A 69,552-nucleotide genomic window follows, 5' to 3' on the forward strand; every position below is an offset into this window, starting at 1 on the left:
ATTCATCCAAAGGCAGGATCCCACAAAAACAAAAAAAAATTTTTTTGGCTGTACTTTTGTGAAGATTTTATTTAAATTCCTTATTGATCAGTGCTTATAAGGTGATTTGGAATAACCATGTAAAAACAATATACAACGAAAGTAAGCTAAAAATCTATATACAATTCCTAGAAAGGAAAAGGCAAATATAAAGAGTGGCGGAAGTTCCCAACATTTCTAGTGTTTTCCTTTTGAGGCAGAGAGGGGATTGGCATTAGGCTATTGGAGGATTTTGAAAGGATGCTATTATCCTTCTGTGGACAAAAACAACAACATATTAACAGTTAAACATGGAGAAATTTCAGGGAGATCTTTCAGAAGATGCATTTCTAATTTTGGGGGGAAGTCAGCTCTTCACCGGAGACCCGAATACAGCAAATCAACTCGCCTGCCCTGGCAACATTCAAAAGACTGGAGTGGGAATCAGAGCTTCACGGGTTAAAAAGCCGATGTCACATCAGCCGTTCGAAACTCCTCCTCTCGCAGTGAGGTGAAGACATTTGAAAATCACCCCACTGCAAACTCCTCCCCCTGCTAGAAACCTCAGGTTGAAATGCTCTAAATGACGTGGGCCCCCGCGTGCAATCGCGGGAAGCCAGAGTTTCCAGCGAGGACACAGCGGGTCCTGATCCGGGTCGGGACACTTTCTGGCAGAGGCTGCGAGAATGGGGCCCTGGGGCTGGAAACTGCGCTGGACCGTCGCCTTCCTCCTCGCCGCGGCGGAGGCTGCAGGTAAGGCTTGCTCCAGGCGCCCGCGTAGGGCGAGAGGGAACCCCCGGGGGACCCCTTGGGAATTTATTTTTTTTGGGTAAAAATAATCACTCCATCCCTGGAAGACTTGTAGGGTAATGGCACGGGGTCCTTCCCAAACGGCTGGAGGGGGCGCTGAGTACAGCGCGAAGGTCGGGAGGTGTCTGAGGGATTTAAGGGAAAGGGGGCACGGCTCTCCCCCAAGTCTCCACCAGGTAAGGGACACCTTCCTCTTCTTTATTTTTGAGACGGAGTCTAGCTCTATCGCCCAGGATGGAGTGCAGTGGCACGATCACTGCTCTCTGCAACCTCCACCTCCCGGGTTTAAGCAATTCTCCTGTCTCAGCCTCCCGAGTAGCTGGGATTACAGGCGCCCAACCACCATGCCCGGCTAATTTTTGTACTTTTAGTAGAGACGCGGTTTAACCAGTTTGGCCAGGCTGGTCTCGAACTCCTGACCTGAGGTGATCTGCCCGCCTCGGCCTCCCAAAGTGTTGGGATTACAGGCGTCAGCCACCGCGCCCGGCCGGGATCTCCTCTTCTAACTCAGAGCGGGGTGTGGGGACCTCCAGTTCTAAAAGAAGGGACCACTTCCCCCCTTCTCCCCGCTTAAGTCCTTCTGGGGGCGAGAGTCGCGCGACTGGAGACTAGATGTCCAGCCTGGAGGTCCTCGCGGGCGAGGACCGCTTTGCGCGACCCCAGGGCGCCACTGCCACCCTAGGTTGGGTGCAGTTCCCGGATTCCGCCGCGTGCTCCGGACCGGGGGCCACCCCCTCCCGCCTCTGTCCCCGCCCCTTTGACCCACCTCCCGAATTCCATTGGGCACAGTCCGAACAGGCGACCCTCGAGCCACTCCCCTCATCCAATGGGAGGCGGAGGCGGGCGTCTGGGGGGCGGGGATTGTGTACTAGCTGGGCGGGGCTGGCGCGGAAGTCGCAGCCGCACCTTGTCCGGGGCGAGGCGGCAGCCTGGGAGGCCTTACGTTCCTCCGTGGTTCCTGTCACAAAGGCGGCGACAAGTCCCGGGTTCCCGGAGCCGCCTCCGCGACATACACGAGTCGCCCTCCGTTCGCCCGGGCCCTCCCGGCGAAGGCCCCGGTTTCTGCTGTGCTCTGTGGCGAGACCTCCATCCCCACCTTGTCCTGGGGGCCGCCCTCGCCCCGCCAGCCCCGGTCAAGTTCACATAGGGGCCCCCGACCACCCTCAAGGCCTCGGTTCCTTCCAAGGCTGAAACGTTGCCTCAGAATCTACCTCCTTGGTCTGAAGCCGAGATCTTCCGACCCCTTGGGGTGGCCTCGCTTTTTCAGAGGTTGTGAATGGCTTCGGTTCACCTGTCCAAGTGGCGATTTTTCCTCTGGGTGAAATGAATTAGATTTTAGATTTCCACAAGAGGCTGGTTGGTGCATGATCCTGAGTTAGAGCTTTTTCGGTGGCTTTAAATTAGTTGCAGAGAGAGAGTCTCGCCCTAGACAATAGCTACATGGCCCTTTCCCTCCTGAGAACCAGCCCAACCTAGAAAAGGATTGGGATTGCCTGATGAACACAAGGATTGCAGGAAACTTTTTTTTAATTGACAAGGGGGTTGGCTTTGACTGGAGGGGAGAGCTTTGAACTGCCTTGAAATTCATGCTGTAACTAACACACCGGTTTCCTCTGGGAGGCCAGAGAGGGAGGGAGGGAGGGTGCAGTGATATACGGATGATTGTTTTTTTATTTTTATTTTTATTTTTTTTTTAACTTTTTGTAGAGATGAGGTCTCGCTTTGTTGCTCAGGCTGGTCTTGAACTCCTGGCCTCAAGCGATCCTCCTATCTCAGCCTCCCAAAGTGTAGGGGTTACAGGAGTGAACCACCGCGCCCCACCAGGGATGACGATTATTGCAAACATTCTGCCACCCAGTTTTACAAAAGAAAGAGAGGCACTGGATTAACGTGTATTTCACTCACCAATCAACCTCTTCCTTAAGAGAAAATGTTAAGGGAGTCTTAAGCCAGACCTTGTTCATTCATCACTTTAGTTGTCTCTCTCACGGGGTGGCTGAGAATGTGATGTTTTTTCTGTTGTCAAGGAGACCACACCCCTGAGGTTTTCCTCCAGACTTCTGAGAGCTTGGTGATGTGTGTTTCTAGCACTCCTAGCTGCGCCACCTCACGCTCCAGCTGGCTTCAAGGCATATCCAGGGGGAGTTTCTTGTCATTTCCTTTACGAAGGGAAGTTGTTGGAATCTGAACACTTAGATCAAAATTAGGCAACAGTGGTGAGCTAGATCAAAATTAGGCAACAGTGGTGAGCGCAGCTCCAAACATGTCAATGGCTCACCCAAACTTGAGTAAGGGAGTTGTTTGCTTTAGCGAGCCCCAGGGTGATTCCCTTGTCATTTCCGGACATACCTATCTTCCAGGGAACACTGGGAAAAAACAGTGTTTGTTGAGACTGAAAACCTGTAGGGAATTCTCTTCCTCATTCCTGCTCTTATCTGTAGACTTCCTCCCTGATAAGATCCAGTTCTAGATGGGTCTGTTGTTGCTTGCTTTGATGGGTGCTTTGATGGACTTTTTTTTTTTTTTTTTTTGATGGGCTTTTTGATGTCCTTTTTGCTTTCCACACTCTGTCCCAAATGTCAAGCAAATAGCCTTTTGTTGCTAAGAGGCTGCAGATGTAACTGACCAGCAGCAAACAGTGACAGGCTCTCTCTCCCGGAAACAAAATCAATCACTGAGATCACTCTGCGGAAAATACCCACCTCGTTTGGAAAGAAGCGCTGATCAATTGATTTCTTTTCTTTTCTTTTCTTTTCTTTTCTTTTCTTTTTTTTTTTGAGTCAGAGTCTCACTCTGTCACCCAGGCTGGAGTGCATGGCGCAATCTTGGCTCACTGCCAACCCCGCCTCCTGGGTTCAAGCAATTCTCCTGCCTCAGCCTCCGAACTAGCTGGGATTATAGGTGCCTGCCACCATGCCCAGCTAACTTTTGTATTTGTAGTAGAGATGAGGTTTCACCATGTTGGCCAGGCTGGTCTCGAACTCCTGACCTCGTGATCCACCCACCTCGGCCTCCCAAAGTGCTGGGATTACAGGTGTGACCCACCCACCGTGCCAGCTGATCAACTGATTTCTCATTCATTTTCAGCTAGCTCTGTTCCCTCCAGCCAGGGGATTTTTGTTTGTTTGTCTCCCCTTCAAGGAAATTATTCTAGCTGCAATTGTGGATTTCCTCGTACAACTGTTTTCAGTAGCACGAGGAAAGAAAACATCGAAAGCATTCACCACCTCATTTGTGTGCTGGGGTAAAAAGCAGAAATGTGTATTCTTTCTGTTTCGATAACTGTTCCTGACTTGTCACTCGTGACTTGAGAGATCGGGGGGCTAGAGGACTAGAATTTATAGAGGTTTTTTTTTTGTTTTTTTTTGTTTGTTTGTTTGTTTTGAGACGGAGTCTTGCTCTGTCACCCAGGCTGAAATGCAGTGGCGCAATCTCGGCTCACTGCAACCTTTGCCACCCAGGTTCAAGTGATTCTTCTGCCTCAGCCTCCCGAGTAGCTGGGACTACAGGTGCGCGCCACCACACCTGGCTAATTTTTGTATTTTTAGTAGAGACGGGGTTTTACCATATTGGCCAGGCTGGCCTCGAACTCCTGACCTCATGATCCGCCCGCCTCGGCCTCCCAGGGTGCTGGGATTACAGGCATGAGCCACCACACTCGGCCTTTTTGTGTTTTTGTTTTTGGTTTTTTGAGAGGAGCTCAGTGCTTTTTAGGCATCCTTAGCATGAGAAAAATCTGGGGATCCATGCTCTAGTTTGCTTCCTTTTTTTTTTTTTTTTTGAAATAGAGTCTCGCTCGGTCACCCAGGCAATCTCAGCTATTGCAACTTCCGCCTCTGGGTTCAAGCGATTCTCATGTCTCAGCCTCCTGGGTAGCTGGGATACAGGCACCCGCCACCATACCTGGCTAATTTTGTACTTTTAGTAGAGACAGGGTTTTGCCATGTTGGCCAGACTGGTCTCGAACTCCTGACCTCGGGTGAGCTGCCCACCTTGGCCTCCCAAAGTGCTGAGATTATAGGCGTGAGCCACCACACCTGGCCTAATTCGCTTTTCCTGAAATTCAAATGGTCTAATAAGAAAAATGCCAACCTTGCTTGAAAGAATAAGAAAGAGGTGCGGTTTCATTGGGCTGGTCATGTTTGGAACAGGACTGGCTTTGTCCCCTTGCTTGGGAAGGGCAGCAACTGTGAGGACACCTCCCTGATGTGCTCTCACTCAGTACTATTCTGTTGCTGAGCCATGTCCCCACTAGCTAGGCCAAGGGAGCTCATTTTGCAGGCAACTGCTGTCTAGCTGCGCCTGTTGCAGTAAAATCCCCCTTTATTTTTCGAAGGAAGGGTCTTGCCCTGTCACCCAGGCTGAAGTGTGCAGTCATAGCTCACTGCAGCCTCCAGCTTCTGCACTCAACTGATCCTCCTCTCTCATCCTCCTGAGTAGCTAGGACTACAGGCATGTGTCACCACTCCCAGCTAAGTTTGTTTATTTATTTGTTTATTTATTTATTCATTTATTGAGAAAGAGTTTTGTTCTTGTTGCCCAGGCTGGAGTGCAATGATGCGATCTCGGCTCACCGCAACCTCTGCCTCCCGGTTCAAGCAATTCTCCTGCCTCAGCCACCGGAGTAGCTGGGATTACAGGCACGCACCACCACGCCCAGCTAATTTTGTATTTTTAGTAGAGATGGGGTTTCTCCATGTTGGTTCAGGCTGTTCTAGAACTCCAGCCTCAGGTGATCCACCCACCTCGGCCTCCCAAAGTGCTGGGATTATAGGCATGAGCCACCACACCAGGCCACTGCCAGCTAAGTTTAAATTATTTTTGTTTGTTTGTTTGTTTTTATTTTTTGACACAGGGTCTCCTGCCCAGGCTGGAGTGCAGGTCACTGCAGCCTCGACCTCCCAAGCTTAAGCCATCCTCCCCACTCAGCCTCCCAAGTAGCTGGGATTACAGGTGTGTGCCACCATGCCTGGCTAAGTTTTGTATTTTTTTTTTTTTTTTTTTTTTTTTTTTTGAGACGGAGTCTCGTTCTGTCGCCCAGGCTGGAGTGCAGTGGCCGGATCTCAGCTCACTGCAAGCTCCGCCTCCTGGGTTCACGCCATTCTCCTGCCTCAGCCTCCCGAGTAGCTGGGACTACAGGCGCCCGCCAGGTCGCCCGGCTAGCTTTTTGTATTTTTAGTAGAGACGGGGTTTCACCATGTTAGCCAGGATGGTCTTGATCTCCTGACCTCGTGATCCGCCCGTCTCGGCCTCCCAAAGTGCTGGGATTACAGGCTTGAGCCACCGCGCCCGGCCAAGTTTTGTATTTTTTGTAGAGATGAGGGTCTCACTACGTTGCCCAGACTGGTCTCAAACTCCTGGGCTCAAGCAATCCTCCCTCCTCCGTCTCCCTAAGTGCTGGGGAAATCCACTTTTGAAACACTGTCTGGAGAGGTGCCCAGGTGTTAGATCACAGAAATAGGTCATTGTGAGGTCCTCTCATGGGTGCAGTCTTGAGCCACCTGTGGCCAGCAAATATTTGGAGAATAATAGTCAGGGGAGAGCTTGAGGTTCAGGAAAAGATTTTGTTTTTCCTCAGGGAAAGTTTTTTATTGCTCTTTATCCCTCCTTAAAGGACCTTCAGGTGTTACTGACATTCCCAGTCTACCCAGTGGCACATTTAGTTTGTAAGCTGGGCCCTTATACAGAGGGAAGGAGGTGAGAGCATTGGATTAGTGGTCACCAAAGCTGCCGTCACCTAGTGGGGTGATCAGAGACTCCTCCCCTAAGATCTTTATCACCAACGCCTCTGGCGCAACTTTCCTTTTTATTTATTGCAAACCTCCTGGAATCTCAAACCTCCTGGAATCTCAAACCTCCTGGATCTCAATTGCTTTTTGCCCACCCGGTGTGTCAGCACAAGAAATGAGTCATTTCCTCCTTTAAGCACAATCGAAATTGAGCTGTGACTCAGTGGGGTGTGCACAGTATTGTCAAAGCACCTCCAATGAGACATCCCACACAGATCTGTAGTTGGGCAAGAGAATTATCAGTTTGTGACCACAACAGATTCCAAAGCTCAACTCATTTTCTTCTCTCTTCCTTCCCTTTTTTCTTTTTCTTTCTTTTTTTTTTTTTTTTTTTTTTTTTTTTTTTTGACAGAGTCTCGCTCTGTTGCCCAGGCTGGAGTGCAGTGGCACAATCTGGGCTCACTGCAGCCTCTGCCTCCTGGGTTCAAATGATTCTCGTGTTTCAGCCTTCCGAGTAGCTGGGATTACAGGCATTCGGGTTCAAGTGATTCTCCTGCCTCAGCCACCTGAACAGCTGGGATTACAGGCAGGTGCCACCACGCCCGGCTAATTTTTGTATTTTTAGTGAAGACGGGGTTTCACCATGTTGGTCAGGCTGGTCTCGAACTCCTGAACTCAGGTGATCTGCCCACTTCGGCCTCCCAAAATGCTGAGATTACAAACGTGTCACCGTGCCCAGCCTGTTCCGTTCTTTAATTCTCTTTTTCTTTTTTTTTTTGAGATGGAGTCTCACTCTGTCGCCCAGGCTGGAGTGCAGTGGCCGGATCTCAGCTCACTGCAAGCTCCGCCTGCCGGGTTTACGCCATTCTCCTGCCTCAGCCTCCCGAGTAGCTGGGACTACAGGCGCCCACCACGTTGCCCGGCTAGTTTTTTGTATTTTTTTAGTAGAGACAGGGTTTCACTGTGTTAGCCAGGATGGTCTCGATCTCCTGACCTCGTGATCTGCCCGTCTTGGCCTCCCAAAGTGCTGGGATTACAGGCTTGAGCCACCGCGCCCGGCCCTGTTCTTTAATTCTCAAAACACCCTCTAGGAAGTAGAGATTGCCATTCTCCCCCATTTTACAGATCAGGAAACTGAGTCCTAGAAGGATTAAGTCAGTTACTCAAGTTGTTCTAGTTAAATGACCTGGAAAGCCACTGAAGCCCAGGAGTGTCTATCTAACCTTCCCTTACTACTCTGACTTTCAGGGGATCTACATGAATGTGCTGGGTCAACTATCAAAGTGGAAATGGCTAAAGGGGGCTGGATGCAGTGGCTCATGCCTGTAATCCTAGCACTTTGGGAGGCCGAAATGGGTGGGTGGGTCGCTTGAGCCCAGGAGTTTGAGACCAGCCTGGGCAACATAGTGAGACCCCTGTCTCTGCAAAAAATAAAAACAAAAAGTTAGCTGAGTGTGATGGTGTACCTGTCTAGTCACAGCTGCTCAGTTAGGCTGAGGCAGGAGGATCGTGCAAACCTGGGAGGTCGAGGCTGCCGCGAGCCTCAGTCATGCCACTGCACTCCAACCTGGGCGACAGACTGAGACCCTGTGTCCAAAAGAGAAAGAAAAAAAGACATAGATACCCCTTTAAAGTTAGGTTGTATATGAATTACCTACAGCTCAGTTTCAACTGTGCTTAAAGGAGGAAATGACTCATTTCTGGCTACACCTCAAATTAGCCCAAAACATAGTGGCTTAAAACAACACTTTCATGATTTCTCAGTTTTTGTGTGCCAGGAATTTGGAAGCAGCACAGTTAGATGGTTCCAGCTCAGGGTCTCTCATGAAGTTGCAATCAAAATATTGGCAGAAGAGGAAAACATATTTTCAGAAGCCGCAGGCATAGGAAGGCTTGGCTGGGGTTGAAGGATCCACTTCCATGACGGGGCACTCAGTGGCTCTTGGCTGGAGGCCTCAGTTCCCTGTTCCATGGAGCTCTCCCTCCAGATGCTTGAGTGGACTCATGACATGCAGCTGGCCTCCCCTGGAGTAAGTCGATCCAACAATGAGCATGGCCATGAACTAGGCTCAGAAGCCACTCGCCGTCACCTCTACATTTTCCTATCAGAAGTCCAGTGCTACTCCAGGGGACAGGAATTAGGCTCTGCCTGCTGAAAGGATTATCATAGAAGATGCAATCATATATTCTTTTTTTTTTGAGACAGAGTCTCGCTGAGTCGCCCAGGCTGGAGTGCAATGGCACGATCTCAGCTCACTGCAAGCTCTGCCTCCCGGGTTCACGCCATTCTCCCGTCTCAGCCTCCCGATTAGCTGGGACTACAGGTGCCCGCCACCTCGCCCAGCTAATTTCTAGTATCTTTAGTAGAGACGGGGTTTCACCGTGGTCTCCATCTCCTGACCTCGTGATCCGCCCGCCTCAGCCTCCCAAAGTGCTGGGATTACAGGCGTGAGCCACCGTGCCCGGCCTATTTTTTTTTTTAATTATTCTTTTTTTTATTTTGTAGAGATGGGGTCTTGGTATGTTGCCCAGGCCAGTCTAGAACTCCTGGGCTCAAACAATCCTGTTTCTGCCTCCCAAAATGTTGGGATTACAGGCGTGAGCTACTGCACCTGGCAATGTGGTCATAGTTTCTTTTCTTTTTTCTTTTTTTTTTTTTTTGAGGCAGAATCTCGCTCTGTTGCCAGCCTGGAGTGCAGTGGTGTAATCTTGGCTCTGCAACCTCCACCTCCTTCATTCAAGCAATTCTGCTGCCTCAGCTTCCCGAGTCTCGATCTCCTGACCTGGTGATCCACCCACCTCGGCCTCCCAAAGATTCAACCATCGGTCAGAAGTTATCGATGTACATATGTGGCTAGGCACAGTGGCGGGCGCCTGTAGTCCCAGCTACTTGGAAGGGTTAAGGCAGGAGAGTCGCTTGAACCCGGGAGGCGGAGGTTACAGTGAGTCAAGATCACACCACTGCACTCTAGTCTGGGCAACAGAACAAGACTCTGTCTCAAAAACAAAAAACAAAAAAACAAAAAAAAACCCTTGTATGTGATTTTCCTGGAGAGCATCTGTTACATCTTCACAAAGATAAAAGGCACACTTGGCCGGCTGTGGTGGCTCATACCCATAATCCCAGCACTGAGAGACTGAGACAGGTGGATCACTTGAGGTCAGGAATTCGAGACCAGCCTGGGCAACATGGTGAACCCCGTCTCTACAAAAAATACAAAAATTAGCTGGGTGTGGTGGCACGCGCCTGTATTCCCAGCCACTTGGGAAGCTAAGGCAGGAGAATCACTTGAACCCAGAGGCAGAGGTTTGCAGTGAGCTGAGATCACACCATTGCACTCGACAGAGTAAGACTCTGTGTCAAAAAGAAAATAAAATTTTAAAAAAAGGCAGATTTTTTTTTCTTCTTGGTCTTATTACCTTATTATAGTAATAATAAATGCATAGTGCATGCTGAGATAAGCAATCATAATTTGTTATTGCAGCCGGGCACGGTGGCTCCCATCTAGAATCCCAGCACTTTGGTCAGGAGTTCAAGGCCAGCCTGGCCAATATAGTGAAACTCCATCTCTACTAAAATACAAGAAATTACCCAGGCATGGTGGCAGTTGCCAGTGAGCCCCAGCTACTCGGGAGGCTGAGGCAGGAGAATCGCTTGAATCTGGGAGGCAGAGGTTGTGGTGAGCCGAGATTGCACCACTGCACTCCAGCCTGGGTGACAGAGTGAGACTCTGTCTCAAAAAAACAACAACAATAATAATAATAGTTTGTTATTGCCTTTATTGTTTTAGTTTACATAGGGAATCAAAGTTTCTACTTTGATTTATAAAAGTTGCTTTGATTCTAGTTCACAGAACTAGAATCTTTCATAGAAAGGTATTAGAGGGTCCAGTGTAGTGGCTCGTGCCTGTAATCCCAGCATATTGGGAGGCTGAGGAGGGAGGATCACTTTAGGAGTTTGAGACCAGCCTGGGCAACATAGTGAGACCACATCTCTACAAAAAATTCTAACATTAGCTGGGGCATGGTGGCATGAGCCTGTAGTCCCATTTATTTAGGAGGCTGAGGCAAGAGGATCACTTGAGCCCACGAGGTTCAATCCAGGCTGCAGTAAGCCATGACCCTGCCACTGCACTCCAGTTTGGGTGACAGAGTGAAGCTATGTCTCAAAAAAAGAAAAAAAAAAGTATATTCTAAATCCAAATTTAATATATAAAACTAAATACAGGCCGAGCGTGGTGGCTTATACCCATAATCATAACACTTTGGGAGGCTGAGGTGGGAGGATTGCTTGAGCCCAAGAGTTCAAAACTAGCCTAGGTAACATAGTAAGACCCCATCTCTACAAAAAGTAAAAAAATTAGCTGGGCATGGTGGTGAGCGCTTTTAGTCCCAACTACTTAGGGGGCTGAGATGGGAAGACTGCCTGAGCCTCAGAGTTTGAGGCTGCATGGGCCATGATCGCTCCACTGATCACTCTAGAGTGAGACCCTGTCTCAAAGAAAAGAAGATAGAAGAAAACTAAATACATTCAATAAGATTTTGATCTCTTTTCCAAGGTGTAAGTGTGTTTTGGGAAATTTTCCAAACAATTATTTTGTTCTCATTTTCATGTAATAATCCAAGTCTTGGTTTTCTTTTTTTTTTTTTTTTTTTTTTTTTGAGGTGGAGTCTAGCTCTGCCGCCCAGGCTGGAGTGCAGTGGCCGGATCTCAGCTCACTGTAAGCTCCGCCTCCCGGGTTCACGCCGTTCTCCTGCCTCAGCCTCCCGAGTAGCTGGGACTACAGGCGCCCGCCACGTCGCCCGGCTAGTTTTTTGTATTTTTAGTGGAGACGGGGTTTCACCATGTTAGCCAGGATGGTCTCGATCTCCTGACCTCGTGATCCGCCCGTCTCGGCCTCCCAAAGTGCTGGGATTACAGGCTTGAGCCACTGCGCCCGGCCCAAGTCTTGGTTTTCTAAGGAAAAGTTTTCTCTTATTGTATCTTTTGTTAATGTTTCTCTCCCCTTTCTTTTGATCTGATCTTCAGATACATGATTATCTTCACTGCTAAATTTGTGTTCTCTGACCTCTACATTTATAATTTCTCATTATTCTTTATCTAAGTATTTCTTCCCTACCTACTGAAGAAAACTCAAGTTTTCTTTCACCTTAATGATTATGCTGTGTCTGTGAGTTTTCTTTATGACTGTTTACAAGTTTTTTGTTTTTGTTTTTTTAATGGTCAGGTGGATAGAACAGCACAGGTTTTGTTTGTTTTAACTTTTCAAAAATTATGATAGATAAGGGCCTCACTATGTTGTCCAGGCTGGTCTCCTACTCCTGGGCTCAAGCAATCCACCCACCTTTGCCTCCCAAAGTGCTGGGATTACAGGCATGAGCCAACTCGCCTGGGCAGTACAGGTTTTTTTTTGAGATGGAGTTTTGCTCTTGTTGCCCAGGCTGGAGTGCAATGGTGCCATCTCAGCTCACCACAACCTTCGCTTCCTGGGTTCAAGTGATTCTCCTGCCTCAGCCTCCTGAGTAGCTGGGATTAGAGGCATGTGCCACCACGCCCAGCTAATTTTGTATTTTTAATAGAGATGTGGTTTCACCATGTTGGCGAGGCTGGTCTCAAACTCCCAACCTCAGGTGATCTGCCCACCTTGGTCTCCCAAAGTGCTGGGATTACAGGTGTGAGCCACCGCGCCCAGCTGCAGTACAGGTTTTTAATATGCTAAATACTCTTCCTTTCTTTATGAATGTGCATGGAAGTTCTAATTTGGAATCAACAAAATATGGAGCCCATGTTTTGGAATCAACAACAGCAGCCTTTGTTGACAAGTGTCTGTCTCTCTTGGGTGTCTTCCTTGTGTCCTCCACTGTATTTTGGGGTTCATAAAATTTCAGTTGTTTTGGTTGCTTAATTTCCTGGGAATCAGACTGTTCCTAACTGGATGATATTTCTGGTTAATTCTATAGTTGGCAGGAAACAGACACAGGAAACGTGGTCAGTTTCGGATTCTGGCGTTGACTAGACCCTTTCTCCTTTTCCTCTCTCTCAGTGGGCGACAGATGTGAGAGAAACGAGTTCCAGTGCCAAGACGGGAAATGCATCTCCTACAAGTGGGTCTGCGATGGCACCGCTGAGTGCCAGGATGGCTCTGATGAGTCCCAAGAGACGTGCTGTGAGTTCCCTTTGGGCATGATGCACTTTTTTTTTTTTTTTTTTGGTAATAGAGACAGGGTTTTGCCATGTTGGCCAGGCTGGTCTTGAATTTCTGGTCTCAAGTGATCCTCTGGCCTCGGCCTCCCAAAGTGCTGGGACTACAGGCACCACACCTGGCCTGTGACACAATTCTTAACCCCTTTTTGATGATGGCAACTGGAAAAGTGGCCAGGGGATTTTGATGTATCCAATCATTAATTAGGAGGTGGGGAGAGAATGAATTATTGGAGCTTTCCTTAAAGCCATTAAATGGCTTTTTTTCCATTGATGTGAATTTCACATAACATGAAATTAACCAGCTCAGTGGCATTAATACATTTGCAATGCTGTGCTGTGTGGCCACCACCGCTATCTCAGTCCAAAACTTTGCATAACCTAATGTCTTTTTTGTTGTTGTTGTTGTTAAGAGATGGAGTCTAATTCTGTTGCCCAGGCTGGAGTCCAGTGGCACAGTCATACCTCACTGCAGCCTTGACCTCTTGGGCTCAAGCGATTCTCTTGCCTCGACCTCCCAAAGTATTGGGATTACAGGTGTAAGCCACTGCACTCAGCCTAATGTCCAATTTTTTTTTTTTTTTTTTTTTTTGAGGCGGAGTCTCGCTCTGTCGCCCGGGCTGGAGTGCAGTGGCCAGATCTCAGCTCACTGCAAGCTCCGCCTCCCGGATTTACGCCATTCTCCTGCCTCAGCCTCCCGAGTAGCTGGGACTACAGGCGCCCGCCACCTTGCCCGGCTAGTTTTTGTATTTTTAGTAGAGACGAGGTTTCACCGTGTTCGCCAGGATGGTCTCGATCTCCTGACCTCGTGATCCGCCCGTCTCGGCCTCCCAAAGTGCTGGAATTACAGGCTTGAGCCACCGCGCCCGGCCCTATAATGTCCAATTTTTAACAAGCTCCATTAAATGCCCTCTGTTTTGACCCATAAAGGGGTAGGCTTGGCCGGACACAATGGCTTGTGTACTTGAGAGGCTGAGGCAGAAAGGCAGAAAGATTCCTTTATAAAGCCCAGGAGTTTGAGGGCCACCTGGGTGACATGGCTAGACCCTATCTCTAAAAAATAAATAATAAATAAATATTTGGGTTTTTTTTTTTTTGAGACGGAGTCTTAGTCTTGCTGTGTTGCCCAGGCTGGAGTGCAGTGGTGCAATCTTGGCTCACTGCAAGCTCTGCCTCCTGAGTTCATGCCATTCTCCTGCCTCAGCCTCCCAAGTAGCTGGGACTACAGGTGCCTGCTACCACGCCCAGTTAATTTTTTGTATTTTTAGCACAGACAGGGTTTCACTGTGTTAGCCAGGATGGTCTCAATCTCCTGACCTCGTGATCCACCTGCTTTGGCTTCCCAAAGTGCTGGGATTACAGGCGTGAGCCACCGTGCCCGGCCCATATTTTTTTTTTTTTTTTTTTTGAGACGGAGTGTCGCTCTGTGGCCCAGGCTGGAGTGCAGTGGCTGGATCTCAGCTCACTGCAACCTCCGCCTCCCGGGTTCACGCCATTCTCCTGCCTCAGCCTCCCTAGTAGCTGGGACTACAGGCGCCCGCCACCTCGCCCGGCTAGTTTTTTGTATTTTTTAGTAGAGATGGGGTTTCACCGTGTTCACCAGGATGGTCTCGATCTCCCGACCTCGTGATCCACCCGTTTCGGCCTCCCAAAGTGCTGGGATTACAGGCTTGAGCCACCGCGCCCGGCCGTATTTTGTTTTTTTTTTTTAAATGATTGGGAGGCCAGACATGGTGGCTCATGCCTAGAATCCCAGCACTTTGGGAGGCTGAGGTGGGCAGATCACTTGAGGCCATGAGTTTGAGACCAGCCTGGTCAACATGATGAAACTTCATCTCTACTAAAAAAAAAAAAAAGTGGGATTGGCATTCTCTTCAAAGTTCTGGGGTTTTCCTTTGCAAAGAGAAAATTGGCGAGGCCAGTGGGTCTTTTTTTTTTTTTTTTTTGTCTTGTGACGGAGTCTCACTCTGCCACCCAGGCTGGAGTGCAGTGGCGTGATCTCGGCTCACTGCAACCTCCGCCTCCCAGGTTCAAGTGATTCTCCTGCCTCAGCCTCCCGAGTAGCTGGGACTCTAGGCACCTACCACCACACCCAGCTAATTTTTGTATTTTTAGTCGAGACGGGGTTTCACCATGTTGACCAGGCTGGTCTTGAACCCCTGACCTCAGGTGATCTACTCGCCTTGGCCTCCCAAAGTGCTGAGATTACAGGCGTGAGTCACTGTGCTCAGCCTCAGTGGGTCTTTGCTTTGAGTGACAGTTCAATCCTGTCTCTTCTATAGTGTCTGTCACCTGCAAATCTGGGGACTTCAGCTGTGGGGGCCGTGTCAACCGCTGCATTCCTCAGTTCTGGAGGTGTGATGGCGAAGTGGACTGTGAGAACGGATCAGACGAGCAAGACTGTCGTAAGTGTGGCCCTGCCTTTACTATTGAGCCCATCTGGGTCCTGGGGAGTGGTCTGACTTTGTCTCTACAGGGTCCTGCTCAAGCTGCAAGGCAGCTGCCCTGAACTGGGCTCCATCTGTTGGGGGCTCATACCAAGCCTCGTCTGCCCCTCAAATCCCTTCCTGATCAGGAGGCATTACAGACCAGGGATAGTGCCACCCCTTCGTTTTGTCACGCAGAGTCAGGGAGGCCATCCCTGCCAAGGGCTGGCCACCTGGCACACACACTGGCAAGCCACTGTGATCCCCAGTGGCCGGGATCCCTGTGATCCCATGATCCCCGTGATCCCGTGATCCCCGCCCCATGAGGCTGAACACATAGTGACACTTGCTAGCCACGCCTCAATGACCCAGGTAACGTGAAGGGGAAAAAGCTAGAAAGTTCTGCCAAGGAGGAAGGCCAAGAATCCCAAAGGGAAATGGGCTTTGAAACTGGGCATCTTCTTGGCTGTCTTAATACAAGTAGCATATCCCAAATCCAAAAACACAAAATTCGAAGTCTTGAGCACCCAAAATTCTGAAACGTCTTGAGCACTGACATTTAGAAGAAAATGCTTATTGGAGCATTTTGGATTTTTGATTTTTACCATTAAGTGTGGAGTCCTAATTAGGAAAAAAGCCAGGCTGGTCAAACCAAGGGAAAGCAATAAAAGAAGGCAGATAGAGTCAAGTGCAGTGGCTCACGCCTGTAATCCCAACCCTTTGAGAGGCTGAGGCAGGTGAATCACTTGAGGTCAGGAGTTCAAGGCCATCTTGGCCAACATGGTGAAACCCCGTCTCTACTAAAAACACAAAAACTAGCCAGGCGTGGTGGTGTGTGCCTGTAATCCCAGCTAGTTGGGAGGCTGAGACAGGAGAATCACTTGAATCTGGGAGGCAGAGGTTGCAGTGAGCCAAGATCACGCCATTGCACTCCAGCCTAGGGGACAAGAGTGAAAATCTATTTCCAAAAAAAAAAAAAGAAGGCTGGGCATGGTGGCTCATGTCTGTAATCCCAGCACTTTGGGAGGCCGAGGCAGGCAGATCAGGAGGTCAGGAGATCAAGACTATCTTGGCTAACACAGTGAAACCCCTTCTCTACTAAAAATACAAAAAATTAGCTGGGCATGGTGGCGGGTGTCTGTAGTCCCAGCTACTCGGGAGGCTGAGGCGGGAGAATGGCGTGAACCCAGGAGGTGGAGCTTGCAGTGAGCCGAGATGGCACCACTGCACTCCAGACTGGGCAACACAGCGAGACACCGTCTCAAAAAAAAAGAAGAAGAAGGCAGATAAACTATATAAGTCTGCCTTTCTTCATGGTCCAGAACACATAGCCCTCCTGTGTAAATAACTCCCAATCTTCCTGTGCCCAGGTATCAGCAGACACCTCGGCTGATAGAAAATTGCAAGTTAGCGCACTGCAACCTTGGCATCATAGGGACTGCACAAAGCCCTCTTCAGCGCACAGCACAAGCACCATTCTATAAAATCTCCAACAAGCAGCCAGGTGTGGTGGCTCACACCTGTAATCCCAGCACTTTGGGAGGCTGAGGTGGGCGGATCATCTGAGGTCAGGAGTTTGAGACCAGCCTGGCCAAAATCATAAAACCCCGTCCCTACTAAAAATACAAAAAAAATTATCCAGGCATGGTGGCAGGTGCCTGTAGTCCCAGCTACTTGGAAGACTGAGGCAGGAGAATCACTTGAACCTGGGAGGTGGAGGTTGCAGTGAGCTAAGACCGTGCCATCGTACTCCAGCCTGGGGGACAAGAGTGAGACTTCTCAAAAAAAAAAAAAAAAAAAATCCCCAGCAAGCCATTGTCTGCTGGCAGTCAGCTCCTCTCTTGCTGACCTGCTCACCTGCTCATTGCTTTCTTGCAAGATATTTTCCTACTTTCTCGAATAAATCTGCGTTTCTTTACCCTCAACTGTCTTGTTTTTTTTTTTTTTTTTTTTTTTTTTTTTGAGACCGAGTCTCACTCTGTTGCCCAGGCTGGAGTACAGTGGTGCAGTCTCGGCTCACTCATTTAGAGAAGTGATACTCAACCCAGAATAAGGCAGGAATTCTATACATGGTGCCACGATCTTGCAGCTCTCAGTTTAACAGCTTTACACCTATTAACGCACCAGTCCTCAGAGCAGTGCTGGCAGATGTGTACAGATGAGGAAACGGAGGCGCTGAGAGGGCAGTGGTTCAGAGTCCATGGCCCCTGACTGCTCCCCAGCCCGCCTCTCCAGGAGCCTGGCCTTTCTGGGGCAGCGTCCCCGGCTATGGAATGGGCTAGTGTTGGGAGACTTCACGGTGACGGTGATCACAGCCCATCCATCCCCGCAGCCCCCAAGACGTGCTCCCAGGACGAGTTTCGGTGCCACGATGGGAAATGCATCTACCGGCAGTTCGTCTGTGACTCAGACCGGGACTGCTTGGACGGCTCGGACGAGGCCTCCTGCCCGGTGCTTACCTGCGGCCCCGCCAGCTTCCAGTGCAACAGCTCCACCTGCATCCCCCAGCTGTGGGCCTGCGACAACGACCCTGACTGTGAAGATGGCTCGGATGAGTGGCCCCAGCGCTGTCAGGGTCTTGAAGTGCCCAAAAGGGACAGTGGCCCCTGCTCGGCCTTCGAGTTCCACTGTCGAAGTGGCGAGTGCATCCACTCCAGCTGGCGCTGTGATGGAGGCCCCGACTGCAAGGACAAGTCTGACGAGGAGAACTGCCGTAAGGACAGGGGCGCAGGGGCGGGGCCTGGGACGGGGCGGGGCCTGGGGCGGGGCGTCCTATCACCTGTCCCTGGGCTCCCCCGTGTGGGACGTGTGGTGATTTAGGTGCTGAAATGGATTTCGAACAACATGCCAAGAAAGTGTTCCCATTTCATGTTTTTTTCTTTTTTTTTTTTTTTGAGATGGAGTCTCACTCTGATTATTTTCATCTCTAAATTTCCTGCATCCATGAGGCCCCAGGCGATGGTTCCTGTTGGCTTATTGGGAAATCACTGTTTAGAAGGTGCTGGTTGTTTTTTGTTGTTTGTTTTTATTTTGAGACGGAGTTTCGCTCTTGTTGCCCAGGCTGCAGTGCAATGGCGCGATCTCGGCTCACTGCAATCTCTGCTTCCCAGGTATAAGTGATTCTCCTGTCTCAGCCTCCCAAGTAGCTCGGATTACAGGCATGCACCACCACATCCAGCTATTTTTTGTTGTATTTAGTAGAGATGGGGTTTCACCATGGTAGTCAGGCTGGTCGCAAACTCTTGACCTCAGATGATCCATCTGCCTCAGCCTCCCAAAGTGCTGGGATTACAGGCGTGCACTGCTGCACCCAGCCTCTTTTTGTTTTTTTGAGACAAGGTCTTGCTCTGTCACCCAGGCTGAAGTAAAGTGGCACCATCATGGCTCACTGCGACCTTGATCTCCTTGGCTCAAGCGATCCTCCCACTTTAGCCTCCCAAGCAATTCAAGCAGTTGAAACTAAGGCTGCACCACCAAACTTGGCCAATTTTTTTTTTTTTTTTTTTTTTTTGAGACAGAGTCTCGCACTGTCACCTGGGCTGGAGTGCAATGGCGTGATCTCAGCACACTGCAACTTCCACCTCCAAGATTCAGGCGAATTCTCTGCCTCAGCCTTCCGAGTACCTGGGATTACAGGCACGTGCCACCATGCCCAGCTAATTTTTTGTATTTTTAGTAGAGATGGGGTTTCACTATGTTGGCCAGGATGGTCTCGAACTCCTGACCTTGTGATCTGCCCACCTCTCAAACTGCTGGGATTACAGGCGTGAGCCACCGTGCCTGGCCTAAGCCTGACCAATTTTTTGTAGAGACACAGGGGTCTCCCTATGTTGGCCAGACTGGTCTTGAACTCCTGGGCTCAAGCGATCCTCCTGCCTTGGCCTCCAAAATTGTTGGGATTCCAGGTGTGAACCACTGCACCCTGCTAAGGGCCCTGCTTTTTCTCTGGTTGTCTCTTCTTAAGAAAATCAACACACTGTGTCCTGTTTTTCAGCTGTGGCCACCTGTCGCCCTGACGAATTCCAGTGCTCTGATGGAACCTGCATCCATGGCAGCCGGCAGTGTGACCGGGAATATGACTGCAAGGACATGAGTGATGAAGTTGGCTGCATTAACAGTGAGCGCTGGCCATCTGCTTTCCCATCCCCCATTCTCCGTGCCTTGCTGCTTGCAAATGATTTGTGAAGCCAGAGGGTGCTTCCCTGGTCAACTCTGCACCAGCTGTGTGTCTGTGGGCCAGTGACCTGACTTCCCAGAGCATCACTTCCTGTTTTTTTAGATGGAGCCTCGCTCTGTCACCCAGGCTGGAGTGCTGTGGCGCAATCACAGCTCACGGCAGCCTCTGCCTCTGGGGTTCCAGTGATTCTCCTGCCTCAGCCTCCCGAGTAGCTGAGATTAAAAGCATATGCCACCATGCCAGGCTAATTTTTTATATTTTTATTAGTGACAGGGTTACACCATGTTGGCCAGGCTGGTCTTGAACTCCTGTCCTCAGGTGATCCACCTGTCCCGGTCTCCCAAAGTGCTGGGATTACAGGTATGAGCCACCACCCCAGGACTAATTTTTTTGTATTTTTAGTAGAGATGCAGTTTTGCCATATTGCCCAGGCTGGTCTCGAACTCCTGGGCTCAAGCGATCTGCCTGCCTCGGCCTCCCAAAGTGTTGGGATTACAGGCGCAAACCACCATGCCCGATGCACTTTCTTAATTAATCCATTTGCATGCGTTCTTATGTGAATAAACTATTATATGAATGAGTGCCAAGCAGACTGCAGGTCAAACACACCTGACCTTCCTCCTTCCTCTTTCTGGCTCTTACAGTGACACTCTGCGAAGGGCCCAACAAGTTCAAGTGTCACAGCGGCGAATGCATCAGCCTGGACAAAGTCTGCAACATGGCTAGAGACTGCCAGGACTGGTCAGATGAACCCATCAAAGAGTGTGGTGAGTCTCAGGGTGCAGGCGGCTTGCAGGGTTTGTGGGGAGCCAGGAATGGAACTGAGAAATGAGTGCTGTAGGGTTTTGGGAACTCCACTCTGCCCACCCTGTGCAAAAGGCTCCTTTTTTCATTTTGAGACAGTCTTGCACCATCTCCCAGGCTAGAGCACAATGGCGTGATCGTGGCTCCGTGCAACCTCCACCTACCGGGTTCAAGCGATTCTCCTGCCTCAGCCTCCCAAGCAGCTGGGATTACAGGTGAATGCCACCGTGCTGTACTACTTTTTGTATTTTTAGTAGAGACAGGGTATCACCATGTTGGCCAGGCTGGTCTCGAACTCCTGACCTCAAGTGATCCACCCACCTCCTGAAGTGCTGGGATTACAGGCGTGAGCCACCTTGTCCTGGTGAGGTTTTTTATTTTTACCAACCCTCTGTGGTGGATACTGAAAGACCCTATTAGGATAACTGTACAGTACAGAGAACACAGTGGGAAGTTTTCTCTGTCATGTACCAGAGAGGGCTTGGGCACGGTGGCACACTCCTGTAGTCTCAGCTACTCAGAAGGTTGAGGAAGGAGGATCGCTTGGGCCCAGGAGTTGCAGACTGTAGTGAGCTGTGATCACACCACCACACTTCAATCTGGGCAACAGAGTAAGAGACCCTATCTCTAAAAAAAAGTAAATATTTTGGACACTGTGGGCCATACGGTCTCTGGTGCAGTTTCTCAACATGGCTGTTGGGTGAACACCACCACCCACAGAATGCAAACCAATACATGTGGCTGTGGGCCCAGAAAACGTTATTTATGGACACTGAAATTGGAATTCCGTATCACTGTTTTGTGTTACGAAAATGATTTCCCTTTTTATTTTTATTTTTCTTCTCAAGTATTTAAACATGGAAAATCCATTTTTAGGCTTGGCGGGATGGTTCATGGCTGTAATCCCAGTACTTTGGAAGGTTGAGGTGGGAAGACCACAAGGTCAGGAGATCAAGACCATCCTGGCTAACATAGTGAAACCCCATCTCTACTAAAAATACAAAAAATTAGCCAGGCATGGTGGCGCGCGTCTGTAATCCCAGCTGCTCGGGAGGCTGAGGCAGGAGAATCGCTTGAATGCAGGAAGTGGAGGTTGCAGTGAGCCAAGGTCGCACCACCGCACTCCAGCCTGAGCGACGGAGTGAGAGTCCACCTCAAACAAAAAAATGTTTGCTCATGCAGGTCTTGAACTCCTGGGCTCAAGCTATCTGCCCGCCTTGGTCTCCCAAAGTTCTGGGATTCCAGGCATGAGCTACAGTGCCCAGACTTTTGTTGTTTTATATATATATATTGAAACTGCAGCAAAAAACATGTAATATAAAATTTACCCTCTTAAACCTTAGTAAGTGCACAGTTCTGTGCCATTAGCACATTCACACTGTTGTACAGCATCACAACCACCATCTCCAGAACTCTTTTTAAAAATTTTTTTTGTGATGGAGTCTCACTCTGTCACCCAGGCTGGAGTGCAGTGGTGTGATCTCTGTTCACTACAACCTCCACCTCCCAGGTTGAAGTTATTCTTCTGCCTAAGCCCCCTGAGTAGCTGGGATTACAGGTGCCCACCACCATGCCTAGCTAAGTTTTGAATTTGTAGTAGAGACGGACTGGGTTTCATCATGTTGGCCAGGCTGGTCTCGAACTCCTGACCTCAAGTGATGCTCCCACCTCGGCCTCCCAAAGTGCTGGGAATACAGGCATGAGCCACTGCGCCTGGCTCCAGAAATCTTTTATCTTCCCAAACTGAAGCTCTGTCCCCATGAAACACTCACTCCCCATCCCCTCTCCAACTCCTGGCACCTACCATTCTATGTCTCTATGAATGTGATGGCTCTAGGGACCTCTTTTGAGTGGAATCAGACAGCATTTTCCTTTTTTGGCTGGCTTATTTTACGGAGCCAAGTGTGGTGGCTCACGCCTGTAATCCCAGAACTTCAGGAGACCGAGGCAGGCAGATCACCTGAGGTCAGGAGTTCGAGACCAGCCTGGCCAAGGTGGTGAAACCCCATCTCTAGTAAAAATACAAAAACTTAGCCGGTTGTGGTGGTGGGTGCCTGGAATCACAGCTACTCGGGAGGCTGAGGCAGGAGAATCACTTGAACCCAGGAGGCAGAGGTTGCAGTGAACCGAGATCGTGCCATTGCACTCCAGCCTGGGCAACAAGAGTGAAACTCCGTCTAAAAAAAAAAAGAGAGAGAGAGAGAGAAACCCCGTCTCTGCTAAAAAATACAAAAAAATTAGTAGTCGGGCATGGTGGCGCATGCCTGTAGTCCCAGCTACTCGGGAGGCTGAGGTATGAGGATCCCTTGAACCCGGGAGGTGGAGGTTGTAGTGAGCCAAGATTGGCAGCGAAGGGATGGGTGGGGGACTGAAAGTGACCAGTCTGTGTCCCCTGGCCCTGTGCAGGGACCAACGAATGCTTGGACAACAACGGTGGCTGTTCCCACGTCTGCAACGACCTTAAGATCGGCTACGAATGCCTGTGTCCCGACGGCTTCCAGCTGGTGGCCCAGCGAAGATGCGAAGGTGATTCCCGGGTGGGACTGAGCCCTGGGCCTCCCCTGCACTTCCTGACATGGCGACTAAACCCCTCATGCCTCAGTTTCCCCATCTGTTAAGCGGGCCTGAAAGCAGTTAGTAGGGCTTCATGAGATTCCACCGGCATGGAAAATTAGCATTGGCTGGCCAGAGGTTCTTGCCTCTGGGGATTAATAATTAAGAAATTTCAGGCCGGGCGCGGTGGCTCACGCCTGTAATCCCAACACTTTGGGAGGCCGAGACGGGCGGATCACCTGAGGTCGGGAGTTCGACACCAGCCTTACCAACATGGAGAAACCCCATCTCTACTAAAAATACAAAATTAGCTGGGCGTGGTGGCGCACGCCTGTAATCCCAGCTACTCGGGAGGCTGAGGCAGGAGAATCACTTGAATCTGGGAGGTGGAAGCTGCAGTGAGCTGAGATTGTGACATTGCACTCCAGCCTGGGCAACAAGAGTGAAACTCCGTCAAAAAAAAAAAAAAGAGAAATTTCAGCTGATACAGCTTCACACTGTTGGTTGGGTTCCTGTGGTGAGTGGTGAGGTCACATCATGGCTGGGGATGACACGTGGCTGTTTCCTTGATTACATCCCCTGAGAGGCCGGGCTGTCCCCTGGCTGCCTTTGAAGGTGTGGGTTTTGGCCTGGGTCCCATTGCTCCGTCTCCAGCCATTGGGGAGGAGTCCCCCCACCAAGCCTCTTTCTCTGCCTCCCAGATATCGATGAGTGTCAGGATCCCGACACCTGCAGCCAGCTCTGCGTGAACCTGGAAGGGAGCTACAAGTGCCAGTGTGAGGAAGGCTTCCAGCTGGACCCCCACACCAAGGCCTGCAAGGCTGTGGGTGAGCATGGGAAGGCGGCAGGTAGGGTTGGCCTCACCCCTTGCAGGCAGAAACGGTGAGGAGTTTCATCATCTGAACTTTGCACAGACTCATATCTCCTGGCCAGGAGGCTGTTTGCTCCCAAGGGCTCTGGCAGGGGAGTCCACTGCCCTGTTAGGACTTGGGCTTGCCAGGGATGACTGCATATATCCTCGTTTCTAGGAATATCTAGTTAACGAACCCCTCAGCCCTGCTGGTGGAACAGGAACTGGCTTTCCTTTCGGGGACAACCTGGGGAGTGATTTCAAGGGGTTAAAGAAGGAAAAATTAGCCAGGTATGGTGCTGCACACCTGTGGTCCCAGCTACTCTGGAGGCTGAGGCAGGAGGATCACTTGAGGCTACTCGGGAGGCTGAGGCGGGATGATCGCTTGAGGCCAGGAGGATTGGTTGATCCTCCCACGTCGGCCTCTGGAGTAGCCAGGACCTCAGGTGCATGCCACCATGCCCAGCTAATTTTCATATTTTCAGTAAAGACAGGGTTTCACCATGTTGGTCAGGTTAGTCTTGAATTCCTGAACCCAAGTGATCCTCCTGCCTTGGCCTCCCAAAGTGCTAGGATTACAGACACCACACCTGGCTGTTATTATTTTTTAGAGACAGGGTCTTGCTCTGTCTTCCAGCCTGTGGTGCAGTGCAGCCTCCATCATAGCTCACTGCAGCCTTGACCTCCTGGGTTCACACGATCCTGCTACCTCAGCCTCTGGAGTAGCTGGGATTACTGGCATGTGCCACCGTGCCTGGGTAACTGTTTTTTGTTTTTTTTGTGTTTTTTTTTGTTTTTTTTTTTGAGACAGAGTCTCACTCTGTCACCCAGGCTGGAATGTGGAATGTGGAGGCACAATCTTGGCTCACTGCAACCTCCACCTCCCAGGTTCAAGCAATTCTCCTGCCTCACCCTTCCACGTATCTGGGATTACAGGTTCCCGTTACCAAATGTGGCTAGTTTTTGTACGTTTAGTAGAGACGGGGTTTCACCACGTTGGTCAGGCTGGTCTCAAACTCCTGACATAAAGTGATTCACCCACCTCAGCCTCCCAAAGTGCTGGGATTACAGGCTTGAGCCACCGTGCCTGACCTAATTTTTGTGTGTGTGTGTGTGTGTGTGTGTGGCAATAAAGTCTCATTGTGTTACCCATGCTAGCCTTACACTCCCAGAAAAAGTGATCCTCCTCCCTCGGCCTCCCCAAGTGCTAGGATTGCAGGCAGGCGCCACTGTGCCTGTTCCCGTCAGGAGGTTCTTTTCCACCCTGTTTTTCTGGGTGCCTCCTCTGGCTCAGCTGCACCCTGCAGGGTGACACGAGGGGATGGGGAGGCACTCTTGGTTCCATCGCTGGTTCCCTCTGCTCCCCTGACCTTGCTCCCCGGGTCCCCAGGCTCCATCGCCTACCTCATCTTCACCAACCGTCACGAGGTCAGGAAGATGACGCTGGACCGGAGTGAGTACACCAGCCTCATCCCCAACCTGAGGAACGTAGTCGCTCTGGACACGGAGGTGGCCAGCAATAGAATCTACTGGTCCGACCTGTCCCAGAGAATGATCTACAGGTGAGCGTCGCCCCTGCCTGCAGCCTTGGCCCACAGGTGAGATGAGAACTCCCGGCCCTGACGCCCTCCTCTCCTCCTGCCTCAGCACCCAGCTTGACAGAGCCCATGGCGTCTCCTCCTACGACACCGTCATCAGCAGGGACCTCCAGGCCCCTGACGGGCTGGCTGTGGACTGGATCCACAGCAACATCTACTGGACCGACTCTGTCCTGGGCACTGTCTCCGTTGCGGATACCAAGGGTGTGAAGAGGAAAACGTTATTCAGAGAGAACGGCTCTAAGCCAAGGGCCATCGTGGTGGATCCTGTTCATGGGTGTGTATCCACGACGCTGAGGGGTGCAGAGGGAAGGGAGGGAGCAGGAAGGGGCTTCAGGAACTGGTTAGTGGGCTGGGCATCATGGCTTAAAGTGCCTGTAATCCCAGCACTTTGGGAGGCTGAGGAGGGTGGATCATCTGAGGTCGAGAGTTCAAGACCAGCCTGACCAACATGGTGAAACCTCATCTCTGCTAAAAATACAAAAATTAGCCGGGTGTGGTGGCAAGCACCTGTAATCCCAGCTGCTCGGGAGGCTGAGGCGGGAGAATCACTTGAACCCAGGAGGCGGAGGTTGCAGTGAGCCAAGACAGCCCCGCTGCACTCCAGCCTGGGTGACAGAGCGACACTCCGTCTCAAATAAACAAATAAAAAAAGAACTGGTTAGTGGTTAGTGGTTAGTGGTTAGTGGCTAGGCCCCAGAATGGTATCTTCCAAGCCCATGGCTGACTCAGCAGCTCCTGGGGCAAGACACTCTGACCTGTGTCCCCTGGCAAGAAGCATCGCCTCTGCCACCTGCCTGGCGTACTCTGTACCTGTCAGGCGACATCTGCCACCTGAGCACGTGAGAGGTGGCATCTCAGTTTCAGTGAGGCGCTGACAAGCCGGGATACACACTGTCCTCACAGCCGCCATCAGGAGGTGAATGTTCGGTCTCGGGCAGAGATCACTGGAGAAGGCACACTCGGTGTCCGGAAGGGGAAAGCAGGGAAGAGAGCATCATTTAGATGGAACAGAACTTGCTTGCGGGTGAAGGTGGGCCCGCTAGGGCCAGTGTCCCTTTTTATTTTTATTTATTTATTTTTGAGACAGAGTCTTGCTCTGTCGCCCAGGCTGGAGTGCAGTGGTCCGACCTAGGCTCACTGCAAGCTCCGCCTCCCAAGTTCACGACATTCTCCTGCCTCAGCCTCCCGAGTAGCTGGGACTACATGCACCCGCCACCACGCCCGGCTAGTTTTTTGTATTTTTAGTAGAGACTGGGTTTCATCGTGTTAGCCAGGATGGTCTCAATCTCCTGACCTCGTGATCCGCCCGCCTCGGCCTCCCAAAGTGTTGGGATTACAGGCGGGAGCCACTGCGCCCGGCCCCCTTTTTATTTTTTATTTTTTGAGGCAGAGTCTTGCTCTGTCACCCAGGCTAGATTGCAGCGGCAAGATCTTGGCTCACTGCAGACTCCACCTCCCAGGTTCAAGTGATTCTCCTGCCTCAACCTCCCAACTAATTGGGATTACAATCATGCACCACCACACCTGGCTAATTTTTTGTATTTTCAGTAGAGACTGGGTTTCACCATGTTGGCTAGGCTGGTCTTGAATGCTTAGCCTCAAGTAATACGCCCACCTCAGCCTCCCAAAGAGCGGGGATTACAGGTGTGAGCCACTGTGCCCAACCCAACCCTGGATCTCTTTTAAAGAAGACAATGCTCACTGTTGCCACAGAACAATGGGTGGGGTACATGTGGCCCACGCGAGTCATTGTGCGTGGCTTGTGTTCTTGTGTTTCTTCCTTTCTTTTTCTTTCGAGGTAGCGTCTCAGTCTGCCACCCAGGCTGGAGTGCAGTGGTGTGATCATAGCTCACTGTAGCCTCAGCTTCCTGGGCTCAAGCAATTCTCTGATTTCAGCCTCCTGGGCCTGGCCAGCATGGTGAAACCCTGTCTCTACTAAAAATACAAAAATGTAGCCAGGTGTAGTGGTGCGTGCCTGAAATCCCAGCTACTCCGGAGGCTGAGGCAGGAGAATCGCTTGAACCTGGAAGGTGGCGGGCGCAGTGAGCCGAGATCGTGCCACGGAACTCCAGCCTGGGCGACAGAGACAGACTCTGTTTCAAAAAAACCCCAAACAAACCATATTTGGAGTCTGGGGTTCCCAGCAGGGCTATTTCCCAAGCCTGAGCCTGGCTGTTTCTGCCAGAATTTGTTGCACGTGTTGGCTGGGATCCTCCCCCACCCTCCAGCCTCACAGCTATTCTCTGCCCTCCCACCAGCTTCATGTACTGGACTGACTGGGGAACTCCCGCCAAGATCAAGAAAGGGGGCCTGAATGGTGTGGACATCTACTCGCTGGTGACCGAGAACATTCAGTGGCCCAATGGCATCACCCTCGGTATGTCCGCAGGACGGCTGTCCCAGCCAGGGCCGGCACAGGCTGAAGGACGGATGGGGGTCGCCAGGTGGCTCTGGGACAAGCCCAAGCTGCTCCCTGAAGGTGTCCCTCTTTCTTTTCTTTGTTTTTTCTTTTTTTCTTTTTTGAAGCAGAGTCTCGCTCTGTCACCCGGGCTGGAGTGCAGTGGCCGGATCTCAGCTCACTGCAAGCTCCGCCTCCCGGGTTCACGCCATTCTCCTGCCTCAGCCTCCCGAGTAGCTGGGACTCCAGGCGCCGCCACCTCGCCCGGCTAGGTTTTGTATTTTTTTAGTAGAGACGGGGTTTCACCATGTTAGCCAGGATGGTCTCAATCTGCTGACCTCGTGATCCACCCGTCTCGGCCTCCCAAAGTGCTGGGATTACAGGCTTGAGCCACTGCGCCCGGCCTGTTTTTTCTGTTTTTGAGATGAGGTCTTGGTCTGTCACCCAGGCTGGAGTGCAGTGGTGCAATCGTAGCTCACTGCAGTCTCCACCTCTCAGACTCAAGTGATCCTCCTGCCTCACCCTCCTGAGTAGCTGAGACTACAGACACGTGCCACCACGCAGACTAATTTTATTTTAGTTTTGGGAAGAGACAAAGTCTTGTTATGTTGGCCTGGCTGGTCTCAAACTCCAGGGTGCAAGCGTCCCTCCCACCTCAGTCTTCCAAACGGCTAAGATGATAGGCGTGGGCCGCCAAACCCAGCCTCCCTGAAGTTTTTCGGACCTGCAGCTCCCCTACCTGCCCGTTGGAGAGGGCGTCACAGGGGAGGGGTTCAGGCTCACACATGGTTGGAGCTGCTTCTCCAGGTACTTCTCTGCCCGGTCCCTGGGGGGTTCTTCCTGCCCGGATCAGCGTGGCCAGGCCCCCAGGCCCCTCTGGGACTGGCATTGGCATGTGACCTCTCCTTATCCACTTGCGTGTTCTAGATTTCCCCAGTGGCCGCCTCTACTGGGTTGACTCTAAACTTCACTCCATCTCAAGCATCGACGTCAACGGGGGCAACCGGAAGACCGTCTTGGAGGACGAAAAGAGGCTGGCCCACCCCTTCTCCTTGGCCATCTTTGAGGTGCGGCTTACGTACGAGATGCAAGTACTTAGATGGCAGATAGACACAGACTGTGTAGATCACTCAAGCCAAGACGAATGCGGAAAACTGATCGTGACTAGGAGGAGGTCTTAGACCTGAGTTATTTCTATTTTCTTTCTTTTTTTTTTTTTTTTTTTGAGACGGAGTTTTGCTCTTGTTGCCCAGGCTGGAGTGCAATGGTGTGATCTCGGCTCACCGCAACCTCCACCTCCCAGGTTCAAGCGATTCTCCTGTCTCAGGCTCCCCAATAGCTGGGATTATAGGCATGGACCACCACGCCCGGCTAATTTTGTATTTTTAGTAGAGACAGGATTTCTCCATGTTGGCCAGGCTGGTCTCGAACTCCCAACCTCAGGTGATCCGCCCGCCTCTGCCTCCCAAAGTGCTGGGATTATAGGCGTGACCCACCGCGCCTGGTGCTTTGTATTCTTTTTAGTGAGAGCGGTGAAAGGCAGTGATCCTCAGTCACGTGTGATCTTGGCTCTCGGCACATTTGGCAATTTCTAGAGATTTTTTGGTTGTCACAAGTCAATGGGAAAGACTGTTGGCATGTAGTGGGTAGAGGCCAGTGACGTTGCTGAACGCCCAGAACAGGGAAGTAGCAGGCCCTAGATAGAGCCACGGTGGGGAAACCTGCTCTAAGGAAATGGCATTATTTTATATAACCCCACGTTCCTGGCAGCATGATTACCAAGAGCCAAAAGTGGGGTACCCCCGGGGGACGAAAGTGTTCGTCCATTTGCATTTTAGTAAAGGAATAGCTGAGGCCAGGTAATTTATAAAGAAAAGAGGTTTAAACTGCGCACGGCAACCTACGCCTATAATCCCAGAACTTTGGGAGGCTGAGGCAGGAGGATCACTTGAGTCCAGGAGTGCGAGACCAGCCTGGCCAACATGACAAAACCCTGTCTCTACAAAAAATACAAAAAGTAGCCAGGTGTGGTGGCAGGCACCTGTAATCCCGGGTTCTCGAGAGACCGAGGCATGAGAATTGCTTGATCCCAGGAAGTGGAAGCTGCAGTGAGCCAAGATCATGCCACTACACTCCAGCCTGGGCGACGGAGTGGGACTCTGTCTCAAAAAAAAAAAAAAAGAAAAGAAAAGAAAAAAGTTCTGGAAATGGATGTGGTGATGGTGATACTTGCACAACAATGTGAATCTGCTTAAGGCCATTGAACTGTGCACTTACAAATAGCTGAGATGGTACATTTTATGTTATGTATATTTTTACCACAATTAAAAACTAGTTGTGGGCCGGGCGCGGTGGCTCAAGCCTGTAATCCCAGCACTTTGGGAGGCCGAGATGGGCGGATCACGAGGTCAGGAGATCGAGACCATCCTGGCTAACACGGTGAAACCCCGTCTCTACTAAAAAATACAAAAAAACTAGCTGGGCGAGGTGGCGGCACCTGTAGTCCCAGCTACTCCGGAGGCTGAGGCAGGAGAATGGCGTAAACCCGGGAGGCAGAGCTTGCAGTGAGCTGAGATCCGGCCACTGCACTCCAGCCCAGGCGAGAGCGAGACTCCGTCTCAAAAAAAAAAAAAAAAAAAAAAAAAAAAAACTAGTTGTGGGCCAAGCATGGTGGCTCACGCCTGTAATCCCAGCACTTTGGGAGGTTGAGAGAGGCAGATCATGAGGTCAGGAGTTCGAGACCAGCCAGGCCAACATGGTGAAACCCCATCTCCACTAAAAATACAAAAAATAGCCAGGCGTGGTGGCACACACTTGTAATCCCAGCTATTCAGGAGGCTGAAGCAGGAGAATCGTTTGAACCCGGGAGGTGGAGATTGCAGTGAGCCGAGATTGGGTCACTGTACTCCAGCCTGGGCAACAAGAGTGAAACTCTGTCTCAAAAAACAAACAAACAAACAAAAAAACTAGTTGTGGTGAGAGGGTGGCCTGTGTCTCATCCCAGTGTTTAATGGGATTTGTCATCTTCCTTGCTGCCTGTTTAGGACAAAGTATTTTGGACAGATATCATCAACGAAGCCATTTTCAGTGCCAACCGCCTCACAGGTTCCGATGTCAATTTGTTGGCCGAAAACCTACTGTCCCCAGAGGATATGGTCCTCTTCCACAACCTCACCCAGCCAAGAGGTAAGCGTGGGTTAGCCCCACCACCCACCTTGAAACCTCCTTGTGGAAACTCTGGAATGTTCTGGAAATTTCTGGAATCTTCTAGTCCATCTGATGATCTCGTTCCTGCCCTGACTCTGCTTCTTCTGCCCCAGGAGTGAACTGGTGTGAGAGGACCACGCTGAGCAATGGCGGCTGCCAGTATCTGTGCCTCCCTGCCCCACAGATCAACCCCCAGTCGCCCAAGTTTACCTGCGCCTGCCCGGACGGCATGCTGCTGGCCAAGGACATGAGGAGCTGCCTCACAGGTGCGGCACACGCCTTGTTTCTGTGTCCTGTGTCCTCCAACTGCCCCCTCCTGAGCCTCTCTCTGCTTCTCTGTGAAATGGGTACCTCTAAGTCATTGTGAGGACTCGTGAGTCGGGATAACCATACTTTTCTTTTCTTGGATGGACACGTCAGCACTGGGCTGGACATTTACCCAGTTCCCCTTTGATGCCTGGTTTCCTCTTTCCCAGACCCCTGAAGAGGTGATATGATTTCTGACAAGGGCCCTGAGGGAGGAAGTGGTCCCCTTTGTTGACTTTTATTTCTCTTTTTTGAGATTTGCTCTGTTGCCCAGGCTGGAGTGCAGTGGTGCCATCTTGGCTTACTGCTGCCTCTCTTACTGGGTTCAAGCAATTCTCGTGCCTCAGCCTCCCAAGTAGCTGGGATTACAGGCATGCACCACCACGCTTGGCTAATTTTTGTATTTTTAGTACAGACAGGGTTTCTCCATGGTGGCCAGACTGGTGTCGAACTCCTGACCTCAGGTGATCCACTCACCTCTGCCTCTCGAAGTGCTAGGATGACAGGCGTGAGCCACCGTGCCGGGCCCCCTTTGTTGACTTTTCTCATCCTCTGAGAAAGTCTCAATTGAGGCCAACACCTCCCTCAAGCGAATTGAATCTCCTTTTGAACAACAACAAATAACAATATGACCCAGATGTGGTGGCTCACACCTGTGGTCCCAGCTACTTGGGAGGCTGAGGTGTAAGAATTGCTTGAGCCCAGGTGGTCGAGGCTACAGAGAGCTATAATCACACCACTTCACTCCAGCCTGGGGGACAAAGTGAAACCCTATCTGAAAAAAGAAAAAAGAAAAAGAAACAATATGATCACAAAGTAGATATTCATGGTGTTTATTTTGAATACTCTTTTTTCCGTTATTTTTTTTTCTTTGAGATGGAGTCTTGCTCTGTCGCCCAGACTGGAGTGCAGGGGCAGGATCTTGGCTCATGGCAACCTCTGCCTCCTGGGTTCAAGTGATTCTCCTGCCTCAGCCTCCTCAGTAGCTGGTACTACAGGCACGTTCCACAATGCCTGGCTAATTTTTTGTATTTTTTAGTAGAGATGAGGTTTCACTATGCTAGCCAGGATGGTCTCGATCTCCTGACCTCGTGATCTGCCCGCCTCGGGCTCCCATATTGCTGGGATTAGGGGCGTGAGCACTTTTTTTGAGGCGGAGTTTCTCTCTTATTACCGAGGCTGGAGTGCAATGGCATGATCTCAGCTCACTGCAACCGCCGCCTCCTGGGTTCAAGCGATTCTCCTGCCTCAGCCTCCCGAGTAGCTGGGACTACAGGCATGTGCCATGACGCCTGGCTAATTTCCTATTTTTAGTAGAGACGGGGTTTCTCCATGTTGGTCAGGCTGGTCTCGAACTCCTGACCTCAGGTGATCCGCCCGTCTCGGTCTCCCGAAGTGCTGGGATTACAAGCTTGAGCCACTGCGCCCGGCCTTTATTTTATTTTTTTATTTTTTGGTTTCTTTTTTTTGATACAGGGTCTCACTCTGATGTCCAGGCTGGAGTGCAGTGATGGGATCATAGCTCGCTGCGGCCTCTACCTCCTGGGCTCAAGCGATCCTCCCACCTCAACCTCCTGAGTAGCTGGGAGTACAGGCGTGCACCACCACACCTGGCTAATTTTTTTGTTGTTGTTGTATGTAGAGATGGGATTTTGCCATGTTGACCAGGCTGGTCTTAAACTCCTGGACTCAAGAGATCCTCCTGCCTTGGCCTCCCAAGGTCATGTGAGACTTCTCCTCATTAGGCGCACACTTATGAGACAGGCTTGCAGGCAAGTGGCACTCAGAAGACGTTTATTTATTCTTTCAGAGGCTGAGGCTGCAGTGGCCACCCAGGAGACCTCCACCATCAGGCTCTTGGTCAGCTCCAAAGCCATAGCGACACAGCACACAACCACCCGGCCTGTTCCCAACACCTCCCGGCTGCCTGGGGCCACCCCTGGTCTCACCACCGCAGAGACAGTGACGATGTCTCACCAAGGTAAAGGCTGGGCCTTCCCTGGGCCCCTCTTCCCCAGGAGATGGGCCCCTTCAGTGGCCACCAACATTTTGGTCACGAGATGGAGTCCAGGTGGCGTCCTCACTTCCTTGCTGACCTTCTCTCACTTGGGCCACGTGTCTCTGGGCCCTCAGTTTCCCTATCTGTAAAGTGGGCCTAATACCAGTTCTTGCCCTCTTTGCAAGGATTAAATGGGCCAAATCATATGAGGGGCCGGGTGCTTTAAGCTCCTGGTTCCCAAAGTCAGCCACACACAGTCTGGGTCCTGAAATTTTATCAAGGCACATTCGTTGCCTCACCTTCAGGCATCTGCCCAAAAATGCCAGGACTCAGGCAAGGAGAGGGAGGGATTCCTCAGTACGCAGCTTTTCACAGAGGCTCCAAAAGGCTAAGGAATCCAGTATATTTTAACAGAATTTTACAATTTTTTTTTTTTTCAGATGGAGTTTTGCTTTTGTTGCCCAAGCTGGAGTGCAGTGGCATGATCTTGGCTCACCACAACCTCTGGCTCCTGGGTTCAAGCGATTCTCCTGTCTCAGCCTCCCGAGTAGCTGGGATTACAGGTATGCGCCACCATGCCTGGCAAATTTTGTGTTTTTAGTACAGACGGGGTTTCTCTATGTTGGTCAGGCTGGTCGTGAGCTCCCAACCTCAGGTGATCCACCTGCCTGAGCCTCCCAAACTGCTGGGATTACAGGCGTGAGCCACCACACCTGGCCTTTTTTTGTTTTTTTGTTTTTTTTTTGAGACAGAGTCTCGCTCTCACCCATGCTGTAGTGCAGTGACGCGGTCTCGGCTCATTGTAACCTCCACTTCCCAGGTTCAAGCGATTCTTCTGCCTCAGTCTCCCAAGTAGAGTAGCTGGGATTACAGACATCGCCGCCATGCCTGGCTAATTTTTGCATTTTTAGTAGAGATGGGGTTTCACAATGTTGGTCAGGATGGTCTCAAACTTCTGACCTCAAGTCATCTGCCCGCCTCGGCCCCCACCAAGTGCTGGGATTATAGGCGTGAGCCACCGCACCGGGCCTACAATTTATTTTTTGGTTACTCACACCTGTAATCCCAGCACTTTGGGTGGCCAAGGTGGGAGAATGGCTTGAGTCCAGGAGTTCAAGTCCAGCTTGGGCAACACAGCAAGACCCTATCTCTACTACAAAATAAATAATAAACTAGTATTTTTTCCTTTTAAAACCCAACTATTCAACATGGTAATGCAATATATTTTTAAAAATTCTTTTTTTCTTTTTTTTTTTTTTTTTTTTTTTGAGACGGAGTCTTGCTCTGTCACCCGGGCTAGAGTGCAGTGGCCAGATCTCAGCTCACTGCAAGCTCCGCCTCCCGGGTTCACGCCATTCTCCTGCCTCAGCCTCCCGAGTAGCTGGGACTACAGGCGCCCGCCACCTCGCCCGGCTAGTTTTTTGTATTTTTAGTAGAGACGGGGTTTCACTGTGTTAGCCAGGATGGTCTCGATCTCCTGACCTTGTGATCCGCCCGTCTCGGCCTCCCAAAGTGCTGGGATTACAGGCTTGAGCCACTGCGCCCGGCCAAAAATTCTTTTTTTCTTTGAAACGGAGCCTCTCACTGTCGCCCGGGCTGGAGAGCAGTATCGCCATCTTGGCTCGCTGCACCCTCCGCCTCCCAGGTCCAAGCGATTCTCCTGCCTCAGCCTCCCAAGTAGCTGGGACTACAGGTGGCCACCACCATGCCCGGCTAATATTTTTGTATTTTTAGTAGAGACAGTTTCACAATGTTAGGCAGGCTGGTCTTGAACTCCTGACCTCGTAATCCACCCGCCTTGGCCTCCCAAAGTGCTGGGAAGTTATAGGCGTGAGCCACCATGCCTGGCCAAAACTTTTTTATTTTTTTATTTTTTTATTTTTTATTTTATTTTTTTTTTTTGAGACGGAGTCTCGCTCTGTCGCCCGGGCTGGAGTGCAGTGGCCGGATCTCAGCTCACTGCAAGCTCCGCCTCCAGGGTTTACGCCATTCTCCTGCCTCAGCCTCCCGAGTAGCTGGGACTACAGGCGCCCACCACCTCGCCCGGCTAGTTTTTTGTATTTTTTAGTAGAGACGGGGTTTCACAGTGTTAGCCAGGATGGTCTTGATCTCCTGACCTCGTGATCCGCCCGTCTCGGCCTCCCAAAGTGCTGGGATTACAGGCTTGAACCACCGCGCCCGGCCATTTTTATTTTTTTGGGACACGGTCTCACTGTGTACCCCAGACTGGAGTGATAGAGCACTGTCACAGCTCACTGCAGCCTCAACCTCCCAGGGACCAGGTGATCTTCCTGCTTCAGTCTCCCAGGTAGCTGAGACTACAGGCATGAGCCACCACACCCAGCTCATTTTTGAATTTTTTTGTAGAGACGGGTTTCGCCTTGTGGCCCAGGCTGGTCTCCAACCGGGCTCAAGCGATCTGCCCACCTTGGCCTCCCAAAGTGCTGAGATTAATGCAATTTAAACAAAATTTTGGCCAGGCGTGGTGGCTCACGCCTGTATTCCCAACACTTTGGGAAGAAAAGGCGGGCAGATCACTTGAGGTCAGGAGTTCAACCTGGCCAACATGGTGAAACCCCCAGTCTACTAAAAAAACACAAAAGTTACCTGGGCATAGTGGTGGGCGCCTGTAATCCAAGCTCCTTGGGATGCTGAGGGTAGAGAATTGCTTGAACCTGGGAGGTAGTGAGCCAAGGTCATGCCACTGGACTCCAGCCTGGGTGACAGAGCAAAACTGTCTCCCAAAAAAAATTTTTTTTTTTTTTTCAAATCATCACAGTATAGCCAAGGTCTGACCACTTACTTTTGTAAATAAAGTTTTATTGGAGCCAGTGGTCCAGTGAGGCCGAATCCTGCAGGTGTAAGATCATAGCCTATCCTTGAAAATGTTGATATTTTGTTCATTGGGGGATTTTTTCATTAATTTTAAATTTTAAAAAATAACATATGAAAGGTCAGTGTGGAGGTGCATGCCTGCAGTCCTAGCTACACCCAGAGGCTGAGGCAGGAGACTTGCTTGAGCCCAAGAGTTGAAGTCCAGCCCGGGCAACATAGCAAGACTCCCATCTCTAAAAATAAAAATAATGCATTAGAATATTATTGGATTCCTGGGCAGGGCACAGTGGCTCACGCGTGTAATACCAGCACTTTGGGAGGCTGAGGCAGGCGGATCATCTGAGGTCAGGAGTTTGAGACCAGCCTGGCCAACATGGTGAAACCCTGTCTCTACTAAAAACACAAAAATTAGCCAGGCGTGGTGGCACACGCCTGTAATCCCAGCTACTCAGGAGGCTGAAGCATGAAAATCGCTTGAATCCTGGAGGCGGAGTTTGCAGTGAGCTGAGATTGTAACATTGCACTCCAACCCTGGGGGACAAGAGTGATACTCCGTCCCCGCCCCCCCCCCCCCAAAAAAAGGAATATTATCGGATTCCTAAGCTTTTTGGCTCCTCCTTTAGTTTGGGCACTGGGGTGAGGGTCTGGCTGTCTTCATCCTGTAAGACCTGGCCTCACTGTCCTCCCTGGATGTGATGAGACCCAGGTACGGGTCAGGACGTCATTCATTTGTCCACCAGAGGGCGCCCAACCTGCTTTGAGCTGCTGGGAAATGGTGCGCCTGGACTTCTAGCAAACAAAAAAAAAATGGCACATCAGCAAATTTCAGACCATTCTTTTTTTTTTTTCCCCAGAGTAGCTGAAACCTTTGTTCAGTTACAAGCAGCATAAAATGGTAACTGCCTGGGAGAGGCCAGGAAACCTTCTTTCTTGGGGGAGGTGGGGCACTGCTAGAATTCCAGACCGGCCCATCCAGAACTCCTCAAATTTGGCAAAGAAGCCATTCATTCATTCATTCATTCATTCGTGTAGAGATGAGGGGGTTCTGGCTATGTTGCCCAGACTGGTCTCAAATTCCTGGCCTCAGTTGATCCTCCTGCCGTGGTCTCCTAATGTGCTGCGATTACAGGCGTGAGTCACCGTGCCTAGCTCTAGTGGACTTGAAATGTTGACTTGCAGAGGGCCTTTATGTTGAATGGCCCAGGTCCACTTGCATGGTTCTGTACCAAGGTTATCCCCATCCCATAATTCCTGGGACAGTTGATGCAGGACAATCAGCCTCCGTGCCATTCAACCTCAGGACTGAGCATGCTGGGCACTGTGGGGTCCGAAGGTGGCTCCCCTGTCCCCTTCAAAATACACTCATTGTTTTTCTTTTCTTTTTTTTTTTTTTTTTTGAGATGGAGTCTTGCTGTATTGCCCAGGCTGGAGTGCAGTGGCACGATCTCGGCTCACCGCAACCTCTGCCTGCTGGGTTCAAGTGATTCTCCTGCCTCAGCCTCCTGAGTAGGTGGGATTACAGGTGCCTGCCACCATGCCTGGCTAATTTTTGTATTTTTAGTAGAGACAGGGTTTCACCGTGTTGGCCAGGCTGGTCTTGAACTCCTGACCTCAGGCAACTTGCCCACCTCAGCCTCCCAAAGTGCTCGGATTACAGGTTTGAGCCGCTGGGCCTGGCTTTTTTGTTTTTTTGAGATGGAGTCTCGCTCTGTTGCCAGGTTGAAGTGCAATGACGAGATCTTGGCTCACTGCAACTCCATCTCCCGGGTTCAAGTGATCCTCCTCCCTCAGCCTCCCGAGTAGCTGGAATTACAGGTGCCCGCCACCACGCCCACCTAATTTTGTACTTTTAGTAGAGACAGGGTTTCACTATGTTGATCATGCTGGTCTTGAACTCCTGAGCTTAGGTGATCCACCCGCCTCAGCCTCTCAAAGTGCTGTGATTACAGGCGTGAGCCACCACGCCCGGACCAAAATATGCTCGTTTTAATAAAATGCAGAGATAAGTTGACAAAAATTTCACCTGCGACCTTGTCAACCGCCTGGAATGAAAGCCTCTGCGGCCCTCCCCTAAAGACTCATCAATGTGAGGCTCAAGAACCTTCTCAGGCTGGGCTCGGTGCCTCATGCCTGTAATCCCCACACTTTGGAAGGCTGAGACAGGAGGATCACTTGAGGCCAGGAGTTCAAGACCAGCCTGGGCAACATAGTCAGACCCCTATTTCTATCCTCTCCCCCAAAAAAACCTTCTTAAACTGGAATTGAGTCCCACAACTTTGATAACTCATAAATAAGCCCGTGTGGCCTCTCGCAGACTTGGGAAATTCTCCAAGTGCCCAGGGAGATGTGCTGGGCACTTTCCTGGCTGTCAGTGCCGTCCTCTGCCTGCTCCATTTCTTGGTGGTCTCCCTTTAGACCTGGGCCTCACTCTTGCTTCTCTCCTGCAGCTCTGGGCAATGCTGCTGGCAGAGGAAATGAGAAGAAACCCAAGAGTGTGGGGGCTCTGTCCATCATCCTCCCCATTGGTAAGTGCGGGCCAGTCCCCCAGCATCCCCCAGGTCACAGCCTCCTGCAATGTGACCTCGTGCCTGGCCGGCTGGGCCTGTTCACCTTTTCTCCGGGGCAGGGTACAGCCCCACTGAGTGTCCTTTATCACCCCGACAGCCTCTCCCGGCTTCGGGCTGACAGTGACAAGATCAGACAGCTAAGGGGTCAGATGGAGGACGTGGAGCTGGGTCCTGTGCTGCGGAAATGGCCTCACCCAGACTTGAGTGCCTTCTGGGGAATTGGTTCTCTTGCAGGGGACTGTGTGGAGAGGCTCATTCTCGCTGCCTCGCTCATGCTTATCCTAACTCACATCACATTTCTTTTTTCTTTTTTTCTTAAATTTTAAGAAAAAAGAAATTTAATTTTTTTTAGAGCAGAGTCTTGCTCTGTCACCCAGGCTGGAGTGCAGTGGCGCAATCATGCCTTGCTGTAGCCTCCATGTCTGGGCTCAAGTGATCCTCCCACCTTGGCCTCCCGAATAGCTGGTACAAGCCACTGTACCCCGGTTCCTATTTCTTAAAAAGTCACAGCCTTGTGTGTGGCTAATCCTGGACAGAAATACGGAAGAAGTCAGCTACTTCTGGGGTGTGGCTCACCCAGTGGGCTTCAGGTTAGATATTACTTATACTTACGAGGCTGGCGCCGTGGCTCATGCCTGTAATCCCAGTACTTTGGGAGGGTGAGGTGGGTGGATCGCTTGGGCTTAGGGCTTCGAGACCAACCTGGGCAACATGGCGAAACCCTATGTCTACAAAAGATACAAAAATTAGCTGGGCAGGTGACACTTGCCTGTGGTCCCAGCTACTTGAGGGGCTGAGGCAGGAGGATTGCTTGAACCTGGGAGGTCAAGGTTGCAATGAACTGAGACTGCGCCACAGCCTGGCGACAGAGCAAGACTCCGTCTCAAAAAAAATAAATAGATAAAATTCTTATGGATAGATTGGCCTATTTTCTGTTTGTTTGTTTTTTCTTTTTGGTGTTTTTTTGGTGTTTTTTTTTTTTTTTGAGATGGAGTCTTGCCCTGTCACCCAGGTTGGAGTGCAGTGACATGATCTTGGCTCACTGCAACCTCCACCTCCTGGGTTCAAGCAGTTCTCCTGCCTCAGCCTTCCGAGTAGCTGGGATTACAGGCACTCACCACCACACCTGGCTGGTTTTTGTAATTTTAGTAGAGATGGGGTTTCACCTTATTGGCCAGGCTGGTCTCAACCTCCCGACCTCAAGTGATCCACCCAACTTGGCCTTCCAAAGTGCTGGGATTACAGGCGTGAGCCCCCACTGTCAACGCAAAAAAAAAAAAAAAAAAGTAGCCGGACATGGTGGTGCATGTCTATAGTCCCAGCTATTCAGAAAGCTGAGTTGGGAGGATCCTTTGAGGCCAGGAGGTTGAGGCTGCAGTGAGCTATGATGATGCCACTGCACTCTAGCCTGGCGCACAGAGCAAGACACTGTCTCTCTTTTTTTTTTGTTGACGGAGTCTTGCTCTGTCACCAGAATGGAGTGCAGTGGTGTGATCTCAGTTCACTGCAACCTCCGCCTCCCGGGTTCAAGGAATTCTCCTGCCTCAGTCTCCCAAATAGCTGGGACTACAGGTACCCGCCACCATGCCCAGCTAATTTTCGTATTTTTAGTAGAGACGGGGGTTTCACCATGTTGGCCAGGCTGGTCTCGAACTCCTGACCTCATGATCTGCCCGCCTCGGCCTCCCAAAGTGCTGGGATTACAGGCGTGAGCCACTGCACCCAGCCTGCAAGACTATCTCTAAACAAACATAAAAGACCAGGAGTCCAGGTTATAGTATGATGCCCGTGTTTTTGCTCCAGCCATGGAGCTGGGTCTCTTGTCTTGAGGGGAGCTGTGTGACAGAGTGTGCCTCTCCCTACAGTGCTCCTTGTCTTCCTCTGCTTGGGGGCCTTCCTCCTCTGGAAGAACTGGCGGCTGAAGAGCATCAACAGCATCAACTTTGACAACCCTGTCTATCAGAAGACCACAGAGGATGAGGTCCATATTTGCCGCAACCAGGACGGCTACAGCTACCCCTCGGTGAGTGACCCCCTCTAGAAGGCCAGAGCCCATGGCGGCCCCCTCCCGGCTGGAGGCATACGATTCTCAAGGGACCAGGCCGAGGCTTCCCCAGCCCTCCAGATCGAGGACAGCATTAGGTGAATGCTTCTGTGCGCTCGTTCAGAATGTCAGCGGACAACAGCCTCGGTGATGTAGAGGAACGCTGGATCAGCGAATAGAGTTCCATCAGATGGTGACAGAGCAAAGAAAGTCAAAAGGAGTTCAGAGGTCGGGTGTGGCGGCTCAGGCCTGTAATCCCAGCACTTTGGGAGGCCAAGGTGGTGGATCACCTGAGGTCAGGAGTTCAAGACCAGCCTGCCCAACATAAGGAAACCCCGTCTCTACTAAAAATATAAAAAATTAGCTGGGCGTGGTAGCAGGCGCCTGTAATCTCAGCTACTTGGGAAGCTGAGATAGAAAAATCGCTTGAACCTGGGAGGCGGAGGTTGCAGTGAGCTGAGATCATGCCACTGTACTGCAGCCCGGGTGGCAAGAGCAAAACTCCATTTCAAAAAAAAAGGAGTTCAGAGGCTGGACACGGTGGTTCATACATGTGATCCCAGAACTTGGGGAGGCTGAGCAGGAGAATCACCTGAGCTCAGAGTTCATGACCAGCCTGGGCAGCATGGCAAGACCCCATCTCTGCAAAAAAATAAAAAATTTAGCCCAGACAAGTGCCTATAGTTACAGCTACTAGGGAGGCTAAAGCAGGAGGTCAAGACTGCAGTGAGTCGTGATTGCAACACTGCACTCCAGCCTGGGTGACAGAGCAAGACCTTGTCTCTTAAAAAAACAAAACAAAACTCAAAGAAGGGTTTCCAGAGGGCTGGGAGGGAGGAAGGGAGAGGCGGTTTTTTTGTGTGTGTTTTTTGTTGTTGTTGTTGTTGTTTTGAGACAGGGTCTTGCTTTGTCACCCAGGCTGGAGTACAGTGTTGCGATCTTGGCTCACTGAAACTTCTGCCTCCTGGGTGGGTTCAAGCAATTCTCATCCCTCAGCCTCAGCCTCCTGAGTAGCTGGGATTACAACACTATGCCCGGGTAATTTTTGTATGTTTAGTAGAGATGAGGTTTCGCCATGTTGCCCAGACTGGTCTCGAACTCCTGACCTCAAGTGATCCACCCGCCTTGGCCTCCCCACATGCTGGGATTGCAGGCATGAGCCACCATGCCCACCTTGATCTTCAGACAAGGGGTTTAGGGTAGGTAGGCTTCTCTGAGCCAGAGGAACAGCCTGTGCAAAGGCCCTGAGGCTGGACCGTGCCTGTTGGGTTTGAGGCCGTTGTAGCTAGAGCAAAGAGAGGGGTAAAAAGGCAGGAGGCGACCAGGCTGGTTGTGCAGAGCCTTGTGGGCCACCGGGGAGGACTTTGGCTTTTGCCCTGAGAGCGGTGGGAAGTGACTGAATCATGTACTCACCGTCTCCCTCTGGCGGCTCCTGGGGGAACATGCTTAGGGATCAGGATGTGGGAGGCTGCCGAGCCCAGGAGGTGAGAAGTAAGTGGCCTCCGGCCAAGTTTCCTGAATGCTGGACTGATAGTTTCCGCTGTTTACCATTTGTTGGCAGAGACAGATGGTCAGTCTGGAGGATGACGTGGCGTGAACATCTGCTTGGAGTCCCGTCCCTGCCCAGAACTCTTCCTGAGACCTTGCCGGCCTCGTTTCAGTCAAAGAGAAGACCAAAGCATTGCCTGCCAGAGTTTTGTTTTATATATTTATTCATCTGGGAGGCAGAACAGGCTTCGGACAGTGTCCATGCAGTGGCTTGGGTTGGGATTTTTGGTTTCTTTCTTTCCTTGTGAAGGAGAAGAGAAACAGGCCCAGGGGTGCCAGGATGACACCTCCATTTCGAAGTTTTGAGTTTCCACCGTGACACAATCCTCAAACATGGAAGATGAAAGGGCAGGGGATGTCAGGTCCAGAGAAGCAAGTGGCTTTCAACACACGACAGCAGATGTCACCAACGGGACCCCCCAGCCCTGCCTCGTCCACCAATCTCTAAGCCGAACCCTTAAACTCAGGAGTCAACGTGTTTACCTCTTCAATGCAAGCCTTGCTCAACAGCCAAGTTAGCCTTTGCCCTGTCACCCCCGAATCATGGCCCACCCAGTGTCTTTCAAGCTGGGCTTGTACCTTCCTCAAACCAGGAAAGGGATTCATGGCGTCGGAACTGATCTGGCTGAATCCGTGGTGGCACCGAGACCAAACTCATTCACCAAATGATGCTACTTCCCAGAGGGAGAGCCTGAGTCTCTGGTCACCCTTGATATTTATTAAGTGCCTGAGACACCCGGTTACCTTGGCCATGAGGACACGTGGCCTGCACCCAGGTGTGGCTGTCAGGACGCCAGCCTGGTGCCCGTCTTCCTCACCCCACCTCCATTCCTGTGGTCTCCTTGCACTTTCTCAGCTCAGAGTTGTACATTGTGTAAATTCAGCATCTGTGTTATTTTGCACTGTTTTCTGTCGTGTGTGTTGGGATGGGATCCCAGGCCAGGGAAAGCCCGTGTCAATGAATGCCAGAGACAGAGCGGGGCAGGTTGACCAGGACTTCAAAGCCGTGACAGCCATTGTCTTCTTTATGTCTGCTCACCTAGTGCCTCCACTACTCTGCAAATGCCTCCAAGCCACTCACCTCCCCGATCTTGTCACTGATGGGTATGTGTTTAAAACACGCATGGTGAGGCCGGGCGCAGTGGCTCACGCCTGTCATCCCAGCACTTTGGGAGGCCGAGGAGGGCGGATCATCTGAGGTTAGGAGTTCGAGACCAGCCTGGCCAACATGGTGAAACTCTGTCTCTACGAAAAATACAAAAGGTAGCCGGGTGTGGTGGCGGGCGCCTGTAGTCCCAGCGACTCGGGAGGCTGAGGCAGGAGAATCGCTTGAACCCAGGAGTTGGAAGTTGCAGTGAGCTGAGATCGTGCCATTGCACTCCAGCCTGGGTGACAAAAGCGAAACTTGTTTCAAACAAAACAAAACAAAAAACATGCCTGGTGCATCAGCAGCCTGTGGCCTCTGGCCAAGCATGGCAAGGCGGAGGTGGGAGGATGGTTTGAGCTCAGGCATTTGAGGCTGCTGTGAGCTATGATTATGCCACTGCACTCCAGCCTGGGCAACATAGTAAGACCCCATCTCTTAAAAAATGAAGTTGGCCAGACACAGGTGCCTCATGCCTGTAATCCCTTGTAATCCCAGCACTTTGGGAGGCTGAGTCAGAAGGATCACTTGATCTCCTGACCTCATGATCTGCCCACCTTAGCCTCCCAAAGTGCTTGCATTACAGGCGTGAGCCACCATGCCCAGCCAAAGCCTGGCTAATTTTTGAATTTTTGGTAGAGACGGGGTTTCACCATGTTGATCAAGCTTGTCTTGAACTCCTGACCTTGGGTAATCTGCCCACCTCAGCCTCCCAAAGTGCTGGGATTACAGGTGTGAGCCACCGTGCCAGGCCAGCCTCGCTCCCTTCTTTCGTCTGTTTGTGGATTGGACTCCCCAGGAGAAGGACACAGGAGGGGAAGACTTTCAGGAGTTGAAGACCAGGCCCGAGCAACAAAGCGAGATCCCATCTCTACAAAAATCAAAAAGTTAAAAATCAGCTGGGTGCGGTGGTACATGCCTGTAATCCCAGCTACTCGGGAGGCTGAGGCAGGAGGATCACCTGAGCCCAGGAGGTAGAGGCTGCAGTGAGCCACGATCGAGCTACTGCACTCCAGCCCGGGCAACAGATCAAGACCCTATCTCATAAATAAAACTCTAAAAAAAAAATAAATCCTCCGGTCTGGATCGTTTGACTGGACTTCAGGTTCTTTCTGAAATTGCCCTAAATGTTACTGTTGCACTGATGACCCGAGAGAGTGACAGCCTCCCTCAGATTCCCGGTGTGAAGATGTCACAAGGGCTTGGCCGTTGTCCCCAGGGACGAAACACTGTGCCCCCGCAATGCAGGGAACCATGACAAGCCTTTCTGGTTTCGGAGCATGTAAATGCGTCCCTGTACAGATAGTGGGGGTTTTTTGTTATGTTTGCACTTTGTATATTGGTTGAAACTGTTATCACTTATATATATATATATACGTATACATAAAATCTATTTATTTATGCAAATCCTGGTTGCTGTATTTGTTCAGTGACTATTCTCGGTGCCCTGCGTAGTGGGTTATTGTCTCTGAAATGCCTCTTCTTTATGTACAAAGATTATTTGCACGAACTGGACTGTGTGCAACGCTTTTCAGGAGAATGATGTCCCCGCTGTATGTATGAGTGGCTTCTGGGAGATAGGTGTCACTTTTTAAACCACTGTATAGAAGGTTTTTGTAGCCTGAATGTCTTACTGTGATCAATTAAATTTCTTAAATGAACCAGTTTGTCTAAACCCGATGCACTTTCTTCTGTTTGCTCATTTCTTTCTTTTTTCTTTTTTTAAAACGGAGCCTGGCTCTGTCGCCCCGGGCTGGAGAGCAGTGGCATGATCTTGGCTCACTGCAACCTCCGCCTCCCAGGTTCAAGCAATTCTCCTGCCTCAGCCTCCCTAGTAGCTGGGATTACAGGCGAGTGCCACCATGCCTGGCAATTTTTTTTTTTTTTTTTTTTTTTTTGAGATGGAGTCTTGCTCTGTCACCCAGGCTGGAGTGCAGTGGCGCCATCTCAGCTCACTGCAACCTCTGCCTCCTGGGTTAATGCCATTCTCCCACCTCAGCCTCCCAAGTAACTGGGGCCACAAGCGCCCACCACCATGCCCGGCTAATTTTTTGTATTTTTAGTAGAGACGGGGTTTCACTGTGTTAGCCAGGATGGTCTTGATCTCCTGACCTCGTGATCTGCCCACCTTAGCCTCCCAAAATGCTTGCGTTACAGGCGTGAGCCACCGCACCCAGCCAATGCCTGGCTAATTTTTGAATTTTTGGTAGAGACGGGGTTTCACCATGTTGGTCAGGCTTGACCTTGGGTAATCTGCCCACCTCAGCCTCCCAAAGTGCTGGGATTACAGGTGTGAGCCACCGCCCAGGCCAGCCTCACTTCCTTCTTTTTTTTTTTTTTTTTTGAGGTGGAGTCTCACTCTGTCGCCCGGACTGGAGTGCAGTGGCCCAATCTCAGCTCACTGCAAGCTCCGCCTCCCGGGTTTGCGCCATTCTCCCGCCTCAGCCTCCCGAGTAGCTGGGACTACAGGCGCCCGCCACCTCGCCCGGCTAGTTTTTGTATTTTTAGTAGAGACGGGGTTTCACTGCGTTAGCCAGGATGGTCTCGATCTCCTGACCTTGTGATCCGCCCATCTCGGCCTCCCAAAGTGCTGGGATTACAGGTGTGAGCCACCACACCCGACCCTCACTTCCTTCTTTCATCTGTTCGTGGATTGGACTCCCCAGGAGAAGGACCCAGAAGGGGCAGATTTTCCCAGAACTCTGGGCAAGATGCAGTCTCCATGGGCTGCCACGGTACCTGGCCTGTGCTGTGACGGCTGACCTGGTGAGCGTGTTCTCTGCTGTCGCTTCTCTGAGTTGGAGATTTTGTCAAGTCCTCTGCTCGTCCATTCATTCACTCGACAAATGTTCGCTGAGTGCTTACTGTGAACCACCTTCTGTTGTAGGCTTGTGGGACACTACAGGGGATAAAAGAAAGAGGAAAGATGGGCACGGTGGCTCACGCCTGTAATCCCAGCACTTTGGGAGGCTGAGATGGGTGGATCATGAGGTCAGGAGATCAAGATCAGCCTACCCAACATAGTGAAACCCCGCCTCTACTAAAAATACAAAACAATTAGCCAGGCATGCTGGTGGGTGCCTGTAATCCCAGCTACTTGGGAGGCTGAGGCAGGATAATCGCTTGGACTCAGGAGGTGGAGGTTGCAGTGAGCTGAGATCACGCCACTGCACTCCAGCCTGGGCGACAGAGAGAGACTCCGTCTCAAAAAAAAGGGTTAACATGGTCAATTTTATGTGATGTGTATTGGACTACAATTAAAATCACAAAAAATGTTCAAGATGAAACGGGGGGACAGTGAGGTAACCCAGAAATAAGCAACAGCAGAAAGCGCCACCACCACAAAACAAGGAGAGGGAAGACGTGGTTTCTGGAGCCTGGGAGCTGGTGGGAGCCAGAAACTCATAGGAGGGAAAGAACTGCTGCACATGTGGTCCCTGGCAGAGGGAGTGGGGAAAGAGTCCAGCCCATCCCCTTCTCCAGGCTCCCACCACTGCCTCCCACAGGCTGAACCCAACAGGGATGGGCTGATGAAGCCCAGGCAATGGTGCCTTACTGGGTGGATCAAAGGAGGGACAGGGTCGGCCCGGGGGTGATACGACACTGGGGTGGTTAGGCCCACAAACATGGCTGGGAGTCACGGCTCATGCCTGTAATCCCAGCACTTTGGGAGCCTGAGGCAGGAGGATTGCTTGAGCCCAGGAGTTCAAGAGCAGTCTGGGCAATATAGCAAGACCCCATCTCTAAAAAACGTTCTAAAATTTCCAGGCTCATGCCTATAATTCCAGCACTCCAGGAGGCTAAGGCAGGCAGATCACCTGAGGTCAGGAGTTCAAGACCAGCCTGACCAAAATGGTGAAACCCCGTCTCTACTAAACATACAAAAATTAGCCAGGTGTGGTGGCACATACCTGTAATCCCAGCTACTCGGGAGGCTGAGGCAGGAGAATCACTTGAACTCGGGAGGCTGAGGTTGCAGTGAGCCAAGATCGTGCCACTGCACTCCAGGTGACAGAGTGAGACTGCCTCAAAAAAACAAACAACAACAAAAAAGAAATTTTAAAATTACCAGCCAGATGTGATGGTGCACACCTGTAGTCCCAGCTACTTGGGAGGCTGACGTGGGAGGATCTCTTGAGCCCAGCACTTTGGGAGGCCAACCTGGGCAGATCACCTGAGGTTGGGGGTTTGAGACCAGCCTGACCAACCTGGAGAAACCTCGTCTCTACTAAAAATACAAAATTACCTGGGCGTATTGGCGCATGCCTGTAATCCCAGCTACTCGGGAGGCTGAGGCAGGAAAATTGCTTGAACCTGGGAGGCGGAGGCTGCGGTGAGCCGAGATCCCACCATTGTACTCCAGCCTGGGCAACAAGAGCGAAACTCTGTCTCAAAAAACAAAACAAAACACCACACAAATCCAAAAAGAGCAGACTGACCAGGCCACCTGGGTTCATATCCTGGCTCTGCCACTGACTCGCTGGGTGACGGGCACCTCAGAGCCTCAGTTTCCCCACCCGACAATGGAGACAAAGCTAATCTCCCCCTCCCCAGGGGCTCTGGAAGTGGGATGGGATGGCGGCTGCGCAGGCGCCCAGAGACAAAGGCAGGGCCTGTCATCTTTCCCGCGTCCACAGGGTGGCACTTCCTTCCTGCCTTCCGCCTTTTGTTTTGGGAAGCTTCCAAAACGCCCCTGGGAGGGAAAACGGAGCAGCCCACACAGGAAGCGTCCCGGAGCCTGCACACAGGCGCTCGATAATTGCTTGATTGACGAAATTGGTGCTCAACCAAGTGGCAAACAGGATAAGCGGGCTCAGATGGCCAGGAAAACGGGAAGGCCTGGGAGGTGGCGGCTCGAGGGTGCTGAGACTGAGACGGGAGGGTGGGCAGGACCGGGGTGCATCCCCAGGCAGGGGTGGGGGGACCGGGTGCACAGCACGGGTGGGGCATGACCCAGAGGAGAGGTCAGAGGTGATGGAAGATTCTGGTATCCAGCCTTGGCTGCTGCATTGGGAGCCTGTACCAGGGCTTTGCTTTGAGGGTGACACAGACCTGCAGACATTCAGAGTTTCCTGACCATCTATTGTTCTGCCCTGGTGGTCGCCGAAGGGAGGGAGGGTGACAGCCACCCATTTTACAGAGAGAAATAGGAGTCTTGGGTCACTGTGGCTGGATTCTGATCCTTGCCAGTTCCAGTTCTCTGGCTCAGAACGGGGCCCTGGTAAAATGCGCTTCTGGCTCCCTGGTCCATAGGCTCAGCACCCACCCACCTGCCCAAAGGCGCTTGTCCTGCAGGGCCGGGGCAGCCTGCAGCTTGGGGAACGCCACCCCTGCAGACGGGATGAGGGCTGGTGGTCCTGTCCTGTCTCCGCAGGCTCAACAGTTCTGGCCAGGACAGAGTGGAAGGTGGGAGGAATTTGCCCCACTTCCAGCAAGTCTGACACCCACAACTAATGTCCCCTGCTGTCCCTCCCCCTCTTCTGTCCCTAGGCCGTTCCTCTTCCAGCAGCCCGAGGCATCCCAGACCACAGCTGTCTGCAGTGAGTCAGCCTGGAGTCTCTGGGCTGAGCCAGGGCTGCCGGAGGGAGGTGGGGAGAGGGGTGTAGGCTGCCCTGCCCTGCAGCTGGCCCTGGCCTAGTCCCCCCCAACCTCCCCAGTCTGGGGTCAGCACCTTCCTCCCTTGCAGGCAGTGATTTTCCATGATGATGAAGGAATAAAAGCCACTGAGGGCTCTGATTGGGAGTCCCTGGTCCCCATCACCCCACTGAGCACGGCCGCTTGGGTTTCCTGGCAACTTTCTGCTCCATCCGGAGCCGTCCCTCCCCTGGGCTGGGCTGCTCTGGGGCTGTTCCTGGGATGGGGAGCGGGGAGCTTGGGGGTAAATAATGACATCAGCCACCTAGACAGGCGCGGCCACTGTGCCAAGGGGCCCATGTCAGGTTCCCTTCTCCCAGAGCTGGGGTTTGTCTTGGAATCGGAAAATCCTCCCCACATTGCCCTGTGGACTGCAGGCCTGGCGTGATCAAGGACCCTGCCCTCCTGCTATCCCCCTCAGTCTCCTCCATGCCAGCCTTGCTGTTTCCCCTGCCTGGATCACAGTCTCCACACGTTTATCCCCTGGGGACTCAAGTCTGGGACATATAACACCTCCTCCCTGGGCCTCCCACAGAGCCACAGAGCATCCCCCCTCCCACCCCACAGTGTTCATTTGTGTGTAGGGATTAAGAGCACAAGCTCTGAATGCCGCACACAGCTAGAATTAAAGCCCTGGCTCTGACACCTGCCTGCAGAAAACATGACACAGTGGCCTCCACTGCGGTGTGACTCCATGAAGGAGGGCCTGGCCGGCCACAGGCTTACAGCACACATTTCTCTTTTCTTTTCTTTCTTCCTTCCTTCCTTTCCTTTCTCTCTCTCCTTCCTTCCTTCCTTCTTCCTCTTTCTCTCCTTCCTCCCTCCCTCCCTCCGTTCTTTCTTCCTTTCTTTTTTCTCTCTCTCTTTTTTTTTTTTCTTTGAGATGGAGTCTCGCACTGTTGCCCAGGCTGGAGTACAGTGGTGCAATCTCGGCTCACTGAAACCTCCACCTCCCGGGTTCAAGCGATTCCCCTGCCTCAGCCTCCTGAGTAGCTGGGACTACGGGCACACGCCACCATGCCCAGCTAATTTTTTGTATTTTTAGTAGAGCCAGGGTTTTACCATGCTAGTCTCGAACTCCTGACCTCGTGATCCACCCGCCTTGGCCTCCCAAAGTGCTAGGATTACAGGTGTGAGCCACCGCACCCAGCCTCTTTCTCTCTCTCTTTTTGCTCCCTCTCCCTCTCTCTCCCTGCCACCTTTTTTTTTTTTTTTTTTTTTTTTTTTTTGAGACAGAGTCTCACTCTGTCCCCCAGGCTGGAGTGCAATGGTGCGATCTCAGCTCAAGGCAACCACCACCTCCTGGGTTCAAGCAATTCTCTTGCCTCAGCCTCCTGAGTAGCTGGGACTACAGGCATGCACCACCACGCCTGGCTAGTTTTTGTATTTTTAGTAAAGTTGGGGGTTTCACCATGTTGGCGGGCTGGTCTTGAACTCCTGACCTCAAGCAATCCACCCCGCCTCGGCCTCCAGAAATGTTGGGATTACAGGTGTGAGCCACCACACTGGCCTCTCCTCTCCCCATCCTCTCATTTCTCCCTCTCCTTCCTTCCTTCCTTCCTTCCTTCCTTCCTTCCTTCCTTCCTTCCTTCCTTCCTTCCTTCCTTCCTTCCTTCCTTCCCTTCCCTTCCTTCCCTTCCTTCCCTTCCTCCCTCCCTTCCTTCTTCCCCTCCTTCCCTTTTTTTTTTTTTTTGAGACACAGTCTCGCTTTGTCACCCAGGCTGGAGTGCAGTGGTGCGATCCTAGCTCACTGCAGCCTTGACCTCCCAGGGTTGAGGCAATCCTCCCACCTCAGCCTCCCAAGTAGCCAGGACAATGGGTGCACGCCACTATGCCTGGCTAATTTTTTAGGTTTTTTGTAGAGACAGGAGTCTCACCATGTTGTCCAGGCTGGTCTTGAACTCCTCAGTTCATGCAATCCTCCTGCCTTGGCCTCCCAAAGTGCTGGGATTACAGGCATGAGCCACGGTGCCTGGCCCAGTCCACATTTCTAAGTAAATATGGGAGGCCAGCCAGGCGCCATGGCTGTAATCCCAGCACTTTGTGAGGCCGAGGTGGGTGGATCACCTGAGGTCAGGAGTTCCAGAACAGCCTGGCCAACATGGTGAAACCCCGTCTTTACTAAAAAAATACAAAAATTAGCGGGACGTGATGTTAGGTGCCTATAATCACAGCTACTTGGGAGGCTGAGGGAAGAGAATCGCTTGAACCCAGGAGGCGGAGGGTGCAGTGAGCCGCGATCATGCCATTGCACTCCAGCCTGGGTGACACGGCAAGACTCCATCTCAAAAAAAAAAAAAAAAGGCCGGGCGCGGTGGCTCAAGCCTGTAATCCCAGCACTTTGGGAGGCCGAGATGGGCGGATCACGAGGTCAGGAGATCGAGACCATCCTGGCTAACATGGTGAAACCCTGTCTCTACTAAAAAAATACAAAAAACTAGCCGGGCGAGGTGGCGGGCGCCTGTAGTCCCAGCTACTCCGGAGGCTGAGGCAGGAGAATGGCGTAAACCCGGGAGGCGGAGCTTGCAGTGAGCTGAGATCCGGCCACTGTACTCCAGCCTGGGTGACAGAGCAAGACTCCGTCTCCAAAAAAAAAAAAAAAAAAAAAAAAAAAAAAAAAAATGAGGTCACCGGAGGTCGTGGAGCCACCGTGACAGTGGACAAGCGAGGGTGGCCCATATTCCTAGATGAGTTGCCTGGAGGCTGTAGTCCCAGACCTCAGGGGGGTCCCCCCCAGAACCCAAGCACTGTCATGCCAATGACAGAAAACTGGTCTTCCTGGCCTCCCCCATCCTGTCCATCCCAGAAGCGAGACTGAAGCTTCAGACCCGACAACCCTGGGTTCAAATCCAGCGTTGGGAGCTTGCTTCCTGTGCACAGGCAAGCCCCATTGTGATCTGTATCTTTCTTTATTTTTTTTGAGACGGAGTCTTGCTCTGTCACCCAGGCTGGAGTGCAGTGGTGTGATCTCGGCTCACTGCAACCTCCGCCTCCTGGGTTCAAGCAATTCTCCTGCCTCAGCCTCCTGAGTAGCTGGGATTACAGGCATGCGCCACCACGCTCAACTAATTTTTGTATTTTAGTAGAGACGGGGTTTTGCCATCTTGGCCAGGCTGGTCTCAAACTCCTGACCTCATGATCTGCTTGCCTCAGCCTCCCAAAGTGCTGGGATTACAGGGGTGAGCCACTGCGCCCGGCCATGATCTGTTTCTTTTAACCATAAACTGGGAAGAACTTTGAGCACGTCTTAGTCCAGAACTATCAGGGAAGGGGCACTGAATGCCAGGCCAGAGGAGGGTTGCATGAAAGGCTTGGCACCAGCTACTCGGGAGGCTGAGGCAGGCAGACTGTTTGAGCCGATGAAGTCGAGGCTGCAGTGAGGCTGTGACCGTGCCACTGCACTCCAGCCTAGGCAACAGAGTGAGACCCTGTCTCAGGAAAAAAAAAAAAAAAAAAAAAAAAAAAAGTCTGGGCGCAGTGGCTCAAGCCTGTAATCCCAGCACTTTGGGAGGCCGAGACGGGCGGATCATGAGGTCAGGATGAGACCACCCTGGCTAACAAGGTGAAACCCCGTCTCTACTAAAAAATACAAAAAACTAGCCGGGCGAGGTGGCGGGCGCCTGTAGTCCCAGCTACTCGGGAGGCTGAGGCAGGAGAATGGCGTGAACCCGGGAGGCGGAGCTTGCAGTGAGCTGAGATCCGGCCACTGCACTCCAGCCTGGGCGACAGAGCGAGACCCCGTCTCAAAAAAAAAAAAAAAAAAAAAAGGCGCAGTCATCCCAAGCTGCTCGCAGCCACCTGCCCCTCTGGGTGGCCTCCACTATTGGCTGAGGATGCACTTTACCCCTGCCAGGGCCTGGGGAGTCCTGGGGAAAGGGACCCGAGTCTAGTACTCAGGGGAAGCTGCCCAGTGAGCAGCAGGGCCCGAGGAAGGCTTCGGCCTCAAGACTGCATAGCCCCTGGGCTCCCGTCCCCAGAAACACCAGTTCTCAGCAGGGGACTGGCCGTGGTGTGAGCTCGTGGCCTGCACACCTCCTGCCAATAATGACTAAGTGGCTAGAGCTTTGGGCTGCCCCCTGCCGCCCTCTGGGGCTCGGGCAGGTGCAGGTGTGGATGCCCACCTTGGCTTGGCCGCTTCCCACCTGGATGGCTTCGGACACAGGGTGGACTCCTCAAAGGAGCTGCCTCCCATCGGAGAAGCCAGCAAGATCCTCCAGGGGCCGCTGATACATACGCACTGCCCCGGTCCCGAGTGAGATCACCCTGCCCCTGGCGGGGATTGGGGGCTTTGCTGCTTAAGTTCAGAATCCAGGGTCGTCTTTGTCCTGCGTGCCTCAGTTTCCCCATCTGTAAAATGGATGGTCCTGGGGTTGAGCCTCAGTGCTGCAGGGACCAGGGTGGAGCCCCATGTCCTGGGGTCTGAAACCTTACTCCCACCTCAGCAGGGCCGGGCTGAGCCATCAACAAGCCTCTGGCCGGCCTCCATCATTCAGGAAAGAGCCGGTGGCCGAAGGGGCAGCTCTCAGAGGGAGAACAAACGGGGGCGGGGGTGGGATGGGGCGGGGCTGGAGGCCACCGGCCTCAGGCTGTCCTGGGCACTCAGCCAGCGCTGGGCAGTGAGTCAGGGGCCAGGCATGCGGAGTGGGGCCTCTCCCGGCCCCGGAGATCAGGCACCTCCCGGAACCCGCCCGCTGAGCCCCCACCAGGCTGCGTTCCTCTCCCACTCACTCTCCCCATAGAGGGGACCCTGGACCTGCCTGAGGGGGATGGGAATGGGGATGTGGGTGGTGGGCACAGGGCCTCTCTGAGCCCCAGCACAGGCCCCCTGATGGGACCGTCTCTTCCTTGGGGAAACTGAGGTCCAGGTTGGTGGGGTGGAGGGGATGTGGAGTGACAGGGCAGGGCAATGGCTCCTTGGACCCCTCTGGGAACAAAGCCAAGCCATTCCTGTGGGGAGGGAGTGCCAACCCCAGAGTGGGGGGGCACAGGCCCTGGGCCAGGGGTACAGATAAACCTGGGCTCCCAGAACCCTTGTCACTGCGGCCCCTCTGTCCCCATGCCTGCTTTCTCTCCAGGGCACTTGGAGCTGCAGTTTGCAGGACGAGAGGGAAACGTGCCCATTCCCCCACCCCAGGACTCTCAGCCATGCATGGGCTGGGCCCACTCCACTCCTGGCGCCCACAGTTGCACCAGTGAGCCGGCCAGTGGAGGCAGCCTGTCCCGTGTGCGGGAAGGAATGACCACAAAGTTGACAGCAGCGCTCAGCCAACCCTGGCACTGACACCTGACTTGCAAACTGGTCCCCGCCTGAGGCTTCAAGGCAGGCGAGAGGCTTTATGTGTGACTTCCTCCCCGAAGGGACACTGGCAACAGCTGGAGACATTTCCTGTTGTTAAGGCTGAGGGGGAGCTACTGGCATTTGGTGGGTGGAGGCCAGGGATGACACTAACTGTCCTATGACGCCCAGGACAGCCCCCAACACACAGAACGGCCGGGCCCAATGTCACTAGAGCTGAGGCGGAAAAGCCCTGCTCTGCTTCAGGTCTTCAGATCTGGGGGTCAGGGGTGCAAATAGAGGACTCTGCTCCCCGTTCAGGTCACATAAAAGAACCAGCCAGGCGCTGTCGCTTATGCCCATAATCCCAGCGCTTTGGGAGGCCAAAGTGGGAGGATCGCTTGAGCCCACGATTTCGAGACCAACCTGGGTAACATAGCAAGATCCCATTTCTACAAAAAGTGCAAAAATTACCTGGGCACGGTGGCATGCGCCTGTCGTCTCAGCTGCTTGGGAGGCTGAGGTGGGAGGTTTGCTTGAGCCCAGGAGGTTGAGGCTGCAGTGAGCCGACATCGTGCCAGTGCACTCCAGCCTGGGCGACAGAGTGAGACTCTATCTCAAGAAAAGAAAAAGAGAAAACCCATGAACTTGGAAAATTAAAACAGCCCCAAGGACTTCTAGGAACAGTTAACTGCACGTCTAAACCCAGGCCCGCCATTCTCAGAATCTTTGCAAGCAGAATGGACTGAGATTTCTGACATTTCAGGGCTAGACACAAAAATCCCTTAAAAAAAATTTTTTTTTTTTTTGAGATGGAGTTTCACTCTTGTTGCCCAGCCTGGAGTGGAATGGCACGATCTCAGCTCACTACAGCCTCCACCTCCTGGGTTCAAGCGACTCTCTTGCCACAGCCTCGAGTAGCTGGAATTATAGGTGCCTGCCACCATGCCTGGCTAACTTGTATTTTTAGTAGAGACAGGGTTTCACCATGCTGGCCAGGCTAGTCTCAAACTCCTGATGTCAGGTGACCCACCTGCCTTAGCCTTCCAAAGTTGCTGGTATTACAGGCATGAGCCACCATGCCCGGCCCCCTCTTTTCTTTTCTCTCTTTTTTTGAGACGGAGTCTCATTCTGTTGCCCAGGCTGGAGTGCCGTGGTGCAGTCACAGCTCACTGCAGCAACTTCCCAGGCTCAAGCGATCCTCCAACTTCAGGCCCCCAAGTAGCGGAGGACACAGGCAGGCACCGCCATGCCCAGCTAATTTCTATATTTTTTCTTAGTAGAGATGGGGTTTCACGATGTTGCCCAGGCTGGTCTTGAACTCCTGGACTCAAGTGATCTGCCTGCCTTGGCCTCCCAAAGTGCTGAGATTACAGGCATGAGCCACAACACCTGGCCCCTTTCTAAGACAGGATCTTACTCTGTCACACAGGCTGGAGTGCAGTGGGACCTCCATGGCTCACTGAAGCCTCAACCTCCCGGGCTCAAGTGATCCTCCTGCCTCAGCCTCCCAACTAGCTGGGACTACAGGCGTGCACCACCATGCCTGGCTAATTTTTTTTTTTTTTTTTGTAGAGATGGGGTTTCACTGTTGCCCAGGCTGGTCTTGAACTCCTGGGCTCAAGTGATCCTCCCCATTCCGCCTCCCAAAGTGCTGGGATTACAAGCCACTGCGCCCAGCCTGATCTTTTTTTTTTTTTTCCTTTTTGAGATGGAGTCTTGCTCTGTTGCCAGGATGGACTGCAGTGGTGTGATCCCGGCTCACTACAATCTCCACTTCCTGAGTTCAAGCGATTCTTCTGCTTCAGCCTCCTGAGTAGCTGGGACTACAGGTGCATGCCACCACGCCCAGCTAGTTTTTGTGTTTTTAGTAGAGATGGGGTTTCACCATGTTGGCCAGGATGGTCTCGATGTCTTGACCTTGTGATCCACCCGCCTCAGCCTCCCAAAGTGCTGGAATTACAGGTGTGAGCCACCGCGCCTGGCCCTTATCCCTCTTTTCTAGGTTGATCTCCCTGGAGGCCAACGGTTCAGCCTTCTCACCCCAGGACCTCCGAGGGTCACCTGAATGGACCGTTTCAGTGTCCGCCCAATGTGCTCAGATGCTGTTAAAGCTGACTGTTCCCTCTGCCTAAAAACACCCCTGATTAAGAAAGAACTGCACTTAAGTTCAGTCATGGAAAGGGACATGAAACCCAAGTCCAAGTTCATGGAACTAACACATCCAAAGACAAAGCTGTATCCGGGGACAACTGTGTGGGCGGGACCGTACCTCCCTCTCTCCTCCCTCAGGCAGGCAGGTGGTGTGCAAGCCTCCTTTCCTTAGTGGCACCCAAAACACCGAGGATGGGAGAATGATGAACACATTGATTGGCCGGCCCTGGACTGGAGTACATGTTCAATCAGTTAGGATTTGTGTTGGTATCTGTCATAGAAAACCTCCCAAACCAGCAGCTTACACAAGGTAGAAGTTGAGATTGGTTCTCTCCCTTCTCTCCCCCATTTATAAGTCTGTGTTGATATCTGGCTCTGCTATCATCAGGGAACCAGGCTCCTGTCATCCCTAAGGGATTGCACTCGTCTATCCATGTGGCAGTATGGCTGCCAGGGCTCCAGCCATCAACCCCACATTCCAGGAAATAGGAAAGGGGAAGAAAGGTTGTACTTGTCTTTTAAAAATCCTTCTAGAAGTGTCATGTAATACTTCCACGTACATTTCACTGGCCGGACCTTAACTACAAGGGCAGCTGGGAAGTGTTGTGTGTTTTGTTTTTTTTTTTTTTTTTTTTTTTTGAGAAGGAGTCTTGCTCTGTCACCCAGGCTGGAGTGCAGTGGCCGGATCTCAGCTCACTGCAAACTCCGCCTCCCGGGTTTACGCCATTCTCCTGCCTCAGCCTCCCGAGTAGCTGGGACTACAGGCGCCCGCCACCTCGCCCGGCTAGTTTTTTGTATTTTTTAGTAGAGACGGGGTTTCACCGTGTTAGCCAGGATGGTCTCGATCTCCTGACCTCGTGACCCGCCCGCCTCGGCCTCCCAAAGTGCTGGGATTACAGGCTTGAGCCACCGTGCCCGGCCGGGAAGTGTTGTGTTTTAACTCCCAAAGTGCTAGGATTACAGGAATGAGCCACTGCGCCAGGCCAAATTTTTTAATTTTTTTGTAGAGAAGGGGTCTTGCCATGTTCCCCAGGCTGGTCTCTAACTCCTGGGCTCAAGTGATCTGCCCGCCTCTGCCTCCTACAGTGCTGGGATTGCAGGCCTGAGCCACCGCACCCGCCGGCTTATCTTTTTATGTCCTGGCACAAAAGTTGCTTCCGTCCTCCATGAAGCACACTCTGGTGTGGCTCCTGTCACAATCTGGGCCTCTCTCTAGTTCTAGAGTGTTGTCTGCTTTTGTGTTGACTCCTCCGTCAGCAGTGGGAGGAGAGCCACGTCACTTGTATCTTGTCTCTCTGGTGCCTAGCAGAGTCTGGGCACACCGTGGCACTCAAACATACCCCCTGAATGAACAAGGGCCACCCTTGTAACATCTGGGAGCTGTCATCGAATACAACGGTGTCATCTGTCCCATATTGCCACCGACATGAAACTGCAGGCCTGGCATGGATAAGTCGACTCCCATTGGTTACCTAGCTGAGGCCACTCTAGGAGCTAAGGCCAAACTGAGAAGAAAAAGAAATCCAGTAAAAAAAAAAAAAAAAAAAAAAAAAAAAAAAAAGCCAGGCGTGGTGGCTCACACCTGTAATCCCAGCACTTTGGGAGGCCGAGGTGGGCAGATCACGAAGTCGGGAGATCGAGACCATCCTGACTAACATGGTGAAACCCCATCTCTACTAAAAATATAAAAAATTAGCCGGGCGTGGTGGTAGGTGCCTGTAGTCTCAGCTACTCAGGAGGCCGAGGCAGAAGAATGGCATGAACCCGGGAGGAGGCAGAGCTTGCAGTGAGCTGAGATTGCGCCACTCTAGCCTAGGCAACAGAGCAAGACTCCGTTTCAAATAAAAAAAAAAAAGAAGTCTAGCTGGGCACAGTGGTTCACACATGTAATTCCAGCACTTTGGGAGGCCGAGGCGCGTGGATCACCTGAGGTCAGGAGTTCAAGACCAGCCTGACCACCATGATGAAACTCCATCTCTACTAAATACAAAAAATTAGCTGGGAGTGGTGGCACATGCCTGTAGTCCCAGCTACTTGGGAGGCTGAGGCAGAATTGCTTGAACCTGGGAGGCAGAGGTTGCTGTGAGCTGACATTGTGCCATTGCGCTCCAGCCTGGGCAACAAGAATGAAACTCTGTCTCAAAAAAAAAAAAAAAAATCTACGTACACACGTTTCATTTGAAACGGATCTGACCACAGCAGATGCCCGCTGGGTGGAAGACGCCACCACGAGGCTCCTGGCTACCACTCGGTGTCCACCAGGCTCCACAGGTAGTCGCTGACGAATTTCCTGGAGAGCTGGGTGTTGTCCAGGTGGATGGGCTGGGCCACACTGGGGCCATGATGGACTGAGGCACAGATGTAAGGAAAGCCTGGGACACACAGCCCCTCACACAACCCCACAGGGAAAAGGACACTGCCTTTACTTTTTGGTTTTTTTTTTTTGAGACAAAGTCTCATTCTGTAGGCCAGACTGCAGTGCAGTGGCGCAATCTCGGCTCACTGCAACCTCTGCCTCCTGGGGTTAAGCGATTCTCATGCCTCAGCCTCCTGAGTAGCTGGGACTACAGGCATATGCCACCACACCCGACCTCAGGTGTTCTGCCCGCCTCGGCCTCCCAAAGTGCTGGGATTACAGGTGTGAGCCACCACACCTGGGCTGCTATACTTTACTGTATATTTATTGTAGTCACGGGGTCTCACTGATACCCAGGCTGGTCTCAAACTCCTGGCCTCAAGCGATCCTCCCACCTCAGCCTCCAGCGATCCTCCCACCTCAGCCTCCCAGGTAGCTGGGACTACAGGTGCACACCACCACACCGGCTAATTTTTACAGGGTCTTGCTATGCACCATTTTACGTCCCTACCTACAGTGCATAAGGGTTAAAATGGCTCCCCAAAAAGGATACTGCCTTTGATCATCCCTGGCTCACACTCATAATCCCACTCAATTTTACTAATTTGGTGGTAAAGTTGAGCCACGTACCTATATAGGAAGACAAAAAAAAAAAAAGAAAGTTACCCAGCACCGACTTCAACCAAGAGCCGGACTGCACAAGGAGGCACAGGCAGGCACACGCTTCGGCAGAACCTACACTGCCGAGGGGATTGTGACTGTCGTGTCCTCGTCGACCTCCTTCTCCTGTCGCTCCAGATCCGCCTCAATCTCCTTGAGCTCTTCCAGCTCTCTGGTGAGCTGAGTAGGACAGGTCGTTAAGGACCCCAGCTTTTGAGAGGGCTGCCCCTGCGCTAACTGCAGCTGGGAGGCCCAGGGTCTTGGCTCTATCTACGCACACTTTCTACTTTCAGTCAGAGTTTTGCTTTGTCACCCAGGCTGGAGTACAGTGGCATGATCTCAGCTCACTGCAACCTCCGCCTCCCAGGTTCAAGTGATTCTCAAGCCCCTGCCTCCCGAGTAGCTGGGATTATAGGCGCACACCACCACCTCCTGCTAATTCATGTATTTTTAGTAGAGGCAGGATTTTACCATGTTGGCCAGGCTGGTCTCGAACTCCTGACCTCAAGTGATCTGTCTGCTTCAGCCTCCCAAAGTGCTGTGATTACAGGTGTGAGTCACCGCGCCGGGTCTTTTCTTTTCTGTTTTTTTTTTCTTTTTTTGAGACAGGGTCTTGCTCTATCACCCAGGTTGGAATGCAGCCTTAATCTCCCAGGCCCAAGTAATCCTTCCACCTTGGCCTCCCAAGTAGCTGAGACTACAGGCATGTACCACCATGCTCAGCTTCCTTGCTTATTTATTTATGTAGTTATTTATTTACTTATTGAGACAAAGTCTCACTTTGTTGCCCAGGCTGAAGTGCAGTGGCGCGATCTCAGCTCACTGCAAGCTCCGCCTCCTGGGCTCACGCCATTCTCCTGTCTCAGCCTCCTGAGTAGTTGGGAACAGGCACCGGACACCACGCCTGGCTAATTTTTTTTTCTGAGACAGAGTCTCGCTCTGTCACCCAGGCTGGAGTGCAGTGGCCAGATCTCAGCTCACTGCAAGCTCCGCCTCCCAGGTTCACGCCATTCTCCTGCCTCAGCCTCCCGAGTAGCTGGGATTACAGGCACCGCCACCTCGCCCGGCTAGGTTTTTGTATTTTTAGTAGAGACGGGGTTTCACCGTGTTAGCCAGGATGGTCTCGATCTCCTGACCTCGTGATCCGCCCGTCTCGGCCTCCCAAAGTGCTGGGATTACAGGCTTGAGCCACCGCGCCCGGCCTAATTTTTTTTGTATTTTTAGTAGAGACAGGGTTTCACTGTGTAAGGCAGGATGGTCTCGATCTCCTGACCTTGTGATCTGCCCGCCTCGGCCTCCCAAAGTGCTAGGATTACAGGCGTGAGCCACCACACCCGGCTTAATTTTTTTATTTTTGTAGAGACAGGGTCTCTGTTGCCCAGGCTGGTGTCCAACTCCTAGGCAACAGGATCCTCCCACCTGGGCTTCCCAAAGTGCTGGGATTATAGGCATGAGCCACTGCGGCTGGCCCTATGCGTGTTTTCTAGCAAGGCTGACCCCCTAGCAGAAAAGGATATAGGAGGCTGGCCTTCAGATGGGTGTCCTCCTCCCCGGCCTCCTGAAGCCCGGCTTCCAGCTGCTGCAGCTCCACGCCTCCCTGGTGCACCTGCTCTTTTGCGTTGAGAAGGCTCTGGGCCACTTCCTTCTCCATGGTGAGGATCTCTGCAGGGTGGAGAGAAGCAGGCTCCCTAGGGTCTGTCCTTCCCCAAGGAGAGCAGAGAGAAGATGGTTCCCCGCCTCCATTGGCAAGAAACATGCCCCTTCTTGTCTGCAGCCCTGTGTCCAGAGAGTTCCACTGGCAACTTGTACAACTATTGTTTCACCAAAACACATTTAAATACACCAAAGATAAAACCTCATCCTTCTTCACACACCTAAAATAGTTTATAACAAAATAGTTGGCCAGACATGGTGGCTCACGCCTGTAATCCCAGCACTTTGGGAGCCTGAGGCAGGAGGATTGCTTGAGGGCGAGAGTTCAAGCCTGGGCAACATAGGGAGATCCTCTCTCTACAAAACTAAAAAAATTAGGCTGGGCGTGGTGGTTCACACCTGTAATCCCAGAATTTTGGGAGGCCGAAGCGGGCAGATCACCTGAAGTCAGGAGTTCAAGACCAGTCTTGTCAACATGGTAAAATCCCGTCACTATTAAAAACAAAAAATGGCCAGGCGCGGTGGCTCACGCCTGTAATCCCAGCACTTTGAGAGGCCGAGACGGGCGGATCACGAGGTCAAGAGATCAAGACCATCCTGGCTAACATGGTGAAACTCCGTCTCTACTAAAAATACAAAAAAACTAGCAGGGCGCGGTGGCAGGCGCCTGTAGTCCCAGCTACTCGGGAGGCTGAGGCAGGAGAATGGCATAAACCCGGGAGGCGGAGCTTGCAGTGAGCTGAGATCCGGCCACTGCACTCCAGCCTGGGCAACAGAGCGAGACTCCGTCTCAAAAAAAAAAAAAAAAAAAAAAAGTTAGCTGGGTGTGGTGGCACGTGCCTGTAATCCTAGCTACTTGGGAGGCTGAGGCAGGAGAATCACTTGAACCCAGGAGGTGGAGGCTGCAGTGAGCCGAGATCGCGCCACTGTACTGCAGCCTGGGCGGCTGAATGAAACTACATCTGAAAAAAAAAAAAAAAAAGGCTGGGCACAGTGGCTCACACCTGTAATCCCAGCATTTTGGGAGGCCGAGGCAGGCAGATCACCTGAGGTTGGGAGTTCGAGACTAGCCTGACCAACATGGAGAAACCCCATCTCTACTAAAAATACAAAATTAGCCGGGTGTGGTGATGCATGCCTGTAATCCCAACTACTCAGGAGACTGAGGCAGGAGAATCACTTGAACCCAGGAGGCGGAGGCTGCAGTGAGCTGAGATCGCGTCATTGTACTCCAGCCTGGGCAACAAGAGCCAAATTCCGTCTTTAAAAAAAAGGGAGGCCGAGACGGGCGGATCATGAGGTCAGGCGATCGAGACCATCCTGGCTAACACGGTGAAACCCCGTCTCTACTAAAAAAAATACAAAAAACTAGCCGGGCGTGGTGGCGGGCGCCTGTAGTCCCAGCTACTCAGGAGACTGAGGCAGGAGAATGGTGTAAACCCGGGAGTTGGAGCTTGCAGTGAGCTGAGATCCAGCCACTGCACTCCAGCCTGGGCAACAGAGCAAGTCTCCGTCTCAAAAAAAAAAAAAAAAAAAGTGAAAAAAAATTAGCCGGCTGTGGTGGCTCAGGTCTGCAATCCTAGCTGCTTGGGAGGCTGAGGTGGGAGGATTGCATGAGCCCAGGAGGTTGAGGCTGCAGTGATCCAAGATGGTGCCACTGCATTCCAGTCTGAGTGACAGAGTGAGACTGTGTCTCACACAGACACAAAGACACACACACACACAGACACACACACGTTTATAGCAAGAAGCACAGGACTCAGTTTCCACATCCAATGAGCCTTGCAAGCCTGAGCCCGGCAGCTCCCTTCCTCCTGCTCAGCTCCACTCCTCATCTTCCTCAAGCAGGTCCCCCATCCCTCCAAGACCAACCTCACAGCTTTCCTGCTGCTCCTCCTACCCTGCCTGATGTTTTGGTCTCTCCCTAAGCCAATCTGCCAATCCATTCTGCTCTCTGCTGCATGAGAGGCCAAGTGGGAAGTCACTCCCCTGCTCAAAGACCTACCATGGCTCCCCAGGGTCTCCAGGATAAAGCCCAGATCTCCTTTTACATCTTCACAATCCTGAACAGCCTTCTTTCTCCCTACCATGAACTTTTCTCTCTGTTCATCATTTTGCACATACGCCTCGGTTCTCACCCGGGCCCCTGTGCTCCATGGAATGTCCCCATGATCCCGCCCAGCAGGCACACCCGTACCTGGCCTCCAAGGCCTCCTGGGTGATGCCCAGCTCAGGCAGTGGGGCGCTCTCCTCTCCCTCCCAGAGTGCAGCTGTGCTTCCAGGACAGCCCCTGGCACACTGAATTATTCCTTCCTCACCTTTCTACTTCAAATCAGATACCACATCTTCTATTCACTTTTTGTCTCCAGCACCTACCCGAAATAAAAATGTGTTGAACAAAACACCCAGAAAGAGCAAAAACATCTTGGCCAGGTGCAGTGGCTCACGCCTGTAATCCCAGCAATTTGGGAGGCCAAGGTGGGTGGATCATTTGAGGTCAGGAGTTCAAGACCAGCCTTGCCAACGTGGTAAAATCCCGTCTCTACTAGAAATACAAAAATTAGGCCGGGCACGGTGGCTCACGCTTGTGATCCCAGCACTTTGGGAGGCCGAGGCAGGCAGATGATGAGGTCAGGAGTTCGAGACTAGCCTGGCCAACACAGGGAAACCCCGTCTCCACTAAAAAATATAAAAATTAGGGGGTTGGGGGCTAGTGGAGGGATGATATTAGGAGAAATACCTAATGTAGATGATGGGGACGGGTTGATGGGTGCAGCAAACCACCATGGCATGTGTATACCTATGTAACAAACCTGCACACTCCAGATATCCCAGAACTTAAAGTATAATAATAATAGTAAAAAAAAAAAAAAAAAAAAAAAGGAAAATAAAATATGTGACCTTGTGAGAAAAAAAAAAAAAAAAAAGGCTGGGCGCGGTGGCTCACGCCTGTAATCCCAGCACTTTGGGAGGCCGAGGCGGGTGGATCACCTGAGGTTGGGAGTTCAAGACCAGCCTGACTAACATGGAGAAACCCCATCTCTACTAAAAATACAAAATTAGCCAGGTGTGGTGGCGCATGCCTGTAATCCCAGCTACTCGGGACGCCGAGGAAGGAGAATCGCTTGAACCTGGGAGGAGGAGGTTGTGGTGAGCCGACATCGCGCCATTGCACTCCAGCCTGAGCAACAAGAGCAAAACTCCGTCTTACAAAAAAAAAAAAAAAAAACGCTACTGGTGGCTGGGCACAGTGGCCCATGCCTGGAATCCCAGCACTTTGAGAGGCCAAGGCAGAAGAATCGCTTGGACCCAGGAGTTTGAGACCACCCTAGGCAACGTGGCAAAACCCCATCTCTACTAAAAATACAAAAAATTAACTGGGCGTTGTGGTGTGTACCTGTAGTCCCAACTACTTAGGAGGCTGAGATGGGAGGATCACCTGAACCAGGGAGGTTGAGGCTGCAGTGAGCCATAACTGCTGTCACTGTGCCACTGCACTCCAGCCTGGGTGACAGAGAGATATGCTTTCTCAAAAACCCAAACCAAACCAAACCAAAACAAAAATGGCTACTGTTCCTTCCTAGAAACCTGCCAACTCAGAGAATGCAGATTAAATGCTTCCCAAAAGGCCCATGTTTAAGTTTTAGAAACTTACATTAAGTTATTTTTAATCACAGTATGACATGTATATGGTTCTGCAAACATAAACACACATGCACACACCCTTCTCCAAGCCTCTCCGCCCCTCCGAAGCAGCCACTTTCAAGTTTTAGCTGTTTTCTCTGGCACTGGCCTCCACATTTCTAAGTAACTTGATTATGCTGCTATTTCTTGATGGGTCTGGTTCGGATGGTGCCTGCTGATTTCCTGTTAGGACAGCTGAGGCTCGGCTGGCTCACACAGCCTTCCCACCCGCTGTCTGTCCGCCCTCCCGAGGGACAACCGACTCTTCTTGAATTCTTTCCTGAGGAGTAATCTCTACCCCATGGCTGTTCATTATAAGGTGCTCCTACTTGACATATTCTCACACAGATCTCTGAGGGGACACTTTTTTTTTTTTTTTTTTTTTTTAAGATGGAGTCTTGCTCTGTCACCAAGGCTGGAATGCAATGGCACGGTCTCAGCTCACCGCAACCTCCACCTCCCAGGTTCAAGTGATTCTCCTGCCTCAGCCTCCTGAGTAGCTGGGATTACAGGTACCCACCACCACGCCTGGCTAATTTTTATATTTTTACTAGAGACGGGGTTTCACCATGTTGGCCAGGCTGGTCTGGAACTCCTGACCTTGTGATCCACTCGCCTCAGCCTCCCAAAGTGCTTGGATTACAGCTGTGAGCCACTGCACCCAGCCTTTTTTTTTTTTTGAGACAGAGTCTTGCTCTGTTGCCCAGGCTGGAGTGCAGTGGCGTGATCTCGGCTCACTGCAAGCCCCGCCTCCCAGGTTCACACCATTCTCCTGCCTCAGCCTCCCGGGTAGCTGGGACTACAGGAGCCCGCCACCACGTCTGGCTAATTTTTTTTTTATTCTTAGTAGAGATGGGGTTTCACCGTGTTAGCCAGGATGGTCTCGATCTCCTGACCTCATGATCCACCCGCCTTGGCCTCCCAAAGTGCTGGGATTACAGGCACGAGCCACCGCGCCCAGCACTTTTTTTTTTTTTAATTTTTATTTTACTATTATTCGCCGGGCGCGGTGGCTCAAGCCTGTAATCCCAGCACTTTGGGAGGCCGAGACGGGCGGATCACGAGGTCAGGAGATCGAGACCATCCTGGCTAACACGGTGAAATCCCGTCTCTACTAAAAAATACAAAAAACTAGCCGGGCGAGGTGGCGGGCGCCTGTAGTCCCAGCTACTCGGGAGGCTGAGGCAGGAGAATGGCGTAAACCCAGGAGGCGGAGCTTGCAGTGAGCTGAGATCCGGCCACTGCATTCCAGCCTGGGTGGCAGAGCGAGACTCCGTCTCAAAAAAAAAAAAAAAAAAAAAAAAAAGAAACTTTTATTTTACTATTATTTTTGAGACAGAGTCTCGCTCTGTTGCTCAGGCTGGAGTGCAGTGGCATGATCTCAGCTCACTGCAATCTCTGCTTCCCGGGTTCAAGCTATTCTCCTGCCTCAGTCTCCCGAGTAGCTGGGATTACAGGCATGCGCCACCATGCCTGGCTAATTTTTGTATTTTTAGTAGAGACAGGGTTTCACCATGTTGGCCAGGCTGGTCTTGAACTCCTGACCTCAGGTGATCTGCCTGCCTCAGCCTCCCAAAGTGTTGGGATTACAGGCATGAGCCACCATGCTTGGCCTATTTTTTTGAGATAGTCTTGCTTTGTCATCCAGGCTGGAATACAGTGGTGTGACCTCAGCTCACTGCAGTCTCCAACTCCCAGGTTCAAGCGATTCTCTCGTCTCAGCCTCCCAAGTAGCTGGGATTACAGGCACTTCGGGAGACCAAGGCTGGCAAATCACGAGGTCAAGAGTTCGAGACCAGCCTGGTCAACATGGTGAAACCCTATCTTTACTAAGAATACAAAAATTAGCTGGGCGTGTTGGCATGTGCCTATAATTTTTGTAATTTTAGTAGAGACCGGTTTCACCATGTTGACCAGGCTGGTCTCGAACTCCCGGTCTCAAGTGATCCACTCACCTCAGCCTCCCAAAATGTTGGGATGACAGGCATGAGCCACTGCGCCCAGCCAGCCTGAGAGTGTACTTTAATTCCTCTGCCCCGCATCTGCGACATGAAAAACAGGTCCAGAGACAGAGAAGTTCAGTGACTCGCCCACAAGCACATAGCTCCAAACCTAGGATATGAACTGGATCTGTTTGACCCAAAGCCCAGGATCCCTGGATCCTCACTCTCAGTTTTCTTGGCCCCAGATTCATCCATTCTGCTAACAGCCAGGCTGGCTGAGTCACACCATTCTCCTAAGCCATCAAAGGAGGGTGAGTTAATGGAGGGGCGGAAAGAGGAGGAGGGAAGGAGGGAAGAGCCTGCCTGGGACATTACACTCGGATAATATTCAGACTCCTCCTGGGTGCTCACCAGGCCTGGCAGTCAGGCAGCTGCTGAGCTCATCTTCTGCTCGCCAAGTGCATTCTCACCTCCTGACCTTTGCATTTGCAATCCACGCTGCCAGGAACACCATTCGTGAGCCATTCTGTGGCCGGCTCCATAGGCCAATCAAGGCTCAGTCCAGGCCTCCTCATAAAATGTGACTGTACAAGGCATCCGAAACCCCTGGCACATCAGCTGTCAGGGAGAACTGTATGGCAGTTCCTCAGAAATTAAACTTTGCATTACCATTTGATCTGCTTCTGGCTGAATACAAAAAAGAATTGAAAATGAGTCTTGGGCTGGGTGCAGTGGTTCATGCCTATATTCCCAGCACTTTGGGAGACCGAGGTGGGCAGATCACGAGGTCAAGAGTTTGAGCCCAGCCTGGTCAACATGGTGAAACCCTGTCTTTACTAAGAATACAAAAATTAGCTGGGTGTGTTGGCACGTGCCTGTAATCCCAGCTACTTGGCAGGCTGAGGCAGGAGAATCGCTTGAACCCGGGAGGCACAGGTTGCAGTGAGCAGAGATCACACCACTGCTCTCCAGCCTGGGCGACAGAGCAAGACTCTATCTTGAAAAAAAAAAAAAAATAGAGTCTTGAAGAGATATTTGGTCACCCGTGTTCATAGCAGGGTTATTCACCACAGCCAAAAGGTGGATACAACTCAAGTGTCCATGGATGGATGAATGAATTAACACAATGTGGTCCATCCTTCTATATCATGGAATATGACTCAGTTTTAAAATGGAAGGAAATTCTGGCCAGGTGTGGTGGCTCACACTTGTCATCCCAGCACTTTGGGAGGCTGAGGCAGGTGATCACTTGAGGCTGGGAGTTCAAGACCAGCCTAGCCAACATCGTGAAACCCTGTCTCTACTAAAAATACAAAAATTAGCTGGGTATCATGGTGCATAAGTGTCTTCTCAGCTACTTGGGAGGCTGAGGTGAGAGGATCACTTGAGTCTGGGAGGCAGAGGTTGCAGTCAGCCAAGATCACACCACTGTATTACAGCCTGGGCAATGGAGCGAGACTCTGTCTTACAATAAGTGAATAAAATGGAAGGAAATTCTGACACAGGCTATAACATGGATGAACCTGGAGGACATTATGCTCCGTGAAGTAAGTCAGACACGAAAGGGTAGATATTGTATGATTCCACCACGAAGGGTAGATATTGTATAATTCCTCTGGAAGTTCCTAGAAGAGTCAGATTTGAGACAGAAAGGAGATCCCTGGTGGGTGCCAGGGTCTGAGAAGGGGATGCGGAGTGAGTGTTTTATGGGGGCAGAGCTTCAGTCTGGAAAGATGAGAAAGTTCTGGAGATAGATGATGGTGATGATGGTTGCACAGCAGTGTGAATGTGCCTAACGCCACTGAACTGTGCAGTTAAAAATAGTGAAGATGGGCCGGGCGCGGTGGCTCAAGCCTGTAATCCCAGCACTTTGGGAGGCCGAGACGGGCGGATCACGAGGTCAGGAGATCGAGACCATCCTGGCTAACACAGTGAAACCCCGTCTCTACTAAAAAATACAAAAAACTAGCTGGGCGAGGTGGTGGGCGCCTGTAGTCCCAGCTACTCGGGAGGCTGAGGCAGGAGAATGGCATAAACCCGGGAGGCGGAGCTTGCAGTGAGCTGAGATCCCGCCACAGAGGGAGACTCCGTCTCAAAAAAAAAAAAAAAAAAAAAAAAAGTGAAGATGGGCCAGGCACAGTGGCTCACGCCTGCAGTCCCAGTACTATGGGAGGCCAAGGCAGGCAGATTACCTGAGGTCAGGAGTTCGAGACCAGCCTGGCCAATGTGGTGAAACCCCATCTCTACTAAAAATACAAAAATTAGCCGGGTGTGGTGGCAAGTGCCTGTAATCCCAGCTACTCAGGAGGCTGAGGTAGGAGAATATCTTGAAGCCGGGAGGTGGAGGTTGCGGTGAGCCCAGGGCCTAGCAGCAACAGGTGATCCATAAAACATCTGAATGCCTTCAGGAAGAAGGGATGGGCTATTGTCACAACTATTTGACAAGGAAGGAAGCTGAGGCACAGAGAAGTTAAGAAACTCACCTCAAGTCTCATAGCGGACATGGGGACGGGTGCTGGGATGCAAACCCGGAGCTTTGACTACTGAGCTCCAATTCAAACCCTGAGACCCCAGCTCCTGCTCACGGAGCGCTCAGAAGGGGCCAACCCCTCCGGGCTCCTGTATTTACCAGTAAAACCCCTGGGGGGCGGGGGATGGTTGCTGTCATAAAGCCGATTTCTCAGACGGCGAAACTAAGGCTCAGAGGCCGCCGTCCCAGAGGGGATAGGGCAAGAAATGGAAGAGTCCAGGAAAGAAGGAGTGTTGAGGTCGGCCTGGTTGCCCCCTCCCAGCACCCAGGCCCTGTTCCCCGTGGGCCCGCGCCCACGCTCCAGCCCTCACCTCGCAGCTGCTGCTCGGCACCGTCTTGCGTCTCCAGCAGCCGCTCCACCACCTGCTCGTGGCGCCCCAGCAGCCGTCTCTGCTGCGCCTCGGCGCGGTTGGCGCCCAGCAGGCTGAGCAACCCCTGGCTCACC

General features: G+C 51.7%; 2 protein-coding genes across 2 annotated transcripts in view; one reads left to right on the forward strand and one right to left on the reverse strand.

Moving 5' to 3' along the window:
* Positions 1-436: 436 nt before the first annotated feature.
* LDLR (low density lipoprotein receptor) lies at positions 437-43,323 on the forward strand. Its single transcript, XM_030935879.1, has 18 exons — positions 437-771; positions 12,602-12,724; positions 15,042-15,164; positions 17,518-17,898; positions 19,180-19,302; positions 20,007-20,129; positions 22,573-22,692; positions 23,421-23,546; positions 24,960-25,131; positions 25,217-25,444; positions 27,429-27,547; positions 28,496-28,635; positions 30,613-30,754; positions 30,889-31,041; positions 32,892-33,062; positions 38,363-38,440; positions 40,348-40,505; positions 42,088-43,323. The coding sequence occupies exons 1-18, from the start codon at positions 705-707 to the stop codon at positions 42,121-42,123; spliced, it is 2,583 nt and encodes an 860-aa protein (XP_030791739.1). The 5' UTR covers positions 437-704; the 3' UTR covers positions 42,124-43,323.
* A 14,813-nt stretch (positions 43,324-58,136) lies between these two features.
* The window catches only part of LOC104670516 (SPC24 component of NDC80 kinetochore complex), an 11,539-nt gene continuing 123 nt past the window's right edge, over positions 58,137-69,552 (reverse strand). Inside the window, exons 1-5 of the mRNA XM_030935880.1 lie at positions 69,419-69,552; positions 60,815-60,959; positions 59,377-59,481; positions 59,191-59,267; positions 58,137-58,629 (exon numbers count right to left, since the gene is read on the reverse strand). The exon at positions 69,419-69,552 is cut by the window's right edge and continues 123 nt beyond it. Of these exons, the coding sequence (XP_030791740.1) occupies positions 58,523-58,629; positions 59,191-59,267; positions 59,377-59,481; positions 60,815-60,959; positions 69,419-69,552 (568 nt within the window). The 3' untranslated portion in view covers positions 58,137-58,522. The remainder of the gene's footprint in view (positions 58,630-59,190; positions 59,268-59,376; positions 59,482-60,814; positions 60,960-69,418) is intronic.

This window comes from Rhinopithecus roxellana, chromosome 8 (assembly GCF_007565055.1).
Source record: "Rhinopithecus roxellana isolate Shanxi Qingling chromosome 8, ASM756505v1, whole genome shotgun sequence".
In the NCBI taxonomy this organism is placed as follows: Eukaryota; Metazoa; Chordata; class Mammalia; order Primates; family Cercopithecidae; genus Rhinopithecus; species Rhinopithecus roxellana.

What these genes read in the sequence shown, in the direction of transcription:
- LDLR (XM_030935879.1), top strand. Translation starts at nt 705, where the DNA reads ATGGGGCCCTGGGGCTGGAAACTGCGCTGGACCGTCGCCTTCCTCCTC. An exon ending in GTGGTGGATCCTGTTCATGG is followed by an intron (nt 25,445 to 27,428) that starts GTGTGTATCCAC and finishes CCCTCCCACCAG; the next exon opens with CTTCATGTACTGGACTGACT. An exon ending in ACGGCTACAGCTACCCCTCG is followed by an intron (nt 40,506 to 42,087) that starts GTGAGTGACCCC and finishes ATTTGTTGGCAG; the next exon opens with AGACAGATGGTCAGTCTGGA.